Source organism: Ambystoma mexicanum, chromosome 4q (assembly GCF_040938575.1).
Source record: "Ambystoma mexicanum isolate Mex_15411 chromosome 4q, UKY_AmexF1_1, whole genome shotgun sequence".
In the NCBI taxonomy this organism is placed as follows: domain Eukaryota; kingdom Metazoa; phylum Chordata; class Amphibia; order Caudata; family Ambystomatidae; genus Ambystoma; species Ambystoma mexicanum.
In genome coordinates, this window is record NC_090928.1 from 938,452,755 (window position 1) to 938,524,843 (window position 72,089).

Sequence of the window (72,089 nt, forward strand, 5' to 3'; positions counted from 1 at the left end):
CATATGAGTCATAGTTATCTAGTATGTGTTCTTCTTTTCTCCATGGTTTGAAGAGTTGTAGAAGGGACATGTAATATACTTCTTTATGTTGAGGAGTCTTTAATGACAATTTGATATGATTAATTAAATTTGGTTTAGTGAGTTTAACTAAGCTGCCTTCACAGTTTGTCACTCTATATTTACCCTTTTTTTCATTAGGTTTCATATTATTTTTGTATGTGTAGTATTGGGCTATGTGGTGTAGACACATGATTTCCAAAGTATTACTTCTGTTTGGGTAGTATGTGTCCAATAAATTGTTTTTTAAAATGTCCTGGCTGTTGGGATCACGTTTGGCTATTGTTTCTATATCTTCATATGATTTTAGAACTCATTTTCTAGATTTAGCTGGACCAAGACTTAGCCATACTATATTTTCAGATTTACCATACAATGTATTACCAGTTAAACGATCAGCTGCTTCATATGATCCACATTCTCTATGGGTGAGCATTTCTATGCCCATGCTGTATAATTTCTGAGACACTGTTTTATCTGATGACAGGTCATTCCAGAGGTCTTGGAGCTCTGTCTTTTCTGCTTTAGTTAAGTATGCTATGACATATCGTGCAACTGCAGTATAATTGTCTGCAATGTACTGCACATCTATGTTTGCAATCCATAAGTGGGCAATGATTGCATTATAATCATTGATATATTTTTCTTCTTCTTTTCTTTTTATGTAATATGTATTTTTAGGTGACTTACCTTTAACACTATGTCTAACTGAAGACATGAGGTTGTTCACTTGACCTGTATTTGTAACTGGTCTAGGGAAACCAAATCGGCATTTGGTGTAGTATTTCCCTTTGTTTTTGTACTTGCGACGACAATATTTTCCACATTTGTGTCTTTGAAATTGTAAAATTTGTGCATGAAGATCACTATTTGTGGCTTCTGATGGAATTTACAAGTGACATATTTTTCAATAAACTATAAAACATTGGCATCACTGTCTTGACCAAATTAAGGAGCATCTTTAATCCATAAAAATATGTGTATATGTGGTGCTCCTCTGGCTTGGTATTCTTTTCTCCAAAAGAAGTGTTGCACTTCTCCAAGGTGAGGAACAGTTTTATTACAAAAAAATGTAGCAATGAAGCGATGGTGAAAATATCTTGAAACATTAAAAGGATCCAAAGAACAAAGTTCTCCAGGTGTTAGTATATCTATGTGTGTTTTGTTTTTATTTGATATGCGTAGGAAATCATGTAAATCTTCCCATGCATATTCTGCACAACTTAATGTAACAAACCAAGTGGGTGGGCCAAGGTTTCTGATCATACAACGTACATCTCCATGATGTCGAAACCAGTACTCTTTAGTACCACGCATATTTGCTAATAGATTTGTAATATTTGATTGTAAAACCTCATCCTTTTGTTGCACTTTTTCTAATAATTGTGTAGCTGTCATATTTTGAAAGTGTGATCCTGATTTTAATATGTGTGCAACTCCGTAACATAAAGTTGCTAGTTCACTTTCAAAGAGTAGGTGGAATATGTATTCCACATTTTGTCTAAATCTGGGATCTTCAGAATACATCCGTAATGAGCGGTATTCTGAAGCTGATATTTGAATAGGTCTATCATCATACCTTCCTCCTTTGCCAGTAGGAAAGATTAGAGGAAAAGCACGTGCTTCTATACTTTTTTCCATATGCTGATTGGGGATCCTTTTGTTTGACGCATTTGGTACATTTCCAGTATATCTTCTATGGTGTCATTAGAGTGCAAAGGATGAATTGTATAATGCTCTAAAGTATTTAATATTGTAGCAGGATCTAGTAGCTCAAATTGACCAGCTTCTTGTGTTTCTTGAATTATTTCAGTTGTATCTTTCAAGTTTTTTTCAATATTCATTTCTTTGTAATATTCATTATTCTCTTTAAGATATTGGAAGGCTTGTCTAACTTTATTTAAATCTACCAGCTGTTGCCATATGTTTTTGTCTTTTGTACATACTCCATTTACTAAGATAATTAAAGATTGCTGCATTGGACGTTGCACTCCTAGAGTATGCACATTTTCTTTTAGATCTAATGGTAAATAAACTACTTTTCCACAAATGACTTTTACCAATTCAGAGGGAGGTAATTTTGCTGTTTTTGGTTGAAGGCGTATTATTGCTTGAAATGGGTGTACTGTTTGAATTATGATGCTCTCATATAAATAAAGTTGTTGTAGGGGTTTTGGTACTGGGTATAATTCCAAATTATTTGTGATAGCACGTGAAGGAGTTTGGTTGTTATCAAGTTTTGTAGTGCAGTAACTGCAAATTATTAAGGGCTCAGTTATTTCGTATTTGTTTTCTGCTACAAGGTAGAGAGCTAATTCAAACCATTTAAAATCTTCATTGTCTTCTATTTTGTATGATAGGTCTACATTTTTTGTGTTACTTTTATAAAAAGTTCTACGGCAACATAAACATACATGGTTTGGTACTTCAGCTGATGTACTTTTAAATTTTAGTATTTCTTTTTTGTATGTGTTTAGCAAAAGTTTGCCATGTGTAGAATTGTTGCTTAATTGGTTTAAAGCTATTTCATTCTGTAAATGGCTTTCACTTCCAAAATATTTTTTCTGGATATAGTCAATTTCTTCAAGTAGGTCTTTTGCTGTACCATGTAGAAGGATGTTATTTAAATTTGCTAGTGCTAAAGCAGGACTTTTAGCATAGTACAGTTTATAGACTAGAATTCTTATAGATGAATGATGTGTTGATATCCTTTTGATATCATGGAAAGTGGTTTTACAAGTAGGTCCTGTAATGCAGGTCATTGAATGTCCTTGTAGTCCTGTATACTTGCGCACTGGACAGGTATCCATATTTTGCAGTAATTTAATTTTGATTTTGTCTTTGCTTTTTACATATTCATTGAGGAATTGGCGTAATGATTTGAAACATTGTTTGGGAATGTTACACATTGACGTGCATGGCCATTTGTACACTAGACGTTCTGATTCAGTTGAATGGAGGGGTAATTCTAAGTTTTCAGGGCATATTTTTGTAAGGAGTACCTTGTTCCATTATTGTATTATTCACTTTTTCATAAACCCGACCACTGCTATGTATGGCAATTGTATTTGTTTGCTTTTGTTTGTACGCTTCTTCATTAAAATATGGTTCTGTGCTCGTAGTGTGATTCCATTCACCTCCGCAGATACTTAAGAAGTTCTTTCTGTTGACATTTCGCTTACTGAGAAGTCTTTTTTGTAATTTAGTTATTAGTTTTGTTAGTGGTTTCATTTTGTTTAACAGTAAAATAAATAACTTTCTTTTGAGAAGAATTGCACTGTCCATCAACGCTTCTAAGATTAATTTCCTACGATAGGTTTTAAGCATTGAACCTGATTTCTCTCCTGTTTTTATAAGATTTTGAAGGACTTTGTGACGGTACATTTTGGCTAAAATACTTTTCTTGGTATGCTTCCTTTGCACTATATTCAAATTTAAAGTAGTTTTATCTGTAGTGATAGCTGATTTTCTGTTAATTGTTTTTTGGTTTGTTTTACATTTTGATAGAGGAGGCAAAGTTTTTGTTCTTTAAACTTCTTGTGTTTCACTAAATGACTGTATCAGCTGTTTTGTTTCAACTTTTTTTACAAATTCTGCTAGAGATGTATGCTTATGTTGGACACTTTTATTTTCATTTGCTCTACTTCTGCGTTGCTTTCTACGGACTTGACTTTTGGTAGGCATTCTTTAGGGTCTGTTGAAAAAAATAAAGAAGGTATGGGTTGGGGTGTTCTGCAATGTATGTGTGCTGTGTGCATGAGTGTTTGAGTAAGATGATAAAGATGTATGTAATGGTGTGTGATTGTGCATTGCGAACTACAACTAGTAGGGATAGGTATTCTTGAATTTATGTGTTACTAAACTGGGGTTCAGATGACAAAAAAAGTAAGCTAGTGGTGTGGAAAAGTACAAATAGTAAATCTAATGTATACAATTAAAACAGTTGTTTGTTCTATAATATGAAAATTGTAGCGGGTCAGTTGGGTAATTGTGTGTCCAAAAATAGGAATTTGTGGGCCATTCTGGCTGTAAATCGCTATTTAAGACATGGAGATTTTTGGACAAAATGGTACACAATCTCTATTTTTAGGCACAGAAATAGCTTGCATTAACTTTACAGTATGTTTGAGTAATAATACAAATATTATGGCGATATTCTACTTACTTTTTTTCTTAAATTAACAGGTAACTTCTTAGTTCTTCTTTGTTCTTCGAATTTGGCTGCTTCTTTTCAGGAGACTGGTCTTCACTGCAATTGTAAAAGATTCAAATTAGTAACTTTGTTTGTATATAGCGCTGTTTTTAATTTAGATATTGATTTTTTTAATTGAAATCCTCAGCGCCTTCTTCAAAACCATTAAACTAATTTATTTACATAAGACACATTGCATCAGTTCAGTACATATGATATGTTCTTAATGAACAAATTGTATTGAATGACAAACTGTAGCAAAAAAATATCTTTACTATGTCTTGTGAAATTTATAATATACCAGTGAATACCACTATTTCTGTAACTAAGCTGTTCTAGGTAATAGCGCCTCAATGTCATGTCTAAACTAAAGTAATTAAGTAAATAAATAAATAAAAACAAAAAAATATGAAATTGTATAAGTATTTTTTTAAAGATTTAAACATAGATTGTGCTTGCATGCAATTTTGTTTGAATATATGTATTCTATATATTTCATTTAAAAAATGTTAGTTTAACATGATTTGAGCGGGTGTGTATAAAGAATGTAAATAGTATAAAGGTTTATAAGTGATAGTTGATTTTAGGAAATTGAAAAAAATACAGTAAATTCATTTTACAGATTACACAAGCTAAAAGTCTGTTTGAAAATGTGTTCATCTACTGTACAGAAAATATGCATACCTGAAGTTTGTGTTCATGTATATGGATATGCATGGAGCTGCAAGTAGAAATCTTGGAGACTTGTACAGTATTTCTGGTAGATGGTGCTTGCCAATGATATGACAATTGTACTCAGAGAGATTCACAGTACATTTGCAGTGCTGATCTATGATGATGCAGTTAGATGTAGAGGTCTTGAATGTGATTGGTGCAGGGTCATGTGACTTCTTAGCTACATCCAATGAGGGAATGACAGAGAGAGTGAAGTGGAAATGGTAGAAGGGCTGTTCATGTTACGATATGTCCGCGGACATGGCAGTAGTTCGCGGACATCGGGAGTTACATCCGGGGATTTTTGGGTTCAGAAGTCATGCAAATGAGAATGAGTACTGAAAGGGATTGGTCAGGAAAGTTTAGTGGGTGTGTTGTGCCAGAAGAAAGTTTCTCATATACTGTTTTTGCTGAGAGAACAACAGATAGCTATGTCTGGGTGTTTTAGGAAAAAGTATGGATTTTGGGAGATTCATGGATATATTGGTTGAAGGTGCATGCAGAAAGTAGCTATAGATCTTAGATTCCCACATGTGGAAGTACACTGGTATGGAGTACGTGGAATGAAGTGGTTGGACTTGCTACCTCTCTGTGCTACTTTGGAGACAGAGCAACACCCAGACATAATTGTCATTCATTGTGGAGGGAACAGTTTAGGACATGTGACTGGAATTTTTTTGCAATTTGCTATGAAAGAAGGACTTGGGAAGCTTATGGACATGTTTCCTAATTCTCAAGTGATATTTTCACGGATTGCGCAGAGACAAATGTGGCTTTGTTCTTCTTCATTTGGTCCACAAATGGAAAAAGCAAGGCGCAATGTTAATAAAGCTGTTTGTGCCTTTCTAAAAGATTTTGGCATGTCTTCTTTTCACAATGAAAATATTCTGTTTCGTAGTACAAACATTTTTCGCAGAGATGGAGTCCATCTTACTTATGCTGGCAGATTTTTCTGAGAAATTTACAAAATGCATTGCGACCTTTTTTGGAATTACAACATCCATTTTGAAGTAGGTGTTAAGCATTTATAATTTTTGACTTACAAACACCTCCCAAAGGCTCTTTTCAGAGCCACCACTTCCTCCCAGAGAAAAATTGCAATGTTTGTGATAGGGTAGCAACCCAATTTTTTAAATAATCGCGAACTGTCCGTGGACTTCTAAAAAATACAAAGGGCCCTGCTTCATTTTTTTATTTTTTAACTGTGAAAGGCGGCTCTGAAAAGAGCCTTATTTTTTTTTTGATTTTTGATTTTTTTTTTTTTTTTGGTTTTTTATACACGAGACACGAGGAGACGAGGGGAAAGGAAGGTAAAAGGGGGGACACCAACCACAGGGATAAGAAAGGGCGAGCTGAGAGAGGAAGATGTAGAGTGGGTTTTATTTGTGTAGTGAGCAGATCTTCTCGTGCTCTGAGATGATAGTCTCAAAAGCACTACGAAGTCGCTCCCCCCTGAAGAGTACTGTGTCACAGTACATACATACAACTGTGACCCTCGAAAGGTAAGAGTCATCAGCATTCTGTATGGCCTGTGAGGCAGCTTGAGGAAGACGCTGCCCCACAGAGGTGGTCCTTGTGGTGACAGGATCAGAAACAGAGGATGAAGTAGAGGAAATCAACCTGCTATGTTCTTCGCAAGGCACAACCCTGCGAATAGCCCCAGAGTGAAATGACCTCAGGTGTCGCTTCATAGTAGTGGTCCCAAAGCTGTACTTACCGTGCTTCCCGCGACTGAGTATCATTTTGCACTCATTGCAGGTAACACGGTTCGCACGAGCCTTAGGACCATTCCCATGAATGCTAAATAACCGCCACACCCCAGACTCACGCCTAGTGTGGGTAGTAGGGATTTCCTCTACCTCATTCTCATCATCCTCTTCTTCCTCCTCTGCATCCTCACTCCTGTTCCCCTCTTCAGGCCCTTGGGGAGGTGGTGGTGGTGGAGGGGTTGGGGGTGGTGCTGAAGCAGGTGCAGCACCAGGTGGCAGTTCAGCAGCCAGGGATGCCATTTCGATGATGGTGTAATCTGCAGGTGGCAGCAAAAATCACTGTGTTCTGAAGAATAGCCAGAAACACAATGAGAATAAGCTCTAGGGCGTGGTCTTTTATAGGGGTGCTTGTGCGCGGTCCGCGGACACGCGCGCTGTCTGCGGACAGATCGAACACAAAAAAAAGTTTAAAAAGTTTCAAAAGGTATGTAGAAACTCAGGATTACTATGTGGGACTTGTGCCATGGTGAGATTTTATTGAAAAATATTATGGATTAATTGAAAATGTACTTTTCAATTGTTCGGGGACACGAACAGTGTCCGCATTCAGAACACGCGATCAGCGTGGGCGCGGTCATATGATCCGTTCACAAACAAATCCGCGAAGGAAGCGCATGTCCTCAGGACACCAAATGCACAGAGATTGGTTAGCGCATGCGCGTTGATGTTCTACGGACACTGTTCGGGTCCTGAAGTAATTAAAAATGCGTCACACGTGAAACAAACATTTCAGGACACTGCATGTGTTCTAAGAACACTTTAAACTTGCTAGCGAACAGTAAGGACAGATATAGTGTTCTTCAGGAAACGTCCAATTTCGTTTATGTACGAACATTTCAGGACACCAATTGTGTTCTTAGAACAGTTTCAACTTGCTAGCGAACAGTACGGATAGGTATAGTGTTCTTTAAGACACCTCCATTTTCGTTTAATTACGAACAATTCAGGACAGCGCGTGTGTTCTTAGAACAGTTTGAACTTGCTAGCGAACACTACAAACAGGTATAGTGTTCTTCAGGACACCTCCATTTTCGTTTACGTAAGAACATTTCAGGACACCAATTGTGTTCTTAGAACAGTTTAAACTTGATAGCGAACACTACGGACAGATATAGTGTTCTTTAGGACACTTTAATTTTTTTTTTTTAGGAACATTCAGGACACCGCGTGTGTTCTTAGAATAGTTTCATCTTGCTAGCGAACACTACGAACAGGTATAGTGTTCTTCAGGACACCTCCATTTTCATTTACGTACGAACATTTCAGGACACCAATTGTGTTCTTAGAACAGTTTAAACTTGATAGCGAACACTACGGACAGATATAGTGTTCTTTAGGACACTTTAATTATTTTTTTTACGAATATTTCAGGACACCGCGTGTGTTCTTAGAATAGTTTGAACTTGCTAGCGAACAGTACGAACAGGTATAGTGTTCTTCAGGACACCTCCATTTTCGTTTATTTACGAACATTTCAGAACACCTGCACTGTCCGCAGACACCTACATTGTTTTTTTGTTTAAAAAACAAAACTATTTACAACACAATATAAAAATTAAACTTTATTTAACATATATTAATAATTTATGACAGAGAAGGTGAGGCAGAAACAGAAACAAAAACTGGAGAATTAGAGGTTTCAACATGATTGTTATTAGGTGAAGAAGGGATGGAAGTCTCATCAAAATGTTTTGGGTTATGGAGAGGGTTTGGGGATAATTGACTGGGATATGGTGAGGAGGGACAAGTACATGTGGGGCAATGGTACAAGGTTTTTGGTTTAAAATGATCTTCCACAAAAGTTTGCAAATTATTAAAATTAGTCGACAATAAATCCATGTTTTCTTCTATACTGTGAAAAGTGTTATCCATAACAGGTTTTTCTGAAGTATTTTCTATTTTGGTATGTTCTGTACAAAAAATATATATATATGTTAAATGTATACAAAATAATAATAATTAAATGGTTTATATTATATGGTGTTTACCATTAGTTTCACTATCTTGTGACATTTCTTCATGTGGGAAATGCTCCTCTAGCCATTTCAGAGTACTAGACATTTCTGTGAGAAAAAAAAAAAGATAATATATTTTTTTATCTAATACAGAAAATGTATAAATATATGAATAAAATTAAGTACAATTACTATTTCAGGTAAGATATGTCCTATGTACTCAGTGGGTCTGCTCTTGTTCTCAGTTCTGTCGTATTTGTGAGGTAATTATGTTGGAAGCCAATTTATCTTCTTGTGGTATATTCCATTTTAGAACATAATGCATTTAAATGAATGGTTAGTGTGTTGTGTATATGGGTTACATTTCTTATGTATAAGTACATATAATGTGTTTGTGTGCTCCTTTTTGAATTTGTTAAATGTTCCTATGTTATGATATAACAATCAAACATACCCCCCCAGAGTTTTTAGGTAGTGGTACTGTTCTTCGAACATGTCCGCGAACATTAAATGAGTTCGCTGACATCAAGTACAGTAGAAGAGATTCAGTCAGTTCCATATGACATGTATATAAAGTCATTATTGTGAAATTGCACTACTAAAAACCTATGAAATTCAGTGAAAAAACTTTGTTAAATGGACGTTATGGTTAAGTTGCACTACTAAAAACCTAAGAAATTCGGTGAAAAAAATTTGTTAAAGGGACGTTATGGTTAAGTTGCGCTGCTAAAAACCTATGAAATTCAGTGAAAAAACTTGGTTAAAGGGACATTCTGGTTAAATTGCGCTGCTAAAAACCAATGAAATTCAGTGAAAAAACGTTGTTAAAGGGACGTTATGGTTAAGTTGCACTACTAAAAACCTAAGAAATTCAATGAAAAAACTTTGTTAAAGGGACGTTATGGTTAAGTTGCGCTGCTAAAAACCTATGAAATTCAGTGAAAAAACTTGGTTAAAGGGACGTTCTGGTTAAATTGCGCTGCTAAAAACCAATGAAATTCAGTGAAAAAACGTTGTTAAAGGGACGTTATGGTTAAGTTGCGCTGCTAAAAACCTTTCAAATTCAGTGAAAAAACTTTGTTAAAGGGACGCTATGGTTAAAATGCACTGCTAAAAACCTTTCAAATTCAGTGAAAAAACTTTGTTAAAGGGACGTTATGGTTCCAAGTAAAACCGAAAAACCCTTGAAATTCGCCAGTTATGGTAAGCTAAGCAACCATAACTCGCGCCACCACCGTGCACTGCTAAGCCTAAAACCCAGGACATCAAAGATGACATCACAAATGTTTAAGCATTATGCTGTGCCTTTGATTATTAGTGATCTCTTAGCAGTAAACCAAAACAATCCAAAGAAACAAATTCTCCCATAGAATTATTTGAAAAGGGAGTGCTTTAAAACACAATATAAGAAGTCAAAGTCTAATCAGCTTTCAACACTACCCAAATCCTAATATTCAGACATTGGGCCTCATTATAACGTTGCTGGTCTGGAAACAAGGATGCCAGTAATCTCACAGGCACCCTTTTTTCCAGACCAGCAAACTACAAGCCTACCTTCCGGAGCCGCTGTGCCGCTTAGGTCTGACCCTGCTGGGCACAGCGGCCACGGTAGGCAGACTTGTCACGGAAGCACCAGCACTGGTGCTCCTGTGTCCCCACTCCCATAGAGTCTGTTAGGACTCTATGGGAATGGGGATTAACAAATGTACCATTGCCTGACTTCCCACCTGCCAAACTTGTAATAGCTTGGTGGCACCGGGACGTCAGGTGCTGGTAAACTAATACAGGTCCAGCGGCAACCCACCGGTAGTACCGGCAGGGTTACTGCCAGACCCGTAATGAGGCCCATTGTCTCTTTCTTTGATGTAAGCACTGCTATGAGATCCATTACTTTAGAACAGTTGTACCACCAATGTGATCTGCTCAATTCAGTTTGGCATCATAGATGCATGCAGACAACAACTCAAATCCAAAACTGGAAATGGGTCTTAAATAAAATGTATAGGTGAAAACCTTAAAAATAACCATTATTCCCATTAGACAATGCTATGGTATGGTGGAAAGTCCCAGCCCTTAGCAGTCCAGATCGGGCTGGAAATCTCACGCCCAAAAACAGAAGAGTCATGGTAATTGACAAAGGACTGGTTTATTAACAATCAACATAACACAGGACCAGCAACAAACATGAATTGTCTCAGCGCTCTCATTTGTCCTGAGCCTGACAACATCTTAAAAAAAACAAAACAAAACATAACTGACATCACATCACACCAAAAACTACAAGGTGGAGGGATTGGTTATGGGAATCACCTACATACACTTTCCATAAGGATTGGTCTTTTAATTGGTTATGTTTGATTTGATAGCTCTACCTGACATAACCTCCAAATTGATAAAAGTGAGTACATGTAATTGCTACACTATTGGATGGCCAATGCAATAATTATAGAATAGCATTAATTCAGGATAGGGTTTGGTTGGCATGGGTTACACCAACCTTGACTACCTGGCAGTTCATCAGCACATGAGCAACAATACTGGTGGAGGAAGAGACATCAAGGTGCTGTCCTTCCCAATTATAACACACCATCCTTGATTCCCTAGGCTGCAAGCCAGGACCGTAGCTTTGAACTTGACTCTGTCTGGTATTTTATTTCTGGGAATTTGAGGGGGGTGAAGGCCTCAGTTTATCTTTGTCTTCTTTTAATGAATAGCCCCTGTGTTCCAACTTTCAGTCACCTGTGAGGATCCCACATTTCAAATTATTCTGTTAAACTTTTACTAGGATTTTAGCCAAGTTTAATGTGTGTGTTGTTACCCTTCCTTTCCACTCGAAACTTGTATGAGCTATTCTTTCAATATTAAGCCTTAATTAATGAGCACATGGAATTGTCTTGTTTATTCATTTATATGGCGCTCCCAACCTTTAGGTATCTGGGCGGGGTACAAGTTACATATGTTGCAGGCATTTGGGCATTACGTCATTTTACATCTTATTGCATCATTATACATTATATATAGTTTCTTTGTATGCATTATTTACAGTTTCTTATTTGGGCATTAATTCATTTTACATCATTATACATTATATACAGTTTCTTCGTATACATTATTTACAGTTTCTTTGTATAAAGATACGGACAGAATATGATAGTTGTTGTGTAGGGGTGAGGTGTGACATTTAAGCAAAAAGTAGGATGTATGAAAGTGTCGGTTTTCAGTGGTCAAGGGAGTGCAGCGTTTGGAATTCTTCTTGAAAGAGTGAAAGGATGGTGAGGCTCTGAAGGAGTCAGGGATAGAGTTCCATAATTGGGCGGCATGACTGGAAAGCTGGTTCCTCCTGTTTTTTTTTGTTTGAATTTAGCGGCTCTGAGACTGTTAGTTTGCGCCTTTCTGATGGGGCGTTCAGAAGTATGTCTAGTGAATCTATCCACCAGGTATTGTGGAGCCTTGTTTGCGAGACATTTGAAAGTGAGGTTGAGTGATTTAAACTTTATTGTGTCTTTGATGGCGAGCCAATTGGTGAAGCACCTGGCGTGAGAGATATGCTGAGTTTTTGGAATGACTAGGGCAGTTCTCAAAGCATTATATTGGAGTATTTGTATTTTGCTGATGTTGTGTTTACTGGTGTTCAGATAGAGGGCGTTGCAATAGTCCAGATTTGACAGGATGAGGGCATGTGCAACTGTGATGCAACTTTCCAAGGAAAGGAAAGGTTTGCAACTGTAGATCAATTTACACGTGTAGCTGGTAGCAGAGGCTATGGTGTTAACTTGTTTATTGAGATTTAAAGCCGAATCCAGATAAAAACCTAAAGTTTTTACTTCCTTCGAGACTTTAATTTTAATTCCACCAATGATGAAGGAATTATATTGAGGAGAGAGTTTATTCAGTCTGTTAGTTGACCCAATGAGTAAGAGCTTGGTCATATCATCATTGAGACATAGGCCCTAAGTGGCCATCCAGGTTTGTATGATTAAGTAGATTTTGTTGATCATGGCTACTTCAGTGTCGTAGTCCCCTTGGATAGGGATGAGAATTTGGGTGTCATGAGCATAGTTGGTATATGAGTCACCCAGACTATCAATCATATCAAAGAGGAGCTTAGTAAATATGTTATACATGGTTGGGGAAACACAAGATCCCTGTGGTACTCCACTTGTGATTGGTACTGGGTCCACTGCAGAGGTAGACGAGAATAATCTCATGGATCTGTTGTCTATAAATTAGTTGATCCAGGTGTTGGCGTCCTTTGAAAAATAGGACCAAGTCGAACACGGCGAATAGGTCCAAAGGGAGAAGAATGGGAGCTTCTCCTTTGTCCTTTAGTTTGTCCATTTGGTTCTTTAGGTCGATGAGGGCGGTCTCTGTCCCATGTCTTGGTCTAAATCCCAATTGGTGGGTGCCCAGTAAGTAGTTAGTCTCTAAGTAGGATTGAATTTAGAAGTAGGCAGCCTTATCAAGGATTTTTAGGAGAAACGTTCCGTTGTAATTGGCCTATAGTTGGTGGGAGTGCTGGGGTCTAGATTTGGCTTTTTTAAGAGGGTAAAATCCAGGCATCTTTCAGGTTAGTGGTGACTGAACAAGTTTTGAAAGACACGTTGATGAATGTAGTAATGAAAGGAGCTAGGTCCCTTGCTGCTTCTTTAATAATAGGTGCTGGACAAGTTTCCCTAAGGCATCTGGAGGGTTTAAGAGAAGTGATGATATTTTCCACCTCTGTTATTGAGATAGGTATGAATTTGAACTGATTACTTGGTTCAGATTGTTTGGTGGCGATTTCTTAAAGCATGGTTTCTTGTATCACTAATGCATTCTTAGGCAGTGTGTTTTTTGGCTGCAATTTTCTCTTGAAGCATAGATAATTTGTTGCAAAGGGCATTTTGGATGTCTGTACACCAGGCTTTGTTTTGATGTATGTGTCATTAGTAGTGATAGGTGATTCCAATTCTTTTAGGATAGAGAAGACTTCCCTTGTGCTTGAATGAGCTTTTTAAATTATTTCATTGAAAGTACCTTTTTTTGTTTGAAGGATTTCCTTTTTATTTCTGTCTGCAAGAGAGATGAGGTTATTCTTGGTCTGTTCAGAGGGATTATTTTTCCATCTAGCTTCGGCATGTCTTTTCTTGTTACATAGGGCTTTCAGGCTGGGAGTAAACCAGGTGTTCAAGTGAGATCTGGGTTTCTCTTTCTGAGTTTAAGCGGGGCAACTGAGTCTATAGCTAGGTTGATAGTGTTGTTGTACATGCCAACGAGTGCCGTAGGGTCAGAGGTGAGGTTTGCTGTGTTGGTGACAGGTTGGATGAGGAGCAAGAGGTTATTAACTGTTATATATTTTGTTTCTTTCTTGTTATTACTGGTGGGGCCATGGTCTTGGCTGAGTTGGTTTGAGGGTTGCATTGTATAGTGAACGAGATCAAGTAGTGATTTGTCCAGGCACATGGTTCAGTATTGGTTATGAAGGTTTTGCATTTGAAATCCAATCCAGAGTATGACCTTTGGTATGCGTGGGGGCATTACTTCTGATGGTCAGGCCAGCTTCTGTAATAGTGTTTGCTAAAATAGTACCCTTTGCATCATTGGGATCGTTCAAACCTAGGTTAAAATCCCCAAGTATAATAGTTTGAGATTCAGGTTTAGTATTTGTATTAAGGGGGGTTGTTATGTCTTCTTTGAATGTCCTAATAGGTCCGGGGGGGTCTATAGACTAGGTGCATGGTAATAGTGTGTGAGGCTGATATGGGGTAGTTTAACTGAGAGAGGTTCAGCAGAGAGAAGTGGCAAATGGTGGGTGGGTCTGAGACCCAGGTTAGATTTGAAGATGAAAGCAATGCCCCCCCCTTTTGGAGGTTTATCTGTCTTGCCTGATGATGTTAAAGTTCTCTGGGACAGGTAGAGACAAGGCTGGGCCAGCTGCTTTGTGGAGCCAGGTCTCTGTGACCGCTTAGAAATCTTACTGGTTGGCTGTAATAATGTCAGTGATGTTGGTGGCATGGGCTACTAAGGATCTAGCATTAATGAGTGCTCTTTCAATTTTGTGTGTTCCTTGGTCATGTTCTTGTCTAGGTAATTGGGGTGTGGGGGAGGAGGACCACGCTGGGCATTGGGTTTATGGTTAGGGTTAGACATGCATGGTTCCATAGGAGTCTGAGAGTTCCGTACGGTGGATTGGGAGGAGCGATTGGTAAGTCTAGAACCTAATCTGTGATTTCTCCAACTTGTGATGCAAGGTTGGTTGGGTTTAGGTCTGCTTGCGAAACGCTGAATCCATTGGGCTGGTGTTAGTGGGTCAGATACAGGTTTAGTAGCTTTAATGACTAAAGGTGTTTGATCCTGTGTGGGAAGGAGGGGAGGCAGAAAATAGGTAGGCCTGATTTGGGTGGATAGTGGGAGGAGTTTCCTGTTCAATGATGGCAAGAGAGTCATGTTCGCTGAAGTTGTGATGGCACCCTGAGATGGGGGAGGTATGGAAGAGATGTGCATCTTTGTAGTGGGGAGAGGTAGAGTACTTATAAGGCAAAGTAGAGTTAGGTTGGTGAGGGCCTTTGCAAGAGCATGATTCATGGCTAGAGGTTGCAGGCGAAAGGCGAGGCAGGTAGGTATTGGTGTGTGCTCCCAAGTAAGGAGTGCTAGCATGTATTATGTTGACAATCTACCTATTGCAAGCTACGGGCAACTAGGTACAAATAGGTCAGTATTAGACTAGGTGCAGTGCAGATCATAGTGAACATAGCTGGTGTCTGTGTGGCACCGGATGGCACCAAAGGTAAGGCAGGTAGGCAGTGGTGAGGTACAATGGTTGAGTAAGGTAGGCAGTAATGATAGTCAAAACAATGGGTACTCCTCTTAGGTCAAGCTTGATGGGGGCATGCAGGCTAGATGTGTAAAAGTATTCTGGTGGGCAATAATACAAACAAAACAGGCTATGATAATAGTCATAACAGTGCAGTAAAACAGATCACAATTGATCTACAAAGTCGGTACTGTAGGTATAGTACAATATGAATGATGCAGGCAGTTCACAAAGAGTAGAATTACTGTTTAGATATGTAATACAATCGGTATAAATATAGGCTATTCTGATAGGCAGTCCGCTATGTAATATGCTGGATAGGAAGTGAGTGTTGTAGAAGGTGGAGCAGAAGCATAGCATAGGCTATGCTTGGAGGCAAGATAGTGAGTAAGGGCGTCAGATGAAGTCATATACAACTGTGCAGCATGTGCTGTTCAGATAAGCATTAATGAAGGAAGGAATGCCTGTTAGTGATAAAAGTGTAATTAAGCACTACTAGCAGCACAGTAAGATGCAGAGAAGCGTGGCGGACGTCATAGGCAAGGTAGACAGGCAGACTAGTAAATGGAACAATTAGGGAATATATGCATAATGCATTGAGATCTGTGGATGATACCAGATCCAGTGGTATAGTAACTAGGTTACCTGCATGGTATAAGTGACAAAAGCAGTATCATCGAATATATGCAAGTGGGTGGGCAGTTGCAGACCAAGTTACAGGCACGTGGTTAATGAGCGAGAACAACAAAGAGCAATGCGGCGCAGGATGGAGGAGGCGTACTAATCGTTAAAGGCACAGTACGAAGTGGGATGGAGACATCCTAAATAGGGCAATAGTGAGGATGATATGCAATGGTCTTTGTGGATAATAGTTATTAAGTGAAGGTACTGCAGAGAGGTTTAGGAGGCGGCGGGGAAGTCAAATGTAGATGGTGAGGCTGGTGAGAGGTCACGCCTCGTGGCTACGACGCGGCAGAGACAGGCTCTGGCATTAAGAGGATTGCCTTTAGAGGAAGCAGGCTGGCTAAAGCCTTCCGGTGGCTTCCTTCTGGGTAAAGAGGAGGATTACCCAATCAGAGCAGCATGCAGCTACACATCCACGGATGTTTGGCAACCAGACATCAACAATAGGCGACGGCCATCTTAGCTGCCATGCTCTTGGTTTTTCTCTGCAAAATTAAGCGAAATTAGCTGGGAGCGGATAGTGATTCAGCAGGCATCCTGGATACAAATGTAGAACGGCGCTGCAGGTACAAACACAGTTGGATGTGAATGATTTACCCTGTTGGTGCTGTTTCATGTCATCGTGGAGGCCCACTTCTCCTGAAGCTGCCTGGGCGGCTGGAAGGATGGGCTCCTGCCCTCCTTGGATTGGTTCTGCACGAGGTCTGAACGGTCTTCAAAGGCTTTTGTTTCTTTACTTAATCCAAGAGAAATGTGTCTTGCTCTTGAGAATCATTATCCTCTGTTCTCCTCAGTGCCAGTCCAATCCTCCCTTTTCCATCGTAACCTTCGCTAGGGCTGTGCAGCTACTGTCTGGCTTGCTTGGATCTCTGCCTTTAACTAATTCAGTGAATTTATTCTTTCTGCAGCTTTGATGCCCGTTCAATGTTTCCCATTCACTCAAATGTGGCTGCGCCCTCCATTTGATCCAAAATGGCCACATGTTACTGCTGTGTTTCTACGTTGAGCAAGCATTGTATATATTCTAATGCATCTTGAGTTTCAGTGTATATATATATATATATATATATATATATATATATATATATATATATATATTGAGCATATGTTTTCTAATGTCTTTTGAGTGCAAGAACATTCTTCATGTCTAAATGCAATTTGACATAGTATCTGAGTAACTTCATGGTGAATGCATGTTTGCTTCTTGTCTAATGCGTCTATGTGTATCAGTTTTGGCTGTGACATCACTTACTTTTGTTAACTTTGATTGCAGCATGTTTATGTCTACTAGAGCTTGTCAATTTATCTCTTCGATCGTTCTGGATTAAGGCTGGTATGGTTATCTCAGTGAGTAGCATCTCTCATGCTTGCGGTATGACAGCGGAGTGGGGACAGGTGCCATGAATGATGCACTCATTTCATTCCTACAACATAGAGGCGTTGGAGGGGCCGACGCTATGGATGACGCGTTCATCTGCCTCTTGACAACAAAAATCATTACCAATGAATCAGAGAAGTAGATAATGTAATCCCAAATGCAATATGTGTGACAGACAGTGGAATAGTACTCACTTCTTTGTCTTTAAGAACTTCTGTGACCTTCAACAAAACAATTTTAGAAATGTGCAGACTGGTGGGAAGGCACAGGCATTTATACTGACTGATAGGCAGTAGCCTGAATGTACAAATGCATGCAACACATTCTGTAATCTCTTAATATCATCTTGCCCAAACTGGAAAGAAAAGAGTATACACACATCATATGAACCTGTAACCTAAAAATCAACTGACAATACCAGCAGGACCTGCTGATTCCAAACCAGCCTTGAACATAGTTACTGGTGATCAGTAAACACCAATAGAATCTTTTGTTGTATTTTGTATTAGCCTTAGATCATTTTGTAACTGTTTCAGACTGTACTTTGTACATCCAGCAGAAGCATGTTTTTATGTTTTTGTTTTGTAAATTAAGTTAATTTACCCATTCCATTATCATCTTTACACCTTATGTTAACCTTAAGACCCACCTTGTCACCGACTAGGATCAGAGGGAGCAATTTGTGGAAGTGAGGATCCTCCTGGTCACCATATTCCCCTGCTCCTGCAAATTGTTTCAGGAGAACAGAGCTCCCAGGGAAACCCTGTGGGGTAGAAAACCCTGTGGTTCTTCTCTGGCCAGTTTCAGATTCCCTCTGTTGGCAGAACTGCTGGGTACAGGATGTCTTACTGAAGAGGAATCCTCAAGTCTTTACAGGTGGTATAAGGAAACTGAAGAGGATGAAATTAGAGGGGTGGATTAGTAGGAGATGTTTGGCAAAGGGAGGAAATACCTAATCAGGTTTTCACAGAGGAAGATCAAAGATGGGATGTCAGGAAGGTGATCGGATTGATGTCTGTGTGAGCCTGAAAAACAGTAGGACGGAGTCTGTAAGTACTGAAGGCTACAAGGGAGATAGAGAGAGTGAACAACCTACCTGCCCATTGCCGAGCCACGTTGCACTGGGTTTGTAACGGGTGCTGCGGAACGGCAGTGTTCTTTGTCGTTCAGCTGTCACTGCAAGGATTGGGAGATGAAATCAGATGGAATCCTGTTGTCAGATATTTGAAAGCAGAACGCCGAGCGTCTGTGAGAAATTAACAAAACAGGAATGAATACTATATAGGGAAACCAAACCGTTGCTAAGGGAAACTTGACAATGAGTCCCTACCCGGAAGCGCATGGGCAGCTGGAATAGGGTACTTGGAATGGGAGAGCTGCAACGGGGTGAAATGATTCTAAAAGAGAAAGAGATTAGTAAGTAGCAAATAAGGATAGAAAGAATGATTGGGGAAACACAGGACAGAGAATTGCGAACTTAGGAAGCGTTTGCTAGGAAATGTAGCAAAGCAGAGAGCCGCAGTCCGTGTAGCAATAAAAGCATTCTCCCGGCCTGGGGGTGGCATCAGAGAACAGTGTGTGTTCTGGATTCCTGCTACATTGCAGCCACTGGCAGGCACCATCTTGGGAGTATTCCACAATGTAGAGCCAATCTGCTTCCATTTATGCCACAAAGACCAGTGGAATCTGTTCCGCATGACAGTATGCTTCCTCCGAAGAGGAGTACCCCCCAATTTAGTGGAGTGGAAGAGGTGAAATCGGCAAACCAACCGGGGGGCATGGACTGGAGAGGCGGGCTGCCAGGACCGATCAGGTGGTGCATAGCCCTTCTAATTGATCAGGAACTGCAAAGTTCCTTGCCGGTATCTAGAATCACACACGCCAGCGACTTCATATTCAGGACCAGAGGAGGTGGACACAGGAGGAGGACATCTGTAGGAGCCACCAGCAAAATGATCTGGTACGTCTGGCTTTAGCTGGGATACATGGAACACTGGGTGGATCCAGGACCAAGAAGGAGCAAATGCAACAGAAAAGCTGCCTCAACTTGACTGTCCAAAACCCAAAAGGGACCAAAGTATTTTGGTGACAGTTTGGATGGAACCAAATGTCGTGGTAAGAAGCGAGAGACCAACCAAACCTTGTTCCCAAAGTTGATCGTGGGCATGGGTGTACAGTGCCGATACGCATGAATTTTGATGCGATCTGGGCAACTTACAGATACGTCCTCAAAGCCTTATGACCCCACTGTACCTTGGCAATCAAGCCATCCAGGTCCAGAATAGGTGTGGAAGGTGAGCTGTGGGTTGGAAAACAGGTAGGGTGAAATGCATATGAACAAAACAAGGGACTGAACTTGAGGGAGGTATGCATGGCGTTATTATACGTGAACTCCACTAAGGGTATAGGCGTTCAGTCTAATAATCCTGAACATCCGAGATATAGCACCAAAGGTATCCCTCCAGAGTCTGATTGAGCCTCTCAGTCTGGCCGTTCGTCTGTGGATGAAAGCCAGATCTGAGAGCTTGTTTAATGTTCAGGATGGAACAGACGTGTTTCCAGCTCCGGGACGTGTACTGGGTCCCCTGTCTGATATGATCGTCTCAGGAAAAAAAAATGTGTTTGATGAACACATGAGCCATCCGAGTAGAGGTAGGAATGCCAGGCAAAGGAACAGAAATGGCCAGCTTGGTAAGAGTGTCTATGGTCACCTTTATAGTGTCACAACCCTGCGAGACCGAGAGATCCACAATAAAGTCTGTGAAGATGTTCTGTACTGTACTGGTGTGGCAGGTAGAAGCATCTGCACCAGATCCCCTAGGGAGGGCTGGCACAGGATCTTAGTCTGCAAGCACATAGTACAGGAGGATACATAGTCCTTAACATCATGGAGTAGAGTGGGCCACCAAAAATGTCTTTGAAGTAGCTCGGTCGTGTTTGATATACCCTAATTACCTCCCACAGGGGAATCATGACACCAACCGAGAGCATCTTTCTGCAGATCCAGAGTAGGTAGAAAGATCTTCGGTCCTCGGTATAGACAACCATTGTCCTCAATCAGAGTGTGGTCTGCTCATACCCAGGGGTTTTGGAGTTCAGATGCGGTGGTCTCCGATTCGATCTTTCGTAAGAAATCTTGAATGGTGTTGACGAACAGGGCCTTGGGAAAGATTGGTTATGAATGAAACCTAGCAAATTGGTTTGGTTCCTTTCTCAATAAGGCTTCCGCCTTAGGTTTGTCCGACCGGGGATGAATGTGAATTCAATGTTAAACAGGGAAAAGAAATGGGCCCAACGCTCCTGGCAGCTGTTACGAGTTTGGGCATAATGAAGAGCCTTCAGGTTGTGATGATCGGTGCAAATTTCGATCGGGTACGTGACGCTCAACAATAGATGCCTCCACTGCTCAAAGGCCAGCTTTATTGCCAACAGTTATTTTTCTAACACTGTGTAATTTTGCTCAGAAGGTGTTGAAGTCTTGGACAGATACGCTATCAGGCCTTCGATTCCTTGGGCATTCTTCTGAAGTAGAATGGCCCCCTGTGAATGGTGTGAGGCGTCAGATTCCACAATTAACTTATTGTCCTGATCTGGGAGAGTAGAATAGGAGCAGATGTGAAGGTGGCCTTAAGTGTGTCGAATGTGGCCTCGTCCGTCCATAGGAATGGAACCCCTTTCTTCACTTAATGAGTGAGGGGATGAATGATGTGGGAACATTCTGGGATGAATCACCTGTAAAAGTTCACAAATCCTAAAAACCACTGGATTTCCTTGACCGATGTGGGAGGTGGCGAATTTAGGATCGCTGTCACCTTTGCAGTATCCATTGAAATCCCCTCAACGGAGAGGATGAACCCTAAATAGGAAACTTTAGCCTTGTTGAACTCACACTTCTCAAGTTTGCGGAAGAGGTTATTGTCCTGGAGATGACTCAAAACTTCTTGTACATTGCAGGTATGTTCTTTCAGGCAGGATGAGAAAATCAGAAAATCGTCTAGATATACAATGAGGTAGTGGAGAAGTATATCTGCAAATATATGATCCATGAAATGCTGGAACACTGCGGGAACATTGGATAGGCCGAAAGGGCATCACCCAATATTCAAAGTGCCTGAACGTGGTACAAAATGCAGTCTTCCATTCGTCCTCGGCCCTATCCTGATAAGATGATAGGCTCTGCGCAGGTCCAATTTACTGTAGATCACCAAATCTTTCACTGCCTGGAGGATATCTGGGATGGGTGGCATAGGGCACCTCTCAAGGATGGCAATCCGGTTGAGTTAGTGGAAATCAATGCAGGGACAAAGCTCTGGGGTGTTTTTCTTTTCAGAGACCCCCCTGCGGGAGACATAGATTCCGCTATCAAACCATTACAGAGGTTGGCTCTGTAAGTAATCCCATAGTACCTCCTTCTCTTTGGCTGACAAGATCTACATTCTACCGAAAGGTAGGGGATGATCGGATATGAAGTCAATTACGCAGTCGTCCCTGCAGTGGGGTGGTAGCTCTGAGTTTTCCAATGTGGAAAAAACTTCTTGATAAGGGAGATAAGGCTTGGGAATGTCTTGTATTTGGTTGAGAATCGTAGTCGTGGAAGAACCCTTAGCTGCAGAAGAGGGCATGTGGAATCCGATGGCCCCATTGGACAAACAATTTAACAAGCAGTACTCAGATCCCAACAAGAAGGAACCTGCCATCCAGATGACATAGGGGTTGTGAACCCTCAACCAGTGCTGTCCCAGAATAATTGGATAGTGTGCCACCTTTGTTAAATCCAGCACAATGTCTTCTTGATCAGATGACATTGTCATCTGTATGCTCGCTGATAGGACCAGAAGTCAAGGGGCTACCATCCACGCTCTCAACTGGAATAGCGACCGCTTTAGATGAATGGGGAATACCGTGCTGAGCGGCCCATCTGTCATCCATGAAACTACCAGCAGCCCCACTGTCAATCAAGGCTGGCACCTGCGTGACTTCTGTGTCACCCCATGAAAAAGATACGATTATGACTACCATAACAAGATCGGAATGGCCAATGGATGAGCAGATATCTTTGTGATAAGGGAACCGACTTTATGACTCCGGACCGTGGTTCCCCTTACAGTCGGACACTGGCATTTCCTGACCTCCTGGGAGGAGCCACTGGACAGTCCCACAAGAGATGACTGTTATCATCACAATACATACATAAACCCAAAGATCTCCTGCAGGATTGTTCTTCAGGAAACAATGGATCCTGAGCGGTACCCATCTGTATGGATTCTTCCGTGGGACAGTCCTCCCAGCAGGTGGGGTTCTGTTGGTTGGAGGCATGGACTCAAAGGGGACACAGGTATTCCGGAGTATTCTCCTTTCAGCCTGTCGTTCATGTAGATTATAGTCCAATTGCACAACTAATGCGATCATTTCAGCAAGATTGGGTGGCTGGGGTACTCACAAGACCCCGTCCTTTAACTTTTTGGTAAGCTCTGTGTGGAATAATGTTACCAATGCGTCATCTGGCCAAGAGGTGTCAGTGACCATCTGTTCAAAACAGGTTATATACGTGAGTAAGTCTTTGGACCCTTACCTAAAATCCAACAAGCATTCTTGAGATGCTATCATGATCTCTTGTCTACCAAACATGGTCTTTAAGCTGTTCACAAAAGATGGGTACGAATCGACTATGGGGTTGTTTGTAGTCACTAGCGGTGTGGCCCATGACAATGCTGGTCCTGTTAAGTGGGAAATCATATGGCCAACTCGGTCACAGTCTGTGGGGAAGAATGCAGCCTTAAAGGTTAACTGAGTTGTAGAGGCCTCTATGAATTCCTTCGGTTTATGGGGATTTCCATCATATCTGCCGCGTGGAAGAGGCCCTGTAGGTATTTCTGAACTTTGTGGAGAGCGGACCATCTGTTGGCAAAGGACCGCATTTTCTTGTTTTAAGGACTGCACCTCTGAGGTGAAAGACTGCACTGCTACCATTAACTGCTGCATCTGATCCATGTCTGAAATCTTTTGACGTTGCTATCTGTGATGATTGGAGTATAATGATGCACCATACGTTAACCTTAAAACCCACCTTATCACTGACCTGGATCAGAGGCAGTAATCTGTGGAAGTGAGGATCCTCCTGGTCACCCTATTCCCCGGCTCCTGAAAATGGTTTCAGGAGAACAGAGCTCACAGGGAATTCCTCTAGAGTAGAAAACTCTGTGGTTCTTCTCTGGATGGTTTCGGATTCCCTCTTTTGGCAGAACTGCTGGGCATGGGATGTCTGACTGAAGAGGAATCCTCAAGTCTTAACAGGTGGTATGAGAAAACTGAACAAGATGACATTAGAGGGGTGTATTAGTAGGTAAATGGAGAGGGAGGTGGTACTTTCCCAATAGAGGAGATGTCTGCGCAAATGGAGGAAATACCTAATCAGGTTTTCACGGAGGAAGATCAGAGATGTGATGTCAGGAAGCTGATGGGATTGATGTCTGCGTGAGCCTGAAAACAGTAGGAGGACGGAGTCTGTAAGAATTGAAGGCTAGAATGGGGATAGAGAGAGTGAACACCCTACCCAACCGTTGCCCAGCCACATTGTGCTTGGTTTGTAACGGTCGCAGAACGGCAGCTTTCTTCTTTCGTTCGGCTGTCAATGTGAGGATCGGGGAGATGAAATCAGATGGAATCCTTTTGTCAGATATTTGAAAGCAGACCGCCGAGCATCTGTGAGAAATGAACAAAACGGGAATGAATACTATATAGGGAAACCAAACCATTGCTAAGGGAAACTTGACAATGCTTACCTACCCAGAAGCGCACAGGAATCCGGAATAAAGTGCTTGGAATGGGAGAGCTGCAACGGGGGCAAAATGATTCTACAAGAGAAAGACATTAATAAGTAGCAAATTAGGATAGAAAGAATGGCTGAGGAAACACAGGACAGAGAGTTGCAAACTTATGAAGCGCTCCCTAGGAAATGTAGCCAAAGCAGAGAGCTCCGGTCCCAGTAGCAAGAATAGCATTCTCCTAGGCCTGGGGCACAGTCAGAGAACAGTGTGTATTCTGGATGCCTGCAACACTGCAGCCACTGGCAGGTGCCATCTTGGGAGTATTCCACAATGTAGAGCCAATCTGCTTCCATTTATGACACAAAGACCAGCGGCATCTGTTCCGCATGACAGTAACATCATAAACAAGATGTGTATGCTATGTTTATGTTCATCACTCTGAAACTGTCCAAAGGAAGACATTCACTTGGGCAAAGAAACAACATCACCTATTTACACAAATTCCAACCTTGAGGCTATATTTACTACATTCACATTTCACCCAAGCCACATCTTCATTGAAGGTCATAGAACGAGACCATTGAGTTGCTCCAGACCTGGCAAATTTTCAAGATGTCTGCAAATAGACAAACATTGCAAATAATGCTTTTGCGATTGACCCTGATCACTGGATTTCAGTGAATGGAGGATTCACTATATGTGAGTATTCACATCGTCGTGTTTGTTTTGAAGCTTGCATATTGAATGTTCTGGCTGCTTCAGATGATGCAGGTAACCTAGAAGCAGGCCTACTACAATCTACTGAAAAGGAGAGACAGAATGGAATAGTGGGGGAGAAGTACCATTCAAACTGTGATCATGGGGTGTTTTATTCTCTTTCCAATGTAAAGAATATTTCTAATTGGCACACATGTGTCACTCTATAGCAATTATCAAATTTAGGATGTATACCTGGATGAATCTTCTGAAAAATCCATCTGCAAATTCCTGTGGGCTAAACCGCTTGAAGAAATCCATGAGAGCCAATGAGAGAAATTTGATGGCCAAGCATCTTGCAAGAGTTTAGGTGAGATCAGAAACACATGATTAAGAGCCTGGGTGAGTATTCAGTCTGATGAGCCCGTGGCGGGGCAAGGGCGCGGTGTTTGGCGCCGCTGGTGTTGGGTCCCTGGAGGGACGTTCCCCTTCCTGGCGGAGGCCACGCCCCCTGGACATATTACGGCGCTGCAAGCCCCGCAGCGGTGAAGCCCGCGGCGGGGCAAGGGCGCGGTGTTTGGCGCCGCTGGTGTTGGGTCCCTGGAGGGACGTTCCTCTTCCTGGCGGAGGCCACGCCCCCTGGACATATTACGGCGCTGCAAGCCCCGCAGCGGTGAAGCCCGCGGCGGGGCAAGGGCGCGGTGTTTGGCGCCGCTGGTGTTGGGTCCCTGGAGGGACGTTCCCCTTCCTGGCGGAGGCCACGCCCCCTGGACATATTACGGCGCTGCAAGCCCCGCAGCGGTGAAGCCCGCGGCGGGGCAAGGGCGCGGTGTTTGGCGCCGCTGGTGTTGGGTCCCTGGAGGGACGTTCCCCTTCCTGGCGGAGGCCACGCCCCCTGGACATAGTACGGCGCTGCAAGCGCCGCAGCGGTGAAGCCCGCGGCGGGGCAAGGGCACAGTGTTTGGCGCCGCTGGTGTTCGGCGTACGTGGAGGGAGGCACTCCTTGTGTTGGCCATCGGACGGGGGCAATAAGAAAAGTAAGTGCAGACAAGTGTTTTGCACCTGGGACTGCTGGTGTCTTCTTATCTAACGGCGTAGAGCCCGTGAAAACCTGCTGGGGGCCGGACCCGGACCCGGGACCTCAGTACAGCCCTCTACTGGTCAGCTCTGAGGGGCTCCGTCATGTCCCTAATAAAGTCCCTGAGGTCCTTTAGGGGCCATGCTGCGCCAAGGAAACTGGCCACGAAACCGGCTGGCTCTCTGCCATCTACCACGCCATCTACCCCGCCCACGTTTTGCTTTGAGTCTACTGAGTCCCTGTCCAAAGCCCCTGAGCATACACTAGCAAGAAAACTCCTGGTCATTAAGAGAAGTAGCCATCAGGGTGTAACCGAAAAATCTAGGCCCAAAGCAAAGTCCCATACCACGGCCTCCTTATGTTCTGATACTGACCCTGTATACCGAGAGCCTATATATGCCGTGGAGGGTACGAAAGCACCCACCCCAGGAACCGAATGCGGGGGGGGGCCTTCCAGTAATCTGGCTAACTTCCCAATGCAGAGCTGTAAAGGAACCCTCCCAACTCAGAAGCTCGAAGACATTGTCTGTCAAGAATCTCTGCCCACCGATTCTGGGAACTCTGAAGCCATGCCTCTGGCCAATGCCTCTGGCACAGGCATAGGGGGGGTTGGTGATGTGTCAGTTCTTCCTTTTGCATCCCTGGCACCTGTTGTTTCTGTCACCCCCCAACCCAGTTCGCCCATTGTAAGTCTACACCTGCCACCTGTTCTCCCACCTACCTCTGGCCCTATTTTCGTCTGCTCACCCCCAGCCACAGCTGCTACCACTTTGGATCTATTGGACACAGAAACCACTGGAGCAACCGAAGATAATCTCCCGCCTATCTCCACTAGTAGCTCATGGAGCGAGACCTTACTAGCATCGATCTCAGGGTCCTGCTCCTTTTCTCATCTAACCCCCTTCAGGGCTCTGAAACCCGTTACCCACGGTAGCTACTCCTCCACCGCTCCACTACAGAAGGAGGTGCATACTGTCGGCTGTTGCTCCTGTGCACAAGTGCTCTCTGAAATTGCAATCATCAAGAAACTGCTTTTGGTACTGATTGATGCCCGGGGAATAAGAGGGGAGGGGAAGGGTGGAGTGGACCCGCCGGGGGAGTCTTCCAGTATGCCCCCAGTTGGCAAGGGACTCAACCCCCCTCAGCTACCTTCAATTATTCCACCCTGCGAAAGGACCGCCAATGCATCAATGAGCCCTACTCGGGTTGTCCAGCTGATGCATCCTAACGCAGAGAGGGGCCACCCTACTGGGAGCATCGAACCAAGTGTGATGGGGGAGAGTCCCCCAAGCGGCCTGACAATCAATCCTGCTAGGGAGGGAGGGAGCGGAGCACGTGGCTTCTGTCCAAGGGGGCGCAGCCCCAAGAGTCCTGTACATGGGGGGAAAAGTACTGCTACGGTTTTCCTGCATGGGGTACCTAAGTTGCCTTTGGGCAGGCGAGAACCAAGGGATGCCCTCTCAAACAAATGTCTCCACTGGCTGCGTTCTGTTGGGAACTGTCCCTTTGTGACCAGGGAAGCGTTGGTGGGGTGCGTCAGACTGGCAGGCGAAGGTATAAACCCCTCTGACTCTGTTAAAATTGTCTTCAGGAATGGCCAAATGGTCAGGGAAGTTTTGAGAAGATCTGGGCGTTATGTGCGGGCCCCATATAGTGGGATTACCATTAGCTCGTGCCCCTATTTGGGAGCCGTTGCCCTACCTGGAACTGTCACACATTGTACTGTCCTGTCGGGAGCGAACTGTACTCCTCTGGGTAAAAGGCCTGTGGGGGGCCGCGTCTGAGTGACTAGGGCGGACAACTAGTTTTGTGACCATTTGGTCAAGTTAAGGGACCATGTGTAACGTAATAGGGTCCTTGGGGTTGACTCCCTTTTCCACTCTAAATATTTTCTGATCTATGGTGTTGGGTAATGGTGCAAAGATTGCACTTCCTTTTACGTGTTCTGATCTTGTTTATCTTGGGGGTGATGGATTCTTCAAACTGTAACTTGGATTTGTGCTACAATGTGTATTTTGTTGTTTAATGGTTGTTTTTATACATCCGAATAAACTTTTTTGACTTGACTTGAAGCTTGCATCTTGAATGTTCTGGCTGCTTCAGATGATGCAGGTAACCTAGAAGCAGGCCTACTACAATCTACTGAAAAGGAGAGACAGAATGGAATAGTGGGGGAGAAGTACCATTCAAACTGTGATCATGGGGTGTTTTCTTCTCTTTCCAATGTAAAGAATATTTCTGATTGGCACACATGTGTCACTCTATAGCAATTATCAAATTTAGGATGTATACCTGGATGAATCTTCTGAAAAATCCATCTGCAAATTCCTGTGGGCTAAACCGCTTGAAGAAATCCATGAGAGCCAATGAGAGAAATTTGATGGCCAAGCATCTTGCAAGAGTTTAGGTGAGATCAGAAACACATGATTAAGAGCCTGGGTGAGTATTCAGTCTGATGAGCTGCACAGCCATTCTACCTCCTTCTCCAACACCCACACAACCTGCCACTAATGACTGATCACCAGCAACAACCTGCACAAATGTTTTCTCAACACCCCTCAACTCGTTGCCATTCCTCCAAAGTAGTGGCAAGGAAATCAAATAGCTTTTGTCTAAGCTAGTACTCTGGTATATTCAGTTGTGTCTGATCACATGTTCATTTAATCTGCCAGATCACAAATTCCTCCTCCGTCCTCTGCCTCAAGCATCTGGTGTGCTGCATCGTAGACGAAATAAGCAGTTGCTAATGCCACTCCCCGATCACCACCGGCTTGCAATAGATTTTTCTGGACACCTTCAAAAATGTCCCTCGGCCTCATTACGACCCTGACGTTAACCATGGCGCTATTGACGCCGGTATTTTACCAACTCTGCCATGGTGAATGGCAGAATTACCGCCCCATTCCAAGGTTGGCGGGGCGGTAATTCCCCATTCACCATTGGCCCTTCCCCATTCCCATTTTTGTCCCATAGGGCTCAATGGGAATGGGGAAGGTGGTAATTACGGTACCGCAAATTGCGGTACCGTAATTACCTCGAAAGTCCCTTTGCGGGTTCCATCCTTAATGGCTGGTAAAACCAGCCGTTAAGGTCGGGACCCGCAAAGGGACCTCGTAATTAGGCGGTAAGGGTTTAACGGAACCAACACCTTTTACGGCGCCGTTAACCCCTTACCGCCTGGGTCGTAATGAGGTCCACTGTGTTTTAATTGCATGTGTGTGAGCTAGTATGCTCCGGTATATTAAGCTCAGGGTCGGACTGGCCCATCTGCCACTCGGCCCTTGGCCAGGCAGAAATCATGTGTAGTCCCTGGGGGCCGGCTTCTGCCCACGCCTGGGCCGGTTTGAAAAAAAAAAAAACTTTTGATTTTTTTTTTAAACAAACAAAAAGCACCCGCAACGACATAATTCATCAAAGCAAGGTAACACATACCTTGCTTTGATGATTGATTTGCATGCATGACGTGTGCATCATAAATTATGATGCATGCATCATTCACAAGCTGCTACAGCATGCGGCCAACTTTGCACCAGACCTGCAGATGAACTTAACTGGTCTGCTGTAAAATCTCACATACAAGTTTAATCGTATCCACTACAGAGTAATTGCTCATTTTACTATAGCTGATGTGATAGCTCAGTGGGTTGAGCGCTTGCTGCTGTGATCTGTGTGTGATCTGCAGGTTGCAGGTTTGAATACAGCAAGGCCATCTCAGCCTTTCATCCTTCTGAGGTCGATAAATGAGTTGGGTGATATTGTGTGCATGTTTGTTCTATATAAAAGAGCTTAAGCGTAAGTGATATACAATAACATATTATCATTTGGCCTTGGACGTCTGCTTGTATTCAACGTCATTTGACAATATGGATCTATACACACAGATATTAATGATAAAACATAACATAACATACATATGGTGATACATTCTTGTATGAAATGTAGATCACATTAGTGAAATAATAACCATATTTTTTATAGTGTACTTAGGAACAATGCTATTTGATGCCACTTCCTGTTTTTTCAAGGGGTGAAAGGTCATGTTTCATCGCTTCCCGGGATGTATGACTATGGTGGGGTAAAATGACATCCCTTCCGGTGATGTCATCAGAGGTCAAGGGTGATGAGGCAAGGGGTGGGCCACTTTTTTGAGGTGAGGGTTGGCCCACTTTTTCTTGGGTGTCGGCCTATTTCTTATCCCAGTCCGACCCTGATTAAGCTGAGTGTGATAACGTATTCAGTCTAGCCTCCCCAGTGTAAATGTCCCTCTGTCCTACTCCTCAAGCAAGTTGGTATTGGGCCTTTCAGAGGAAGTGAAAACCACTCAAATAAAAACACTAACCAAATCATTTATTTTAAATAATGTTTATAAAAATAAAATGATTTTGTTTAGAAATGCCTCAAATGTCCCAGCCAATGTTCTATCTCCTAGATTAAAGTTATCATTCTTTTTATGTTTCTTTCTCTGTTCATCTCTCTCTCTCTCTATCTCTCTTCCTCTTCCTCTCTCTTTCACTGCCTTACAGTAATATTCTCCAGCTCTCACACACCAATAGACACCACCCTCTTCCTCTGATAGATTTACAGTAACTGGCAACCAGGGTACTTATGTGGGCAGTGTAAGGAACTCATGGTGGCAACAGTAAAGACAGACACAAGGGATCACAGTTCAAGGGTGTATATTGAACTTTATAATGGGTGAGATAAACGCCTAATCTAAACCGAAATCTAAGATGGGAGCAAGCTATGACCATCAAATAATAATAAGGCAGTCCTAGTGGAATCTTGACAAATAAAAAGGACCTATATTAAAATTAAAACTATTGCCAATCCTTACTACTAAATTACAAAAAAGAGTGTGGGATAATGTTCACCAAAAAAGAAAGAAGTGTTCACAAAATGAAAAGTCAGGATGGTATGGCTGGGTATCCATTCTCCACGTTTGAAGCACGAGACAAGGCAGGACTCTCGAGCACAGCATACTCCTTGGCCTTGTCAGCACAAGGTTCACAGTTCAAGTTCAATGATGCCAGCACCTTCATTGGCTAATTCGCTTTCCCGGAAGTCTCTTGCCTTAAAAGGCCTGCTTGTTCAAAGTAACAAACAAACAAACAAAAGTTCCTTCGGGATTAGAAACTACTGGGGACAAAGGACAGCCCTGTTTCTAGGGAGCCAGAGAAACACCCCAAAAATGAGATAATTAGCTGAAACTGAAGGTGAAATTGAAGCATGACACAACTTGATCCAGAAACACAACTGTGACCATTACTCACCATAGGATAGTTAACTGTACACTATCAAATGCCTTGTATCAATATAGCTACAATTAGGTTTTTGTAATACTTATAAATGTAAAAAACATCTTGAAGAAGTTTATTAGTATAACTGTCCTTCTGACACAAAGTATTTCCAAGGGCTTGAGTAGTCATATGCACATTTCTAAATACATCCACAACAGTAAACATTCAGTGTGGGAAAAGAACTGGTGGTAATTCCATTACAGACCACTATTTTGGCAGTAATAGAATTACCACAAGTTTTCCTGCACCTCTGATCTACAAGTTTGACCTTACAGTGGAGAGGTTTCCTTCAGCATCATGCTGGTGGTAATTATGCCTCCTTAAGGTAAAGAATTAGCTGAATTAATGTGACGGAATTACTGGTTGTGGCGATTCCACAGAAATCCCTACTGGAGCATGTGGTGGTAATGGCAAATGAGTTTGGTGGTGTTTCGGCAGATTTATCGCCAAATTACAGCCAAATTCATAATGAGGTTTATTATTTTTGGGACTAATATAAATGTATTTATTTACCATCTTTATTTATTGATATACTAGAAAAATATAAAGTACATTTATATAACAAACAACCGGAATGAATCATTAAAAGGTTAAATGCCATACTCCATCAATTCCTAACAACACGCACTTTCAACAACTGATGTCACTATACTTCATAGATTCTCTAAAGCATTTTATCCATATAATCATCTCCAGCGACTAATACTAGTTTTGGCGAATGGGTTAATTCTTTTTTAAGACTGCCTTCATAGGGATGAAAATAATTTGAAAATCATTTTTCTCAAAAAGTTAATTTAATGTTTACAGATTGTTTCAGCACAACTCATTTATTGTTTCTTCTTTAAGTGGAAAAATATGAATATAAGGATGAAAACAATCCTTAGACATTAGTCTGAAATTACAAATTTGATAGGGAGCAAATGAAATTAGTTTGTTTAAAATATCTAAATCATCCCATTCGGATTACTTTTTTCTGGTGCACTAGTTATCTATAAAGTATTAAAGCCATATTTGTCACCAGCTTAACATAGAGAACAATGGGACTCATTACATGTTTGGCAGTATTTCAGTGGTAAAACAGCCAAAATCCAACCCAACGGAATGACCGTTACCGCCACTTGGTCATTCGGATTTACTGCAGGATTACAAGTGGTGTTAGGCGGTGTAAATCCCAATTTTCTGGAGTCCATAGGACTCCACAGTGATTTCTGTGGAATTCCGCCAGCGATAATTCCAGCGATTTTGTAATTTTTTGGCAGTAAGGTGGTTGGTATACCACCAGCATTTTGCTGGAGAAAAATCCTCCACCTTAGTACTAAAGTGAAAGTTCAGCAGTGGGGTAATGCAGTGGTAACAGAGTAAAGAAGGAGCTCAGTAAAGGGAGAAGTAGGGTTTAGTATATATAATCAATTAGTGAGATGTTATTTGAAGAGTAGCATCTTCAGGTCCCTTCTGAAAAATAGGATGGAGAGGGCAATATGTTCTACATTGGCATCTTGCTCCATTGGAAGGTCTGTGACAAAGGAATCCCTGTTTTGCATGGTGATGTGTTGGCCTCCTGGCATGGTGAATTGCTGTGACAAGTTGAGTGATGTTTTGGTTGGGACTTCTTTCACATTTATACTGGCTGTCTTGAACATAATGCAGGCTTTAAGGGGTAGCCAGTTTATAGAACAATGTTGTTGAACTGCTACATTCTGGACAGCTCTCAGATGGTCCTGGGTGCATCTGGAACTCCTGCAATTGAAGTGGGGCTATCCTCCAGAAAGAATATGTCCAGGGCTTGGATGAGGGTTCTGCATTTACAGTTTTGGGGGTGGAGGGCAAGATTTTGAGGAGGGGTGAGTTTTGGCAAAACATTATTTTGGTTTTCATGTTGGTTTCTTTCAAAGGAGCGGCCAGAGTTTATGGTAAAGGCAAGACATTTTTCACTGGGTGTGAGTTGGGGCCATTGAGCTTCATTTCTGTTAGTCAATGTTGGATGTTGGCATGTTTGGTGGGGCTTCCTGGGCAAATATGTTCAGTATTTGTGGCGTTGAGCATCAGGTTGGAAAAATCCAGGCTTGGGTGAGAAAGGCACAGCTGCTGAATGATGAATTGGTCAGACCCTGGTGAGAGGGTATTTTGTTGGTAGGATGTACTGTTCAGAACTGCGCACAGTGTAGGATTTGTATTCAAGATTGATAGATTTCTTTTCAAGAGTCCAGAGATTGGATGAATCCATTGACACTAATGTAACTGTGCTTAAGACCCTGACAGCATCTTTAATTGTAAAGCTGTCATTGAAAAATATAACAAGGATTTGATAATGGTGGGAACTTGCAATACTAAGGTATTCGAAAAACTGTGGATAGATAAACACCCCACTGTAGAGAAGGCATTTGAGCTGGCAAGGGCCATTAAAGAGTCAACAAAAAGCCTACAAGTAGTGGGTAAGACGAAAACACAAGTGGCAATGAATGAGGATGTGCAGGCGGTATCTCCCAACAAGATAACTGACACCAGATGATCATGTCCATAAAACCCTAGCAGGAACAAGTCTGAGACCTATACTTGTCAGTCTAACAAGGGAAAGTCCATGTGCAGCAAATGAGGAGGGAGCAGCCACTGCAGAGGAGTGAGAGAATGTTCCACCATGTGGGTCGAAGGTAGGTTATGTGGAGAGAGAAGGCATTTCGCTAGACAATGTAGAGCACACATTGGTGCCCAAAATCCATGTGGGCTTGTTAAAGACCCTCCATGTACAAGCATGGTGGGAATATAGTGGAAGATGCGTAAAACATCAAGACTTCTGTCATGGAAGAAAAAGTGTTACTGCAGATTAAAGGGCATAAAAAGAATGGGCCATGGGATACCATGTGGGTGAATGGTGTTGATACTGAAATGAGGGTGGATTCAGGTTCCACCTACAATATGATTTCTGCAGAGTTTTATGAAAGCTGTTTTGGGAAATACATAGACACACTCACTCCAGCAGACATACACACCAGTGCCTACGGCCAAGTCCCAATTACTTTCTTGGGATATGAATGGGCGCACATCCAACACAAAGGAAGGGAGGCCAAGGGAAAATTGTATGTGGCATATAAAGGTGCTAGTGCCTTAGGAGTACAAATCTGCCCAGGAAAGGGAATTCCTATTGTCTGTGTAAGATCAAATCCAACTATGTCAAAGTAAAGCCTCAAGGCAGCGTACCCTACTGTTTTCATTGACAAGTTAGGTAGGTTGAAGGGATTTGCACATAAAATAATATTTAAAAGAGGGGAATTATTGAAGGCACATAAGGTACGTAATGTGTCTGTACTTTCTAGGAAGCACTCAGAGGGGAACTTGATAAGCTTGTGGCTGTGGAAATGTAGGCATCAGAATGGCTATTGCCTATTCTTTTTGCTAAGAAACAGGATGGAGGGTTAATTATGTGTTTGGATTAACACAATTGAATTTTTAGTATTTGAGTTGACAAGCTTCTCCTGCCGAACATCGATGAAATTTGATCTTTAATGGGGAAAGCATCATGGTTTTCAACATTCGATTTACCATCTTCATATCACCAGATAGAGCTGCAGGAGACACCTTGTGATCTAACATCTTTTATCACACCATTTGGTGTAACCATGTTTTGTAGAATGCTGTTTGTGTTAGCGTTGCCTGCAGCCCTTTTTCAGCGATTGATGCATGAATTATTCAGCAGGTTTGAGTTCAAACATGATCAGAGAGTACACCAAGTTTTGGCTGTGATACGGGAGGTGGGGCTAAAGGTGAAAATGAGTAAATGCTGGGATAAGGTGCTGAGCATGACTTCTTTGGGGCCCAAAATTGACAGCCATAGAATTAGGCCCAAAGAAGGTTTGGTAAGGGTCATGTCCCAGACACCCACTTTCACATCCAAAGATCAGTTAAGATTGTTTCTGGGCATGACAGAGTACTATGTAAAGTTAATCCCAGGGTACATGGAGAAAACCAACCACATGAGGGAATTGTTAAAGAAACATGTTACATTTGATTGATCACGGCAGTGTCAGCAAGAATTTGACAGAGTGAAATAGGATGTGTGCTAGGGCACCATCATTATCCAATTTTAAGGTAAAATGTGAGATGGTGTTGACAGTGGATGCCAGACATGGGCCTTGGGGTGGTATTTGTGCAGTGGAAAGAAGGTGAGTATAGGCCTATAGCCTTTGGCTCTAGGGTTTTGCAAAATCCATACACAAGATATTCTGTATAGAGAGGGAAGACTTAGCTGTGTGTTGGGCATCTAATCATTTCTGCACCTTATTGTGGGCTTTACCTTATGTTGCCAGGATGGATCACAAGCCACTCATTCGCCTTTTAACTAAGAAAGATCTTGGAGCTGTGCCTTCTCATATTGCCAGGTGGATGTTTGATCACCAACATTATTATTTTGTTGTGAAATATGTGCCTGGTTCTTGGGAGATGGACTATACCTCAAGATGGATAGTGGTGAGCCGAGTAGGTTCGGTAACCATGGATTCGGTAATAAACATCCTGGAACTCATTTTTGATAAGGAGGGATTCTTTGAGGGTATAGCGATGGAGAATGGAGTCCAATGTGTATCTTGTACTTGAAAGGAAGGGGAATGAAACATCATAAGACTACCTTGTATAATCCCAGTGCGAATGGTCTTGTGAACCATGTAAACAGGTTTTTCAAGGAAATTGTATAACTGGCACTGTCAAGTGGGTTGGAATGAGAGTTTGTGTTGACAGAGGCTATAAAACTTAATAGACATGCCCACAATGGTCCCACTGAGTGTACACCTTTCCAACTAAAGAGGGTAAAGAAGGCAGGAAGCAAATTAAGGTCTGTTGAGTTAGGGGGTGGGGTGCAATCTGAAGTATATGTAAAGGAGGTGGTACAAAGAGCTTAAATAAAAAACAGAGATGGGGGCTGAAAGACATAATGATAAGTGTCTCAGGTTCAGATTGGGGATATGGTGAGTGTAAGGAACCTGATATTTGCAATGAAGGGTTAACCTGTTTTCCTTCCATCTTTGGTGGTAGTTGACATGGGAGATGGATCTGTGAAACTGAGTGATGATAAAACATGGAGAAAGAGGAGGATTTCTGGACAAGATTCTCTGGGAGCGTGGTGGATGAAAGGTAAATGGGACAGTGATAATCCAGAGAAGGGTAGGAGTGTCAGAAGGGGGAAACTGGATAGTCTGAAGATACCAGCATGACTGCAGGGACAGCAACCACATATATTTCACTAGCTGGTGTTAGAAAACAGAGTGTTATGACAGAAGCAAGCGGAAATACATCCACCATTGGAGAGGAATGTGGAGTGGGCAGAATATTTTGTTTTCATTTTATTTTATTGAACTTTTGTAAGATGTTTATACAACTGAATAATGTTTCAAAGCACCACAAGGCTAAATGGGAGGGGAACAAGGGACAATAACAATGGCAAAAACAGTAAAATACAGTTCCTACTAGGATTTGTGACATTCGGGCATGCAAATGCAGTGAGGAGAAGTGCAGGAGAAAGGGAGGGAGTGGTGCAAGTGCTAGTAGAGGGCCCAGGAGGAAAGTGCTAGGGAGAGCTAAAGAGGAGAACCACAGGCTAAGGGCTAGTGCAGGCGACTCCTAGGTGGGATGTAGAGCCGCCTACCAGGAGACTGCAAGGACAGTGCAATGAGGGGGAGGGTACTGGTATCGGCTGGGAAGAAGGGCCTGGAATCCTGTTTGATTCATGAGGATCAGGCCCCCAGTCACAGTGGAAGTGGGGTGATTATCAGTGAAGTGAAAGAGGGAAAGGGATAGAGAAGAGCAAAGTTTTGAGCAGTTTCCAGAATTTAAGGCGGTCCGGTTCAAGTCTGAGAGGGTCAGGGAGGCTGTTCCAAAGGGAGGCACCAGACGAGGAGAGAGACCTGTCCCTGACTCTGCTTGGAGAAGCATTTGATAGTCAAAGAGTTGGAGTTAAAGGAGTGTAGGGCTCTAGCAGGGGAGGATTTAGGGAGGAAATATGTTGGAGATAGCATGGTTCCAGGCCCCAGAAGGCCTTGCGGATGCTGCAGAGGGTCTTGAATTTGATCCTTGCAGCCACCGGGAGCCAGTGGAGAGATTTTAGGGCTGGAGAGATATGGTTGCTGGGCTTGAGGCCAAGCATAAAATTTGCAGTCCTTTTCTGGAATAGCTGGAGGGGGCGCAGGGACGAGAGTGGGAGATTGAGAAAGAGGCTATTGCAGCAGTGCAGCCTAGCAAGGACCAGAGCTCTGGAGACATTGATCTTCTGGATGGAAGGTGAGGAAAGGAGGAATGCCGCAGAGGAGGTGAAGCTAGAAGTGGGACTTCTTTGTAAGGACCATGATGTGAGATGTGAAGGAGAGAGCAGACTCGAAGATGACCCAAAGGTTTTTGGCCTCACAGGATGGATGGGTTAGGGGGCCCAGAGAGGGTGGCCAGAGGTTTGGAGGAAAAGAGGTGTAGGTATCCTAATGAGAAGAATCTCTTTATTACTAGAATTAAGGCAAAGATCATTAGCTGTACATGGTTATAGGTCAAAGGCTCGAAAGAAAAGGGTCGAATGACAAAAGGGTCGAGTCAATTCGACCGAAAAAAAGGATTGCATTTTTTTTTTTTTGGGGGGCGGGGTGTCACCCCCAAAACCCTGTTTTTGGGGTAAAAAAAACCTTTTAAAGCTACACTAGAGCAAAAAAAAAGATAGATATTTTGTAATTTTTTTTTCGATCCTTTGGTTTTCGGTCGAATGCACTCGACCCTTTTGCATTCAACCCTTTTGCTTTCGAGCCTTTAACTGGACACCGCTGTACACCATGCCTGTATGGCAGACAGACAGTCTGGGATGACAGAGGAGGAAGAGGGCGTGGTGAAAGAAAGTTTGAAGGAAAGCTGTGTGTCATCAGCATAACAATGAAAATGAGGAGAGAAGGAGGAGATCAGGTGAGCAAGAGGGGAGGGATAGATATTGGAGTTCCATGGCAACAGGATAGAGCCCTTGGAGACACCACAGGTAGAGAGTGTGGTGGTGGAAGAGAAAGGGCACAGCTGCAGCTGGGAAGGGCGGTTAATGAGGAAAGAGGTCAGCCAATCCAGTGCCTGGTCAGTGATGCAGAGGGTGTCACAGAGTAATTTTATGAGGATAGAATGGTTGACTGTGTCAAAGGCAGAGGAGAGATAAAGAAGAATGAGAACAGTGGGAGAATTTGAGTCAAAATTTGCAAGCATGGTTTCACAGGTGTTCGGGAGAGCAGTTTCTGTGTCTCTGGATCCCCGGAATCCAAATTGATGATCATGAAGGCAACCAACAAGATCAGTGTGTAGGGTAAGTTAGGGGAGGACAAGCTTCTCCTGGAATTTAACCAGGAAGGGGTTAGTGGAAATAGGGCAATAGTTAGCCAGGTGGCAGGAGGTGTCAGCTGATGACTTTTTTAAGAAAGGGTGCACAAGGGAGTGGTTAAGGGATAGAAGGGAAGAGGCTGTGGTGGAAGAGTGGTTACAGAAGTCAGTAAGAGCCAGGATGAGAGAGGAGATGTTGTCCTTAATGGTAAACATATGTTGGGAGCCTTAAGCTTCTTGTGGTATGTAGGGCAATGCGAAATAGGAATAAATGAAGAATGGCCTACCACTTATAGGAAAAATATGTATTAACTGGTTCGTAATTTCAATCAAATATAGTCAAAAAGTTAGATCATTTACATTCAAATTTACACAAACCATCACTGTATCTCAGAAACACTCTATTACGCTGTACACAAAATGTAAAACATGTATATCTTTATTGGTTGTGAACAATTAGTTCATCTGACGGTCAATGTAGAAATATGAACCATGTAGAAAAGGTAAAACTGTTTTACAAAGAAAAAGGTTCAGATCACAGTTCATTTGTGTGTGGGCAAATCGTACCCGTTAATGTAGAGGTGAAAACAGTGTGAATCACCTACCCAGTTTAAAGAAGGACATAATTCATAATATTCTTCCAAAACCAGGTGGAAAAAGAAATGGGAGACACAAAGGGGAGTTAGAAGACAATTGAAATGCTTTGGTGTAGGTAACAAATCAAAGGGCTGGTGAATTGATACTTTTATCACCTGGCTTCTAGAGGCAATTCATGAATAATAACATAAGTAATAACATGTACAATCAGAAGAAAGAAAGTAAGAATAATTTCATCAACAGACATAAAGAATCAAACCTTTAGTAATTCATCATTTGCTTTTTAAGAGCCAATTGATAATTATTTCCCTTTGAACAAATCCTCTGCGTGGGGGGTTGTATCATTGCTTAATATATCCCCTATGTTTAGAGGCATTATTACTTCTCACTTGGTTTCAGTCAAAGTGTCCCTGTAGTGTGGGAGAGTTCTGAAGTATAAAAAAATAAGGTCTGCCAAAGTGAGGGATTAGTGTAGCAAGGTTGACTGGGATGGGCTCATTGTAAAAAGCGAATAATCCCAGAGCAGGTCACGTTTCGGCAGTGGTCTTGATGTAGAACTGCCTTCCTCAGGGCATCAATCAAAGGACCCTGTCAGTGCATACATAATTGTTCAGCGTGACTGGGCATGTGATGGAGTGTGGTTGAATAACAAATATTCTAGAGTATAGCCTCTATGAGGAACCCAGGGAAACAAATTACCCTCGATGTGTGACTCCATATCTCGTGTCCCCAGACAGGGAGACAGTGTATATGGCTGGCGTAAAGGACATCTAGGTGCCACTGGGACTAGTCTATGTGGTGGCAGCATAGGTGGGGGGGGGGGAGAATATGTGTATTCCCCTGTTCCCTTAGTTTCAAATTTCCGATGTAGTCCGGATCTGTAAGGAGGAAAGAAAAACAGAGCACAGGCGGAGGGACAGGATGAACCTCATCTTGAAAAGATGGGCCAGTGACTACTGTGATGCATCCTAACTGAAGTTAGCATGTTCAGGCTTACCTCTGTGTTGGGCAGTCCCATGTCGGGCCGGTGTGTGGGCCAGGGTGGGCTGTCGAACCACTGTGACAGAATTGTATCCACCCATATGACCTAGTCAAGGTGAACAGATAAATGAATAAATAACCAGACTATCGGCCTCATTACGGGTCCGGTGGTAACCATGCCGGTAAAACCATCAAGTAGCTGCCAGACCCATAATGAATTACCGGCGCTTGACTTCCCAGTGCCACCAGGCTATTCCAAGTGTGGTGGCCGGGAAGTCAGGCACCGGTAATTTTGTTAGTCCCCATTCCCATGGAGTCCCATAGGTCCCATAGGTAGGGTTACGGGCACTGTTGTTTCCGGACGGGCACAGTTGTAATGAGGCCCGATTTGCCTGAAACTATCAGGGAGATATTTAGAGTTTGATGTGCCTTGGAATGTTTATCTGCACAGTGCGGTCAAAGAGAAGGACGCAATCACCTTAGGAACTTAGTATCTTCCTTAGAGTTCTGAGAACAACGTACGTCAACCTGTCGTCTCGAGGTAGCGGTGGTACTGAGATAGTGCCTGTGTTATGCGGTTACCATAGTAGCCACATGCTGCACCCTTGTGATAGGTCATCGTGTGGAGGAGGCACCTGACACTCCATGGGGTGGCATTTTCGTCATAGTGACAGAGACACGCTGAGGTGTGTGAGCTGGGGGCATGGCTGGATGTGGAGCAGGGAATATAGAACTCTCGATGCAGACCCTGGTAGAGATTTAGTGAGGCCAAAGTGGGACTGTAACTGGGCTCCCCCCTTCGCGTGCATGGAGGTTATAGAGATATGGCGATATCAGCGGTAAAAACATCTTCATTGTCATTCAGACATGGTGGTGCATCTGAGGGCTACTGAAAAAAGGGCGGTTACACAGGGGAGTGTGTAGAAACGAGGTAGGGCATTGAAAGGGGCCCCATGGGGTAGCCCGAAGTGCAGTGGATAAAAACCTTTTGGTGGAAGTAAACCTGCCTGGCACATAGTTTAAGAGGGGAGGTGCGCCACTTATGCAGAAGGGGTAGAGGGTGGATACCTCTGTTTGTACAATTGGTGATGGTGAGTAAGGCTCTCCTTAGATTTCCAAACCGATTATAATTAATTGTATCGATATAATATTAACAACTTGGGGTGCAAACCCACTGAAGCAGGTGCCTCCAAGATATGGCACCTAGAGAACCATAAAGAAAAAACAGACCTTGGCCATGTGGCCAGCGGTGCGGGCTGCACACCCTTATTCCACTGTACAGTGGTGTAGCTCCAAGAAAATAGTAATAAAAAAATTCTTGAATTGATTCCTTCTTTCAAAAAAGTTTTAATTAATCAAGCTTCATTAGCCTAGTATGCCAATCTTGAAATCAAATTGTCGTGGCAGAATTCACATATGCGGCCTATGCATTTTGAGTCGAAACCCTTCCTCAGGGCCTCTGATTACACCTTTTCATAAAAAATTGGTCTCAACTATCATTGCATAGTCAACATTGTATCACAAAATCAAACGAAAATATCATCAGTAACAAAACATTAATGAGACATTTGCATATCAACATATTAAATGCATCTGTTGTCAAGATCATAAAAGTCAAACAGAACACAGTAGCAAAAGTACATTACCCCGTTTTCATTCCGGTGGTGTGAGTTTCATGAATCATGTCGAGGTTGAAAAATATCTGAGATACGAAAACAATAAAGAAAACAAAAATAATAAAGACATAAAAAATAATATGTTTGTATCTCACTAAGGTAACTGATATTATTGATATTATTTGACCAGGGGTAAGAATTGTCAATTGAGTCCATGATTGAACATATCTAGTCTATGTATCGAGCTGCACTTGCGGTCCAAGAGACTTCTAGTTACATTAGGGCCCCCTCTCACCTTTTCTAGGACCCACCAGAAAAGGTTGTCTGGTGTGTGTAGGCCTCCATGTAGTGGGGCAGTTAGGTTCTTGCACCTCTGCTCAGAGATCCTTATGTTTACTGTTCTCATAGCCTTTCCACCATACTTCAGCCCGGAGGGGCATTGTATGAAGTAGACTAAAGTAGACTTGATTTACAGTTGGTCATTTCTCGTAGAGTCCAAGTTCTGTTTCCAATCTGAAAGGTTTTCATTTTGGCAGTGAACTTGCATGCTACACAGTTGCCGCACGGATAACTGGTGATAGTGCGTTAATTCCAGAGTCCGGTTCTTGGTGACTCCTTCAAGTACTGGTAGTGGACTATATGTTCGTGTATGTTTTTGGCCCGCTTAAACGTGAAGCATGATGGTTGCATTTCCGGTAAGTTTAAATGCACCAGAGAACAGTATTTCTGTATGATTTTCCTGATTTGAAACGTCTGGGGCCGTATGTTATGATGCAGACAAGTCGTTCATGGTTCTCTTCATGTATTTGATCCTGCGTTTTGAATCGGGCCTCCCTGTTGGTAAATCTAGCCAGGTTTTGGAGTTGGTGAGAAGTCTCTTCACATATCTTTGTTGTCTGAGTCTTTTGTCCAGCATTTCCACATGTCTGTAAAACTCATCCAGTGATGTGCAATTTCTGCGTATCCTCAGGAACTGTCTGTAGGGTAGGTTCTCCTTAATGTGGTTGGGATGATTACTAGTGAAGTGCAAAAGTGTATTTCTGTCCGTCGGTTTACGGTAAAGACTGCATTCCAGTTTGCCTTGTTGGTGCCTGATAATTAAGTCTAAAAGGTGAATTGTATGGTTATTATATTCCATGGTGAACTTTATGTTGCTGTTGCATGTGTTCATCCAGGTAAAGAATTGTTTATGTTCTTCCTCCAGGCCTTCCCAGATGAAAATGGTGTTGTCAATGTATCTGCACCAGCATTTCTGCTGTTGCCTCAATGGGTTCTAGTCAAATTAAATGTGATATTTCTCGTATGTGGCCATGAAAAGAAGGCTGCCACCATGGCCGCTCCTTTAGTATGGAGATAAAACTGTTTGTCGAAGACAAAGTAATTTTTGCAGAGGGCTATGGACATGCGTTCGTTTATGAAATTGCTGGGTACTCGTGTTTGTAGATTATTATTGGATAGATGTTCCTGAATACATTTGATTGCCAATTCTTGAGGGATACTTGTATATAATGATTTTATATCCATAGTGATCAAGATTTGGGTGTCTGGGATGAAAACAAGGGGTTAAAAAATGTGTATGGTGTGGGTCGTTTCCCTCAGGTATATCAGTCATGATGCTCAGAGGTTTTAGAAATGTATCCACAAATTAAAAAACAAGTTCCTAGATGGACCCACCGCCTGACACTTCGGGCCTCCCGGGGAGGTGTGTTGGGTCCTTGTGGATTTTAGGTAGTGCATAGAGGCAGGGTGTCCATCCTTGGGTGCTGTTGAGGAAAAATGTCTCTTTTTCTGTAATCCAGTCACGCTGCAGGCCTTATGTGACTGTTTCTGCAATTTCTTGTGGAAGTTCTTTGTTTCGATCATTCCTCAGTGGGCTATAGCTTTCTCTCTCTCCCAGCAGGGACATCACCATGCGGTTATATTGCAGTGCGGACATCAGAACCATGCCACCCCCTTTGTCTGCTAGTTTAAGAACTAAATTGTGGTTGCTAGAAATTGTGTCCAATGCTTCTCTTTCCTCTTCTGATATGTTGTGGTTCAATTTGATTTTTTTCGTCTTCAATCTAAATAAATCTTGCAAGATGTGCTTTTTGAATGTTAAAATGTCTCTGGGCACTTGATTATCTAGTGGAGTAAAACTAGACTTTGGATGAAGTCTCGAGTCAGTTTCTATTTCTTGATCTGTATGTTGTCTTAAGAAGGTACGTAGTCTAACAGAGCGTAGGAAGTGACGGACCTCCATCTCCATTTTGTACCAGTCCGTGTGAGTCAAGGGTACAAAAGATAGTCCTTTCAAAAGTACCGAAATCTGGGCTAGTGATAGTTCTGTGCCTGCCATATTGAATATTGGCAGAGTTGGTGGCTCTTTGATCATTGAAAGCCCTCCTATATGTATTGTGTGCATTTCCTGCCTGTTCTGTACTGTATGGCCCATGGTGGTGGGCCCCATACGTCTCCTCCTTGTCCTCCTTGTCCTCCTTTGCCTAAAAAAGGAAGAGGCAGGGGGAGGGGTTAGTTTTGTGGAAACGGTCTGCTTCTAGAGTTGTCATCTGAGGATGAATGGCTGCTAGACTCGGAAAAGGCTACCCACCTTCGTCTGCTGCCTGTTATCTGTGGTGTTTGAGAACCGGGTTTGTTCAGTGATTGGAGGAAATCACTGTTGTGTAAGGATATATTATCTCGTTTTGAAAATCCTTGATATCTTTCTGAGGTGTATTCGTTTTCCTATTTAGGGTAGTAGTTTTAAAGACTTCAAATTGTTTTGTGATTTCCCTCAGTTGGTTTTGTGCATTAGTTATCAATGTACTAGTAGTGAATTTCTCTTCCTCTGTGTCAAGTTCCTTTTGAATTTTGGCACTGATTCTCTGTGCGATGGTTATTGTAAGCACCATCCTTGCTACATTTCTTAGCTATGTGGCTGAAACTGGTAGTGTACTCCTTGTCATTCAAAAACAGACAGGGCTCGTTTTGCACTACCAATCCTGCTGGTATTATATTAGCCTTCAAGTATTCCCTAGGAAGTGTCCATGGAGTTTGGTTCTGAAGCACTTCTTTTTAAGTTTGAGGAGATCATCACTTGTAGTGTTGGAGGCTGTCGGCTCGAAAAAAGGAAGGACCCTGGATAGGTTCCAGTGTCTGTTGGTCGCTGTAACTCAATGTGGCATTCTCGGCCATAGTCAATGTCCAGTCACGTGGTGTAAAACAGTGCACCCTGTTGTAGGGTTGGAGAACATGTCTATGGAGGAGACCTGGAAATTTGTGGGAGCATACGAATAGATGTTTAATACAAAGCTATGCTTGCAAAGATATATATCCCAAAGCAACCTAGGTTGCTAAAAATGATAAACATATGTTGAGAGCCCTAAGCTTCTAGTGGTTGGTAGGGCAATGTGAAATAGGAATAAATGAAGAAGGGCCTACCACTTATAGGAACAAATATTTATTAACTGGACCCTGATTTTGATCAAATACAGTCACAAAGCTAGATCAATTACATTCAAATGTATGTAATCCATCATTTTGTCTCAAAAAGCATGGTTCTGGAAGAGAACTGTTTGGAGACCTTCATAGATAGGACTACTATAGAGACCATATCTGGTGCTATAGGCAGGAGGGACGAGAGTTAAGGAGGTGGAAGGAGGGGGGGCAAAGGAGCAAGGGGAGCAGGTGAGAGGGTGGGGATGGGGATGGAAGAGAGTGAGGACAGGATGTCCTGAGTCTTTATGTGAAATGGGAGGCCAAAGCGCTGCAGAGAGCCTGGGAAGGAAGGAGAGAGTTGGAAACTGCAACTGGATTGGTGAGATCCTTGAAGATTTTGAAAAGTGTGGCCATGTTGTTACTGGCTCCAGAGAAGTGGTTGTGGATGTGGGCCTGCTTCTTGGAATGGTTAAAGAAGCAATATTGCCTTTGGAGCAGATGGCAGGCCAGTTTGTCAGAGGATATACACAAGGTAGGTCACTTCCGTTTAGAATCTCTGCACTTGTGTTTCAGAGATGCTAGATCGGAATCGTACCAGTTGTGGTTCTTGGAGGCAGGTTTTAGGTGGATCCTCATGACAGGGGCAAGGATGTTGAGGGTTTTAGAGATGGAGAGGTACAGGTCAGCAAGGACAGAGTCAGAGAGAGTGTCTGAAGTGGGAGTGGGGGGTGAATGTGGAGGAAAAAGCAGCAACCTAAACTTGTTTCATCGGTCGAATAACGGCAAAGGAAGCTGGCAGTGCTGGGGGTGACTTGGATAGAGGGCCAAGGGGTCACAGGTGGGAGGAAAGGAGAAAGTGGTCAGACCAGGAGAGGGGGTGGTGACAGGATTAGAGATAGGGATGTCTCAAGAAATATGGGTGTCCAGAGTGTGATTGACAGAATGGGTCAGGCTGGAAGGAAGAATAGAGAGAGGGTGTCACAGAGGACACATAACTGAGTGGTGGATGATTGAACAGGGTCAAGGTAGATGTAGAAGTCACCAAGGAATAGGAGTTTGGAAGAATATATTGAGATGGAGGAGGCAATGTCAGCCTATTCAGAGAGGAAGAGAGAGAAAGGGCCAGGGTGTCTGTAGATAGTGGCGAGGGTGAGAAAGAAAGTGAAGGAGACCCCAAGCCTACAGACAAGTTATTCAGAAGAGGTGGTGGATTGATTGGGTATGATGGAAACACAGACACACTCATTGAAGATCAGGGCCACTCTACCCAGCGTTGTGAGACTGGGATTTGAGAGGATTTTGCAGCCCTCAGGAAGGAGAGTGTCAAGAGCAGTGACAGAGTTGGCATTAAACCAGGTCTTGTAGAGACCAAGGACATCTAGGTCAAAGTCTTCGAGAGGGAGACACATGTCAGAGGAGTGTTTGACAGCAGAGTGTGCATTCAAAGTAGCTTAGTGAAGCTGATTAACAACTTTGAAGGTTTTTTTAGGGGTCTACAGGGGCATGGTAATCCCATTTTTGATGTTGGAGAGATGAGAGGAAAAATGAGTGGCAGGAAAAGGGAGGAGGTTTATGAGAGAGGGCAGGCGCCGGTCAAGGAGGAGGAGAGTAGGTTGAGAGCCTTGGGCCATGACAGTGACATTATGATAGACATTAATGATGCACCTAGAGGGTGGGAAATATGCCAATAGTACTTCCCATCTAGTGCCACCATTAATGGGTGATGAGGAGAAAGGGGAGAGAGTGGAGACCAGATGGGGAGTCCATAGGTCAGGAGAGGGGACAGAAAAGAGGATATCAGTAATAGTCTGCCTGGAAGTAGCATTGACATAGGTGTCTGCAATAGGTAGGGTTAGAGGCCAGGAGAGCTCTTGTAAGTGTTTTTCTTCCAGACTTTCTGAGCTAGGATAGGTGATAGAGTTGCAGTTGGAATAGAGAGGAGGGATGGAGAGTGCCATGGGAGTAGCGGGGAAAGAGGAGGTAGACGATGCACAAGTAGCTCACCAAGTGGCCTAGCTGCCAGACAGGTAAAGATGAGGAGGCGCACAATGGACAAAGTATAGATTAAACAAGCACACCTAAATTTGATTTTCAAATAGGATGCAACACAAGATGGTGGGGTTGCCAGCAAAGTTCAAAGGTTATGTGTTGGGTTTTATGTTCTTTTAAAGCCTCTACTGTATGCATTAATTAAATAACAGGGGGGCAGGGGTGTATGGTATTGTCATTGTAGGTTATTTATTTCAATGCATTATATTGTTATTTACATTGTTTTCCATGTGTTGTTCGTAGCATGAGTAATAATGCTTACCTCTTTGTTTGATCTGGAGCTTTCCGCGGCTCAGTTCCAGGACTGGCCGTTAATGTCAGTGCTGGTGGAGTTGCCATTGGGGTGCAACTAATAAACTTGGTTGTCCTTATTCCAGAGTGTCTGCCTGGTTCCTGGAGAACACCACACCACAAGGCATTGGCAGGATGGCCTTTGGAAACCGAGAGGAAAACCAAATACATTAACATCTACTTAATGAAAGTTAAATATCTGAGCATTCCAGAAAAGTATACAGTATACATGAACAGTATTGTGCTTTGGGACCCACTGCCAACTTATTTTTCTCCATAACGTACAGGATATTAGGCATATAAATATGCCACCTGAAACATGCTTTCAAGCTATTAAAAACAATATTATCCAGATCAATGATCCTAAAATAAATAAGGCAGCAATTTTAGTGCTTCTTAAAAATGATTTGACCTAAATAGTGAGGCAGCTCTTAGTTGATAGTGAGTAAACTACTTTGTTGGCAAGGCCATTGAAATAACCTTTCTTTTATTTAATGAATTTACGTAAATTGGTTCATGGCCCTTTTTAACTAAAACTCCCCGTGGACACTATAAAAATGTATCAGATTGAAATATATTAGCGATTTCCTTATTCAAAAAAGCAACGCAATGAAACAATCACTGAGCAACTGCATGTTGGATTTATCGCTTGGATTTTGTAACATTTCTCAAATTACTTCTAGGGCATGTTCTATAATGTCATATATTGAACTTAAACCCTGGATGCTGTTTTTTTTTTTAAAAAAATTCTGTCTGTGGGTGATTGGGATGCGTCTAGCAACCATTTAAGAGTCTGGCGGAATTGAAGCGTACATATTGCCTAAATGTTTTGGAGATGATTTACAGAACATTTTGTCTGACGCGCTATTATATTTGGCTTGTGAAATGCTTTTAAAATTGTCGAGTTGGAAGAGCATAAAGGAGTTTTGCACTGTCGTAATTGCATGCGGGAATTCATAGGAGTCAGATTCAATAGGCCTTCAACCTAACATGTGTTTATGGGGCTTGAAACACAGTTTACCATTTAATTAGATGTCTACTCATGCGCCAGATTCTGGATAATGTTAAAACTACGGACAGCGAGATGCATGAAGTCACTGACTAGTAATGTCCACGTTTGGAGAAACCCCTTCTCGCCACTTATGCAAGAGGGCTGTCCTGCTTCAAACTCTAATGACAACTTTCTGAGGCAGAAGCAGGGGCCTCCCAACATAATGTAACCACATATCCTGAAATTAAGCACAACAATATTTCAGCTGGCCTCACCACACCTTTCAGAAAGAGGCAATGATGGGGGTTCCAAGTCTCCTTCTCGAGAGCTACGCCCAGACCACTGACTATAAAATAACCCCTTTTTTAGATTCTCTGCTTGAAATGTCTTTTTTGGGATATCCTGGTAGTATTATGTGGATGTCAACTGCAAGAACAGGACTTGGCCACAGTATAATGCACAAGTGTACGCCCTATGAGAGACAAAAACAGTTATTGGATGGATGTAGGTAATATTTTTGGCTTCCATGCCAAGAAGAGCTTCCTATACCGTGCTTTGAGCCTTTTCAATTAAGCTTCTCCAATCCCTATGGAATTAGCAAACTCTGAATGTAAATAAACCACATCAAAATGAAGGATGCATCATCATGAAAGAGAGAAACCCAGCAATCAAGAACATGCATGTAGAAACTGTTGGGATGCAGGTTCAGGTCCCATGCCCACCCAAACGATTTAGATTAAGGAAAATATAATAGCCTGCAAGTAATTTCAAGTGACCTACTGCAAGGGTGTAAGGCATGCAGCGTGGGAATTACAAATGCAGTGTTTTCTACTAATCATGGTAATGTAGGTAGGCCTCTCTATAGGGCATGAATAATATCAAAGTATAATAAGTGAAGCGTAGTGTATATCAATGCAACGTAGGCCCTGGTCCCCAACACATAAAATATTCAGAACCTGTGTGTCTGGGATCCAAAGAAGCTCGTATGTATTCTAAAGCACTCATTTGACCTTGAGAGTATCCTCTGAGCTCATGTTAACTACCAGGTACACCCAATGTGACTAGGCCTGTGAGGAGTGTAACACATCACGTAACCCACCATCAGGTAGTGGGGAACCAAGGTGACTGAGTAGAAGACCACGTGTTAGAGGGCAGGGGTAATTTTAGATGTGACCAATCGGTCCAGGAACTGTAGGAGCCTGGTAGTATGCATATAGATGGTAGCCAATGAGGGTGGAATGATAGCACTGTGTATTGTTTGCTATTTAATTGTTTGCATTCATTGAACCAACCCAGTGAGATCTGTGGCAGTTGAGTTCTACAGTGCCCTCTGTCACCTTTTTTCCTTTTTGTATACAGAATAAATCTTGCTTTCCTTGCAAAGAGGTTCACCACGCTTTCCTCCCTTAGAGAATTGTTTTTCTCAGTCCGGTTGAAGGGAGGTCTGCCTTACAAAACACAGTCATCTTCATTGACATGACTTAATCAGGACATTCAACATCAATACACAACAAACAACCCATCTAACTGCAGCGTCTGGGATATCTATAGCACTTTCAACAGAGTTTGCACCAGAACCTTTAGTACCTTTTTCTCTACTAGTATCTTAACAGGTGTGGTACCCTTAATTCATTTCTAAATCAGTGAATAGAGCATCTTAAACCACCAAACAACACCTTTTGAAATTAGGGCTACAGCAGAAGCATATAGACTTATCACAGGAATCCGACAGATGGGATATAAACAGATGCACAACAGGCTCTTCTCAACCAACCACCGAGGTCCACACACCCTCCACTCCCCACCTAACCTGAGGCTGAATGATATGCTATCCCTGTTTCCTCCCCATTTGATTGTCGGTCCCTTGCTGACAGATGACTTGCCTTCCCGCTCCCCATTTGCTAGCTCCATGCTCCTATGTATCTCTGCTTCCCTCACTGTGTACTTCCCCAATGACCTGTAAAGCGCACTGTTGATTCCCAATGATAGGCCCACACTCAATAAATACCCTAATTATAATTTTGAAAATGATGGACACATCAAGGCCAATCACCCCTGTGATAACTTGCAAAATAAGACACCCTATCCTATCCGAACATTATTTGCATGCATGTAGGAAGAGGCCTGCAACTCAAGCACTGCTGGTAAACTGCTAGGACACAGTAGGCCATCGTGACTGAAATGCCAGACACGTGCTTCCTGCAGCCAGAAGACAAAGATGGCAATTGGTGAAATGTGCAACTGCAATTCAGGTAAATGGGTGTAGGGAAGTGGAATCAGAAGGGGGAGATCAGCGGTGGTTCGAGAGAGCGGTTGAGGGCAGGAGAGTAAACAACTTTGGTGTGGGGTTGTCCTCCTAAAGCAACAGGAGCAGATAGGAAACGCTGGCCGCAGACAAACCTGCTAGCATTCTGGTAGTAAAGAGATGTGTGCAGCGTCATTCTTCAAATAGGCTACATTGGCAGGAAGTGCTATTGACATAGGTTTTTGGGCAAATAGACACAGATTCGTCCAATCTTCAACACTCTGCCATGAGGCCATGAGCTGAACTGAGAACAAGTACCACTGTGCAGAAGCTCCAGAAATCGTGCAGTCCCCTGCTAAGAAGTTAGAGGTGGAATGTTTAGAATTGTTCAAGCTACCCCTTCCAGATTGTTTTTGAAAGGAGCCCTTGTAAGACGAGAGTAACCCCAGACAGAGAAAAGCTTGTACCATTAGCTAGCTGATAGAAATGTTGATAAACGTCCGATTATAGTTGTGTGCACTGCATCAAGTCTGTCTATTAAAAGACCAGTGCCAACCATGGGAAGAAGATTCTGGCGTCTGTATGGGAAGGAAGCAGAACACAAAAGTGTGCCTGTGGTGGATTTGAAGAACAAAACTATTGGTGTGGCAATGGAAAAAACTGATCATGAGAAAAAAGCAAAGAAGGGGGTTTCGGATTGTAACTATGCATGCAAAATATGTATAGCTCATAGAGATATGATTAAGATCAAAATGCTGCAGCCTATTTGTGACAAATCAACTTCCAGGGCTCCAGTGGTCGAGGGGTTAATATTGGTTTCTAAACTATCAATCAGCCCAACACCTCGTGAAAGGTCGTGGATCGTTGGTTAGTTGTAACACAGCGAAAATACAAGTATTACCCAATGATAAAAGGAGTGTTCAGTCAAGGTTGTATTAAAAATGTAGGCTTTATTAATCAAAACAGACAGTTTAACAACAATACGAAACACAACACACCCTGTAAAGGAATGCAGAGGACAGAACGTTTAAAAGAAGGAACGCAATGCACTCTGAATACTGACAGGAGGGTAATCGGGTCGGTTAATGATCACCACAGTTTGTTAAGGTTTCTTGGCTATAGCACCAAAGGAGCAAAGGGCCTTAACTTGTCTGTAAGGGCCTACTGGGAAGGACCAGCTGGACAGTCTACAATGAACCTGATGCTTTAGGTATTTCTGGTGCTCAATACGGTTGGGTTGGCTTCAGGGCACTTTGCAGGCTTCTCTGATAGAGTTCGAGATGGGAGTCAGCTGCAGGTATCAGGCGGCAAGACGGCTTGGCGAGCAAAGCTGGACGAACGGTTGCAGGCTGGCATACACAGCGGCTCAGGGTCAGGAATTGTTGCCACAGTGCTGATCGGCAGTTCTAAAGCACTGGTCGAGACGTCTCAGATGTCTTTAAGTGACGGTGGCTTAACAATGGTCAGCGTTGCCATCGGTTGCGGATCGAGGGATCCGACTAGCTGGAAAATGTCCTTTAGGTTGGACAGTGGTAGATGCTTGTCGAAGCACTTCACCTAGCTTCTTCAATGGGCTTGTGTTTTCCTTTAAGGTGGACAGTCCACAGCTGTGATGTGTGTTGCAGAAAGTTGCCTCGTCCTTGGCTTTAGGTTTAGAGACCTTCTGGCACTTCCTATCCAGTAAGCTTGTTGCAGAGCCTAGCAGGGCATGCTGTGTGCTGGCTGGGTACTGGTTCTGGAGTGGCAGGAGGGTCCTCTAACTTCTGTATCTCTCTCAGTTCCCTGGGAGATGTTTAGGAGAGGGATCTTGCTTCCTTCTTTGGATATGCTGTCCTTCCTTCAGTGGCAGACGATGTAAGGCAGACATTACCTTCAGCCAGGGTGCAAGGTTGAGTTCTTCTTACTAACTTCTTGCAAAGCCTTTAGGTGATCTGCCATAGGAGCAGCTCAGCCCTCCTTTAAAGACAAGTGGGCCACAGTGATTGATGTAGGGCAAGCCTACCTTAGTGAACCCATTCTGGGGTCCCTACCAACAATCTCCAGCATGTGTGAGGTCATAACCAGAGTGCTTTGAAACAGGAAAAGTAAAGGAGTGAAAACAGGAACAAGGCGTGCCACAGAACTAAAATGGCTGAACCCTTCTCTCAGCAGAAAGAGCTATGGGCTCGTGCCCTTGTGCTACCAAGTTCCACCCATCTTCATGTCTGTTTTGTTCAATAAGTCTCTCTGGTTAATGGTTCTCCCAGTGTGGTCCCTGTTAAAGCGGCATGTCTCACTTGAAGCTGCCATCAGACCAGACTCTCTGGCTCCTGCAAAGCACATTCTCGTACCTTATGAATGCGGTCCCCCTAACGGGGTGGCCTACTGTAAACAACAGGCCTTTACATGACAGTTCACTGCCATTGATACTGGGAGGTGGGAGCTGGCTTCAGGTTAACACGGTTGCATATGAAAGGTTGTTGGGTTTCCTGCCTCCTTTGTTATCCTCTGCAGCCAGGCCTTGTGTGGGCCTGTTTGAAATTCCCCCTATTGGTATGATAATCACTGCCACCAGCTGCAGGGCCTAACATAAGAGCAGGGCGGATCCATGGAGCCTTGTCCAGTTAATCAGGCTGCCCATGGCTGGGGGAAAGTTGGTCCTCCCCCGTCCTGGGGATGACATCATACACTCCTCGGCTGTCACATTCCAACTAAATATGACATGTGCTGACAGTGCCCCTAGGCGTTGTCCAGCCCGGAGAACATGGATCTATGCTTTTGTTGTAGTGTGAGCATAGGAACATGTTTGTGGATTAGCCCCACACATTTTCCTCAGGTTGGTCTACAATCATTACAATTAATAAAACATTTTAAAAAAGCCCAGCCAAGCGCACGGCCACCCTGTGGATGTTCGAATTCCTCACAATGTTTAAAAAAGAAAGACTCAATTATCAGACCTGCATCAAGTAATGTGTTGTTGAAAGGAGCTGTGAAATCCTCAGATGGGAACGTTTGTATTAGAAACATAGAAGTTATACGTAAGAATACAAATAAGTCCGTTTCCGTGTTGATGACATCACAGTCATCAACAGAGAAAACAGACTCTGAAAATGGAGTGCAGCGCCACACACAATGGTAAGATGTTTTTTTTTTTATTAGGTACACTCACCCTTAACACCCTCATAGGATCTACACAGGTGCTAATGGCGATATAACCATCGTGGTCAACCTGACTGCCGCCGGTAGTGGCCTGCTCCCCGTGCTAAGTGACCTTTGCTTTGCTTAGGCCCTTAACTTGGGTGGCTGGCCGTTACTATCTGGGGCGACCCGCCCTCTGAGGTTTTATCGCTCCTTAAGATTTGGCAATAAACAATATGGAATTAGAGGTACTAACTCTATACTAAACCACATTTTTTAAAGTGTACGTCCGTATAAAGTACAAACCAATGTTTTGATTGTGAGGCAGGCTGAGGTATTTGATTTCACCCAGGAAAAGCCGAAACTCAAGATCATCTGTCCTTTCCAAATTACCAACAAAAGCCCTAATCTTGAACTATTGACGCAATATTTGTGTAAATTCTCACATAAGTTGTTTTGCAGTGACAAGCAGCATATTGTGTTGAATGTGCAGAAAGCATTCATGTATAGATTATTTGACCTCTGAGTGTTTCTGAATTTGTGCGTTTAGGTTGTTCATTTCGTTTTATTGTCTGTCATCATACTGATTTTGTAATTTGTGAAATTCTTTCTCAAACTCTCAAGAACAGCTTGTCACCATGGATGTATTTTTGTCATTAATACTTTTCCACATTAAACATGAATTTACCATTTGTATATATGTCTGATTGCTTTGCACTCTAGAAAATCTATTTTATTTTTGTCAAGTTACATCAAGCGAGTAGAAATTGCCTGGATGTAAGATATTTCTTCTTCTTCGGATAACTGTATTCAAACACAGCAGAGTACACAATGCAATAGTACAAGATCTGTGCGCACAATTAATCATTGGCTAAGGCAGACCACAATGTACATGCATCTACAAACACGCCTGACCAACAGCGGTTGATGCCACTTGCCATACTGAGGGTCAAGTGCCTTTTGCTATTCCTACGTGGCCATCCACAGATGTATGTTTAACAGAAAGCATGGTACAACTAAAACCGTTATTTGAAGCTGCGATACAATTCACAAGGGAACAGGCAGCACCATGGGGCTCTGTCCCTTAGTCTTATATTTATTTATCTATTGTCTGCGACGCTGGATGGCTGTCCTGGTCCAAATAATGTATTAAGTAGTGCAGTTGATTTAGAGGTGGTGCAGACTTCCACACTTATATTCATTGTTTTCAATCCAACAAAATCCACGAGAAAGACAGTGTTGGCTGCTCCATGCACACCACTGATACAAACAAAGATGTGCTGGACTAAAATATACACAAACTAGAGGTGTCTGGGGAGATCCGGGAGATCGGCCTACATTAAAACATTTTTGCAGATCACTTGCATGAACAATAGATTTTAGGACAGCGAACAGCAACTAATTAACTACATGAGAGCACTCATCAGGCAGAACAGAGGAGCCCAGATTCTGACTTGCTCTTTGATAGCTGTTGTTTTTAACCAGAACATGTTTAGATCTCCAATCGTCTTCACCATGAATCCTCATTAAGCACTTCTGGGGATTTGGAGAATTCATAACAAGTAGCCTGTTTACCGTTCATACTTGAGAGAAGTGTGTTTATCCCAATTTATATTTGGGAAGATAACTTTGCTCACCAGACCAAACCTCTGCTGCATACTTGTGAGGTACCCTACATGGCAGGCCCAACATCAGAACCTTGACATATCAAAAGACATCATTGTCTTCAATGCACCTAAATACCAGGACTAGCAGAAGTGACATCACACCCAATGATATCACAGAAGGAAGTTTCAAAAATTGCTGGCTAGAACACAACAGGCACAGCTGCCTTTCCTTGTGAATCAGACTTTAAGTCTTTTGTTTGCTAATCTTAGTGTTTTGTTTGTGTGTTTTTGGAAGTTGATGAGGATGAAATGTATGCCTGTGCAATAGTATGGGCAATAGACAATGTATACGCTTTCGAATTTAGTTCTAGTTAAGGCACAGTGTGATCCTGTCATTGTAACATAAAGAGGAGATGGGCTGCTGCATCTTGAACAGTCTGTAGCCTGTGGATTCGGGTTTTGGAGCTGCCAAGAGAGATTCCAATGCTGTAGTCAAGGCAAGATGACATGAATGCATTGACAGACCTATTTTGTGGTTGGTTCCGAAAACATCCTTAATGCGACATAGTGACTACAAGAAGAGCCCGTTTTAGACTAATAGGCTCATTTGAGCATCGAAATTGATATTATAATTGATGACTATTCACAAGTTACAGAGTAATGTAATTGTAAAGGGCAAGGGTCCAGAGATTGATGCCATATATTGGAGTTCCATAATAATGGGCTGGATTTGAATGTAATTTAAGTGGCCTTGCATAGCGCCTGTCTGCCACTGGACGTGGGCTTGCTGCACTTGTCTCTGTAAGAGAAAAGGGTGTGCAACAGTGGGAAAAGGCAGATGCAAAACTTGTGGTGTTGACGGATGCAGGTCAGAAGTACCCATTTCCTGTGCTTTCGATGCAGTATGCACAAAAGACTTGGGAGTACGTTATCCAAAGGGAAGAGCCCACAATCTGAAAGATTACAGCACTTTGGGTCTGGTCAGGTGCAAATGTGGGCGTGTGCAATGGGACTAAAGAGGGGAGCTTTGTCGTAACTCTGTGTTGATTTGCTAATGGCTCATGTGGTGGCCTTCCGTGAGAGGTGCGTGTATTTGTAGTGCAAGGTGGTAGAAGATTTTTGAGGGGAGTTGGTTAGTCAGGGAAAAGCAGGACTCGGCTTGTGTGGAAGGGAAAGGGTTGTGTGGTAACTCAGACATTTCCATAACCTAAGATTTAGATTTATGGAAGGCAAGACATTTGTTTCAGTGGAAGGGCTTAACATTTGAGGACTGCTGTTAGGTATAGATATTTACAAAGTTTATTATATAACATATTAGGATATCTACAAAGTTATTATATTACACATTAGTATAATGTTCATAGTGGGTCATATACACTTTGCAGTCAATGGGGGGTCATTACGACCCTGGCGCTAAGGGATTACCGGTACCGGTAAGGGTACCGGTACCGTTAATCACTTAGCGCCCAATTCCCATAACGGCGGCTGGAACCAGACGTTATTGCAGGGACCCGCAAAGGGACCCTGGCGATAATTACGGTACTGCAATTTGCGGTACCGTAGTTACCGCCTTTCCCCATTCCCATTATGCCCTATGGGGCAAAAATGTGAATGGGGAAGGGCCATGGTGAAATGGGGAATTACCGCCCGCCAACCTTGGAATGGGGTGGTACTTCCCCATTTCACCATGGCAGACTTGTTACAATACCGGCAGCAACCATGGTCCTAATAGCGCCATGGTTTAGCGCCGGTTTTGTAATGAGGGCCAATGTATTACTTACCAGTGCAATAGGAATCCTTGACTTACATTATGAAGTCAGGGGTTTGTGGTCCATGTGTGTTGACTTAGGAATGGGTGTTCTGGAATGTGAGCAGTTACAGTTGGCAGAGCAGCTGAAAGCAGTGCCTGCTGTCGTACTGATTTCACTTAATAAAACTTCGTTATAAAGTATACGCTGCCTTTGCCTTCATTCAACATTGGCGACGAGGACTCTAGACTGGCGAGCAGCACACAGCGGCGTCCACATTCTTGAATCCGCCTTCTGGCAGCACTCAGCCGGGACGTCATCCTGCCACGAAGTAGGGACAACAGTTGAAGAAGATCCCACGACAGCAGGCATCGGACCCTGGGTGATTGTGTCCTAATAAAAAATCCTCGTTTAGGATCCAAGTGTGTGGCGAGTACATTCTTAGGACCCAGGAAGATTGCAGCAGTGCGTGGAAATGTGGTGATTCTAGAAGGTGGTGAGTTTTGGTCCAAGTCAAAGTTAGTCAAAAGCTCATCCTATGTGGGTGAGGGTGGTACAGTGAGGATTGATGATGAAACCACAGGTGGAGAGGTGAAAGTGGATGGAGCTGGACATTTAGCAATGGAAAACAGAGAGGAAGGTATTGCTACAGGATCAGAAATGTGCAAAGGTAGAGCTAGGAAAAGACCAATAAGGTTCAAAGACTATTGTTGTTAATACATGTCAAATGTTTGCTAATGCAGAGGGAGGAGATGTGTTAGGTTTAGGATATTTACAAAGTTTATTTTATCACATATTAGGATATCTACAAAGTTATTATGTTACACATTAGTATAATGTTCATACTGGGTCATATACATTTTTGTCTATCACTTTGCAGTCAATGTATTACCAGTGCAATAGCAATCCTTGACTTACATTATGAAGTCAGGGGTTTGTGTTCCATGTGTGTTGACTTAGGAATGGGTGTTGTGGAATTTGAGCAGTTACAGTTGGCAGAGCAGCTGAAAGCAGTGCCTGCTGTCGTATTGATTTCACTTAATAAAACTTCGTTATAAAGTATACGCTGTCTTCGCCTTCATTTAACAACTGCATTCACCCATTTCACCTTCCTTAGTGTGTTGGTCACCAGCTGGGGTGTTGCTAGGTCTGGAAAAGACCTGGGGCTATGCTAATATCAGAACTGCTGGGACTGGGGATAGTTAGCCTTTTGGCTCTAGCTCCCGAGATTCTATCCGGGGATACAACCAAAAGACCAGGGGCTATAGCCCCCTTAGCCACCCCTAGCAACGCCTCCAGTCACGAGACTGAGATTTACCTCAGACCTTACTCTAATCTACTCAGGGCTATGCTCTGTGGCCTGCTGGGACCTTTGCCCAATGAGGCAGGACATGGTGTTTGCCAAGGGGATTGGTCAGTCCAAGGGCCATGATACCACCACATTTCACCCAGAGGTCTAACTTGCTGCTTCCCATAAGCCCCAAACCCTTCCGACACAGTCCAAAATTAAACCCACACCCCCTACCAATGGCCTCAACTCACCAGGTGTTGATGCAGTAGAATGTCTTTGGTATCAGAGCGATGCTGCAACCCTGCAGGGGATTCTTCATGATGAAACAAAGAGCACAAAAGACGGACGGTGAAGTGGGGGTTCCTCAAAAAATAAATGTAAAGCATCTTGGCCTAGAAAAAGGGCACAGGGAATTAAGTGGGATGCAGGATGATGAAGAGCAGTGTGTTCACAGTGACAGGTGGGGTTTTGGGGGATGGGGATATGATGGATTGTCCAATATAGCAACAATCTCGGATTTGCAGTCACTCTGGCCCGTTGCTTGCTAAGGGTCTCAGGAGAATTGCTTAACTTGTGCCACAGCTAAATGATGGGACCTGGGCAAAACAGTCATGCTTTTGAAGGAGGTAACAATCTCAGTTGTGTATGTTACAGCCTTAAACCAGTTATAGACTCATGTACCATGTTAATATGCTAAAACAGTCTGACCTCATCTATGGCTTCTCTAATATGCCAACTAAAGCCTCATATATACAGGTACAGACATGCTTCCTATGACACCTATATTCATTATTCGCAAGATAGAGCCTCAAATGCTAAAATTGCTATCATCAAATGCAAAGTGAAGCCTCAGTGAGCTTAGAACTGGCCTCTCATGTAAGGTACTGTCAGATTTTCCAGGTATATTCTTTGTATGTAAGGGTCAACCTCACATACATTTGTTACCATTAGATGTGCCCAGTTACAGTCTTGTGCCAGAGGGATAACCCTTCCCCACCCCACCTCTGAAGTGAGTTAAGACAAAGGTCACTGCAAACAAGAATATACAAAACTGCATGCTGTAGGCAGGTTGTGGAGATGGGGTAGTTAATGAGGATGGTGTTTTTTGTGGGCACATTTTGAGTGCAACAATAGTGCATATTAGGGTAAATATTTACTTCCTTTTCTTTTTGTAGTCCAAACTGGACATCAGTGATCCCAATTTTAGCAGTAAAGTAAAATTAAGCATTTCTGAGGTAGAGTGATTTGCCTAGGAACACACGATTTGCTGAGTGAAGCAGAGGCGTTGCTAGGGGATGTCTGAGGGGGCTATAGCCCAGGGTTTTTTGTATGTGCCCCCAGATAGAAGCTCTGGTGCTACAACCAAAAGGCTAGCTAGCTCCGCGTCCTGACTGTCCCAACATTAGAGTAGCCCCAGATCTTTTCCAGACCTAGCAACACCTCTGGAGTGAAGAATACTGGAGTGAGTCAAAGTATCCTGTTTCACAGTGTCCACATTTCCCCCCACTGCATATTTATTTTTGCACGAACTACAGCTAGTTCTCAGTGTTTAGCAAGGTGTACTTGAAAAGCATCAACCAACATGCTACCACAATGGTCATCAAAATGTGTAACATTGGTCAACACACAATGCACACGTGATCCCAATATGAGAAATTCTTCTCCTAAAGTGTCCAATTGTGAATTTATGTCTTTTTTTCCTATTACTCATAGGCCTTTAGAGATACAAACAGCACTTTTCCACTCTCTTCATGTTATGGCAGAAAGTGGGCTATTTATGCTCATTGGTTTGTTTACCTATTGAGAAACGGAACAACATAATATACAGAGACAACATAGGGTCAAAGCATGTGTACACCTGGGGCCGCAGTAAGCCTTGCTGCTTCATAATGAGGTGCTCTGCTATAGTCTGTGCATTCACACTGGATAGGCTTGGATAATTCATCCAGGAATCCACGTGCCTTCAGAGTCCCTTGCGATTCAGTGAAATGTGTAAGCGTAAGCTCGCTCTCTACAGACAGTCACACTTTTCTATTAGTACAGGAATAAGAAAACACTTCTTAATATTAATGTGCTCTCCTTTTTGGGCCATATATTTTAAATGTCTTTCATTTTAATTTCGTGTTTGAATGGTATGGGGTGTCATGAATGAGACAGGGATCAAGAAAACAGGACAAGACCAATATTTGCTTGACACACGTTTCTGGATTAGATGAGATTAACTAAAGGGGAGTACAATCAACAAATAGAAAACTTTAATGCACTTTAGGAACTGTCTGAGTCTTCTCAAGTCTTGGGACACCCAACAAGACAAAAATATTTTGCAGGTTGATGGACATCCCACACACTCACTGGCCCTTCTGTGCCAGCATCTTTCAGTAACTCAATCTGTACTGAAGCATTTCCAGTGCACTTCTCTGTGAATCTCTTGGGCCTGTTTATCTCTTGTCTGTCAGTGTCAAGCCCTGGGGATCCCTCCCGTGCTTCCTCCTCACCTGTGTCTTCCACAGAGCTGTCCTGGGCTTCTGATTCCTTCTTCCGACGAGGTTTCCGGGCTTCTTCTCCTTCTTTTGATGAACGTAGGTGCGAGCTCCATCGGAGGCCACCTTGCACTGCTGAATCACCCAAGTCTAGGGGAACTCCAAGGGGCAAGCCCCCAGTTTCAGGGAAAAAGCTTCTTTGGCACAAAAAACCCTGGGTGTCTTGTGGTTCAGAGACAACGTAGAAAGTACTTGTCTGGAAGGGATAGTCCAACTGTGACAGTCTCTCGATTCTAGGTGGAGCTGGGACTCCCTTCCCGTAACAGCGACAGTCTTCACTGTTAAGGAGTTAGAAAAGCCGTTCCTTCCCAAGTATGTGTCTGGAAAAGACACTGCGGCTCCTGGAGACAGATGCTTGCTGGGTGGCGTGAGTAAGCACTTCAAGGCGAGGCACTGAGGACTGCTTTCAAGGAAGTATGCCAGTATAAGCAACATCGAGAGGATAGAAAGGTAGAAAGGATAGTCAGTGCGAGCGCAGAAAGGAGAAGAAGAAAGTGGAATCAGACAAGGATTCCGGAAGGTAAGAATACCATATAAAGAGTACCCCTAGATGGGCAAGTAGCAATAAAACTGTAGCCCGGCTAGAACGCCGGAAAGATAAAAAGGGTAAAATGCAAATAGATTGCGGTAAAGAAAACAGGGTACCGGGATCCGAAGAGAGGGATTGAGTACAGATCTTAGGAAAGTCAGAAACTGTACAAAAATGATAAGGGTGAATACTAGGACGATTGTAGGAAGGTAAACAGGACATAAGAAGTAAACAGAGAAAGCCGCGGGGACGCACCTGGAAAACAAACAGGGAAAGATCACATGAGGCGAAAACAGGGACAGGCAAAAATCTAGAACACCAGCAGAGAACCGGAGCAGAGATGGAATAACTAAGTAGGCAATAAACACTGGAACTCCAAGCTGCAGAGTACAAGCAAGGCGAATTCCCCAAAGACGGATACAACACAGTGAGCTTAGGTCCCTGCCCACCAATATAGATGCAGCGGCCATGTTGGGAGGAGACTAGACCGCAAGGATGGATAGAACAGAAGCACTGCCCTACTGAAACTTCCACTGCTGCCAGCACTTCCACGGGCAGTGCATGACAGTATGCCCCCTTCTAATCGGGCTTCCCCCTGGCTTCCCCGGGTACAATTTATGGAAATGTTGAACAAGTCTGGGTGCATGAATATGGCTTCTGGGTTCCCAGGTTCTCTCAGCACTCGAATACCCTTTCCAGTGTATCAGATATTGCAAGACACCTCTCCTGTACCTGGAATCAACCAAACATGCCACTTCATATTCTTCTGGTTCTTGAGGAGCTGTGGTCCTATGTCTTTGGTAAGTCTGTCTGAAGGGGTCCTCCACATGTTCCTTTAGGATAGAGGAATGAAACACTGTGTGTACCCTTCTTAAACTGTGTGGCAGTCGCAATTTAAATGCCACTGGATTGATCCTGGACAACATCCGGAACAGACCTATGTATCGGGGGAAACATTTTCCAAAATGAGTCCAGCGGGGTAGGAATTTGGTAGATAGCCAAACCACAGTACCTGGATTCCATTCAGGGTTAGGTCTTCTCTTGAGATCCGCGATCCTCTTGTACCCCTTCCGGCTGTCTTTCAAAGAATGTAGAGCTTCCTTATGCACCTGTTTAAGACCAGACAGGAAGCAGTCAACAGCAGGCGACTTCGAGGATGAGAAGCCCTTCCAAGGTATATGTTGGGGATGATACCAATAAGTGCACAAGAAGGGGCTCATGTTGATTACAGTATGTCTAGTGTTATTATAGGCAAATTCTGCCATAGGCATGTAATCTGCCCAGTAATTCTGTTCCTGGTTACAGAAGCATAATAGGTATTGCTCTAGGTTAGCATTCAGATGCTCCGTTTGGCCATTGTATTGTGGGTGGTACCACAATGACAATTCCCTATGAATACCCAGTTGTTCACTTAAGAAGGCCCAGAACTTAGAGGTAAACTGGGACCCGCAGTCCGACATCAGTGTCTGGGGAAGACCATGCAATCTCACTATATCCTTGAGAAATACAGCAGCCGTCTCAGGAGCACAAGGAATCCCGGGAAGAACAGAGAAGTGTGCCATCCTACTGTAACTGTCTACAGTAACCATAATGGCAGTCTGTTCCTTGAAGGGAGAAGATCGACAATAAAGTTTGTAGAGACATGCTGCCAGGGTCTAGATGGTAGGGTTTCTTGCTGTAGAAGGCCTAAAGGCTTGCGTCATGAAACCTTTTTTGGATGCACAGATAGGGCAGGATGACACATAGGCCTTGACATCCTGACTGAGAGATGGCCACCAAAAGTTCTGTGAGACGAGATTCAGGGTACCCTTTTGTCCCTTATGACTCGCCATAGGGAGGTTGTGACACCATTTTAAGGCTTGGGGTTGTAAAGACTTGGAAGGCAGGTAGAGTACCTGCTTGTGGAAAAGTAAATCCTCCTTTTGGCTCAGTTCTTGTCGTGGGAGAAATGCAGTTTTGCTGGCCTTAGTTTCATCTTGTACTTCCTGCAGGAAGGGGTTAAACATGGCCAGGAATCTCTTGTCTGGTAGTAGTCTTTCGTTACCCAGATAACCACCTGTGTCCTCACTCAAACTGCGTGATAACACATCTGCCAAGGTATTCTCAGATCCGGGTATGTAGGTAATGGCAAAGTTAAACTGATAGAAATAGTAAGCCCATCTGGCATGTCGAGAATTCCGGATGACTAATTGATGTGCAGTCCCTGGAGTAAATGTCTCCACTCTTTGCAGGCCTGTCTGATTGCCAACAGTTCCATCTCCAGTACAGAATAATTTATTTTGCTGGGGGTAAGAGTTCTGGAGAAGTAGGCTACTGGATGTTGGAGGTCATCCTTGGTCCTTTGTAAGAGAACCGCTCCTAAAGCCCCACCTGAAGCGTCTGCTTCTACTATAAATGGTTGTGTCTGGTCTGGTTGAATGAGTATCAGATCGGTGGTAAACAAAGTCTTGAGCCTCCAGAATGCTGCTTGTGCTTCAGGATTCCACTCAAGCTTCACACCCTTCTTGAGCAGGGAGGTGATTGGCAAGACTATGTTGGAAAAATTAGGGATGAATCTGCAGTAAAAATTTGACAGTCCCTGAAACTTCTGCACTTCCTTTACTGTTGTGGGTTCTGGCCAACATTTGATCACCTTCACCTTTTCAGGACCCATCTTTACCACTTCTGAAGAAAGAATGAAACCCAAGTAGGAGACTGACAAGGTCTCGAATAAACACTTCTCCTGCTTGGCGTACAAGTGATTGTCTTTAAGTCGTTGGAGTACTTCCTTAACGAGTTTGCGATGTTCCTTTATAGTGGATGAGATCACAAGTATGTCATCTAGGTACACAAATACTGATACATCAAGAAATCTGAAAACATCTTGTCTATGAATCTTTGGAACACCGCTGGGGCATTAACAAGGCCGAAAGGCATTACTTGATATTCAAACAGCCCCAGCAGAGTCTTTAAGGCTGTCTTCCTCTCATCGCACTGTCTAATCCTTAGCAGGTCGTAAACCCCTCTGAGGTCTAGTTTAGTAAAAACCTTGGAACCCTGGACTGCTTCGAGGATATCCCTTATGAGTGGCATGGGATACCTGTCACGAATGGTAATCTGGTTGAGACCCCGATAGTCTATGCAGGGGCTTAATTCCGAAGAATCCTTTTTCGGGATAAAGAAAAGTGATGCACCCCCAGATGACTTGGATTCCTTAATGAATACATTTTGAAGATTGGCTTCAAGGTACTCTTTCAGTGCTCTTCTTTCAGGTAGGGAAATAGGGTACATCCTACCGAAGGGCACCGGGGCATCAATCTTAAGGTCTATACCAGAATCCTCTGGTCTGTGGGGTGGAAGGAGTCTCAGTAGTCTGTCCTCAAAGACTTCTGAGAAATCATGGGATTGCATGGCAACTGAGGATACCATGGATTGGGGGAGTAACACAGGTTTGCCAATCAGGGCTTCAGATTCTGGAACCCCCAGACATCGTTGAAGGAAATATGTGGAAGCAAAACGTAGGACATTGGCCTTCGAGTCGATCTGCGGGTTGTGGAGATGCAGCCATGGAATCCCCAGTATAACTGGGAAGTGGGCCGCTCTGATGACATCAAAGACAAGGGTCTCGTCATGTTCTCCGATGGACACCTGTACAAGTCATGTTTACATCATTATGGGTCCAGGAGACAGGCATGGCGTCCACACCTTCTACTGGCATGGGTCTCTTCTTTTCCTGTAGTAGTATGTGGTTCTCTTCAGCCCATGAGACATCAATGAAGTTTGCGGATGCTCCACAATCCAACATGGCTAAGACATCCAGGGTAGGACCGGGAGGGATCGAGAAAGAAATCTGGAAGGCCATAAGTCGATTATCCTCTTCTTCCTCTATTCGTTGGGTGTTGTTGCAGGGATTTGAACAGCTCTCCCTGTTAACTCCCCTGTCTAGGAACGGGGTGGCACGTATCCCTGGCATCTAGGAGGCACTTCTGGGCAGTTACACAATATATGTTTGGATGATCCGCAGTACATACAGAGACCCATCTCGCAGCATCTCTTGCGCTCTTCGGGGGTCAGTGGTCCACGGGCTGTGCCAATCTGCATGAGTTTGTCGGAGGGTCCTCTCTACTTAGGAACCGATGGTAAAGCAGGTAAAGAAGGTAACTGCGGTTTTCTCTCTTCTCCTGATGCTGTTCTGTTAGACGGAACTCTATTTGTAGTGCCAATGTCACCAACTCCTGGAACGTGGAATGTCAAGCAATATGAGCAAGCTCGTCTTTTATCTCTTTGTGAAGCCCTCTTCTGAATAAAGTCTGCTGGGCAGAATCGGGCCAACCAGCTTTGACAGACAATATCTGGAATTGGGATACATAGGACTGTACATCTTGTGTAGCCTGCCTGATATCCAGCATAACCTCATACAAAGAATATTGGACTTCAGGTCGGTCAAACCTGGCTTTAAAGTGCTGGATACATTGAGCAAAGTCGATTAGTGAGGGGTCAGAGTTGGTGACCTGGGGTGTAGCCCAGGCTAAAGCATTACCAACCAGGGTGGGGATCAGAAACCCCACTCTGGACCGGTCGGATCCTAGGCTAGAGGTTGTAAAGTGTAATAAACTGAGCAGGCATCTAGGAACTCCTTCAACTGTTTAGGGTTACTATCATATTTTCCAAAGGGAAAAGTCAGCAGGGGGAGTTCACCTCTGTTGTCGTCTCAAGCTGGTACTTGCTGACAGAGAACGATGCTTTCTGAGCGAAGTGTCTGTACCTCTACCGTCAGTCCCTGAATGGCATTGACTAGTTCCTGATACTGCTCCAAGGAGGCTATAGGTGCGGTTTGGCGTTGTATTCTGTCAAGCCCTGGGATCCCTGCAGTGCTTCCTCCTCACCTGTGTCTTCCACAGAGCTGTCCTGGGCTTCTGATTCCTTCTTCCGACAAGGTTTCAGGGGTTCCTTCAGCTTCTTCTTCTTCTTTTGATGAAGGTAGGGGCGAGCTCCCTCTGAGGCCACCTTGGCCTGCTGAATCACCCAAGTCTAGGGGAACTCCGAGGAGCAAGACCCAGTTTCAGGGAAAAAGCCTCTGTGGCACAAAAAACCTGGGTGTCTTGTGGTTCAGAGACAACGTAGAAAGTACTTGTCTGGAAGGAATAGTCCAACTTTGATAGTCTCTCAGTTCTAAGTGGAGCTGGGACTTCTTTCCCGTCAGAGCGACAGGCTTCACTGGTAAATAGTTAGAAAAGTCATTCCTTCAGAAGTATGTGTCTGAAAAAGAAACTGCAGCTCCTGGCGACAGATGCTGGGTGGCATGAGTAAGAACTTCAAGGCAAGGCACTGAGGACTGCTTTCAAGGAAGTATGTCAGTATAAGCAACAGCGAGAGGACAGAAAGATAGAAAGGATAGTCAGTGCGCGCGGAAAGTAGAAGAAGAAAGTGGAATCAGACAGGATTCTGGAAGGAAAGAATACCATATAAAGACTACCCCAGATGGGCACATAGCAATAAAACTGTAGCCCGGCTAGAACGCCGGAAAGATAAAAAGGGTGAAATACCAAACAGATCACAGTGAAGAAAACAAGATTCCGGGATCCAAAGAGAGGGATTGAGTACAGATCTTAGGAAAGTCAGAAACTGTACAAAAATGATACAGACGAATACTAGGACAATAGGAGGAAGGTAAACAGGATGTAAGAAGTAAACAGAGAAAGTTGCAGGGATGTGGCTGGAAAACAAACAGGGAAAAAACTTCCAAGCGAAGACAGGGACATGCAAAAACGCAGAACTACGTCAGAGAACCGGAGCAGAGATGGAATAACTAAGTAGGCTATAAACGCTGGATCTCCAAGCTGCAGAGTACAAGCAAGACAAATTCCCCAAAGACGGATACAACGAGGTGAGCTTATGTGCCCGCCCAGCAATGTAGATGCGGCGGCCATGCTGGGAGAAGGCTAAACCGCAAGGATGGATAGAACAGAAGCACTGCCCTACTTTGAAACTTCCACTTCTGCCAGCACTTCCACGGGCGGCGCATGACAGTCAGTACCAGGGATAAGGGTTTCCCATATACATTTATATTCATATCATCTCCCCAGAATCTGTCTGATCCTTGATTCTAAGTCCCAGGATTAATGGTTTACTGCATCCTCGCATGGTCTCATCAGCATCTCTTTATTCCTGAAGACACAGTCCTAGTCTTATGGGTGTTCTGCACCCTATGATGAGCTCCTCAGCATAACTGCTTTTTGGCTCTCATTTTCCAGAATAAGAGTTTTTCACACTCTGTGCTGGTCTCCTCAGCAATGTGGTTCTTCCAAGGGCCTCTGCCACCTACCTCAATCGATATCCAGCGAACCCCTTGTCAAGGAAAACGGCACCAGGGTGTGACATTTACACCCTCAGTATAATCAAACACAATCCCCAAATATTCTAGGATTGGGGTTTATAATCATAAATTACACTCTTCCTAGAATATTTGTGGAAAGTATTTTAGGGGTCAGGAAAAGAAATGTCCCTCGCAGATGACATTTTTCATGTAACATATTCACATGCAACCTGGAACATCTAACAACATGACTGAACTCTTCAAAATCTGCAAGGAACTAGCCAATCCATCTGCAGTCTCCACCTCAACTCTTCCTTCTCAGGCCCTCTGCACTGCACTGGCCACCCATTTCATCTCTAAAACCCAAGACATTCTGACCTCTCTCTCTCTTCTTCCCCTTCCTAAACTCCTCCCTTTGTCCCCCTGCCTACCTTGGCCTCTCTTCCACCCCAGCCCACTCTCTCCTCCTTCCCACCTATCACAATGGATGAGATCTCTGGAGTAGTCCGCTCTATGAAGGTCTCATCCAAACAGGTGTCTCCCGGTTCTCTTACCTATTCTCCTGGATTCCCTCCTGGCTGGCTAATGCCTTCAAAATTGTAATAGCAATACTGGTACTGGTGCTACTAATATTCTGCACCTTGAGAATAGCCATAATCCAATGCAAAAAAACTACCAAAAAGGTGGTTGGAATGCAAATTGTGATAAACGTGGACACTAAGCTACACACATATACACAAACCGATAATCTACCTCATTTCCATGTAGTGAAAGCCCGATTACACCTGTAGGATCAAACTGATTGTATCAAAGAGACCTGTGCAATTATGTGGCATGCTGGATATTCTGCAAGCCAGATGGAGAGTGCTGCAAGACCTGGAGTGTGGATGAGCACATTAGATATGCAGGTGACCTGGCGGGGGTGACTAAAATGTGGATACCCAAGGTACCCTATGCGGAGGTGGGCCAGAATAGGGTTGTTTTTGAGGACTCGACCAGAGGGGGGATGTCGATAGACAGATGAACACATCACTAATGGCAACTGCCCCACCCATACCCCAATATTGTAAAGGAGAGAAACATTGTTCATTAGGCGACCGTACCATTGTTATCCCGGATCAATACAGGAAGAGATGGATCTGATGTAGCCAAAGATGGCAAGAGTAAGCAGACCCGCTGTTAGAATGACCTACGCGCATGTAATAGACACGAAGCAAATACGCACTCACCAAAATATGTAATCACCATTAAGAAACAGTGCATTTAGACACAAAGCATATTGCTTGCACCATAAATACACAGAGAATATAATACAAGCAATGTATGAGCTGAAACGCAACACAAACGATATACGTAGATCGCCTACTAATGTAGAAATGCAACAGTAAAAGGACGCCATCTTTGTAAAAATGGAAGTCATAGCACACATTGAAATAAATAGAGGCCTTGAAGTTCATGAAAACTCAAAACTGCTAAATCTACTCAGAACTGCTGAATTACAGGTTTGTGCGGGCTACAGGCAGTGGCTGTGCACCCCCTCTCCAAGGTTATGCAAGAATTAAGGAAGGACTTGAACAGTATAGAAATAAACATGAGATAAGAATTCCCAAGGCAAAGGACCTATTTCTCTAAGATTAATTGAAGAATAAACAGTCTTTAGATGCCAGGTGCTGACTAATTATAAGTTCAAACCTCATAAGGAGGGGATTGACCATGTCCCCAGTGGTTGGAAAAGTAATAACACTCAAGTTTATTTTAGCTAAAATCACAACAAATGCAGGACAGGATAATTCAGATGACCTATAATTCAAAACCAGTGTCTATTCATTAAGTTCAGAGATACCTCGGCATCTGCCTCAACTCCGCTACATGTTCTCAGAACCAAGGCACTCAGCAAGGTCAAATACAAAGGAATATTCCTGGCTCATTGCCTAGGGATAAGGGATAGCATCTTATTTAATTGGAAGAACGCAGGTCTTAGACTTATCACCCCTAACTCCCATTTCTACTTCATGTCTGATGACCTGTCATAGCCAAGGTTGGCAAGCAATGTATCGACCACTGAACACTCTTAATGTTCTGCCGCCCAGTATATCTTGCAGTAACCAATAGTCAACCTTAAAGATGACATGTATTCTCTCTTATCAATCTAGAAGTGGTCCCAGGTAGAGCCATTAGATAGCAGTATAACCAGTGGAAGGACTAATCCATATATTTTCTATATATAGACAATTTTCTCAATTTTCTTAACCAAACCCTGTACCCTGTAGGTTTTTTTTTTTAACCAAGATTGTATGTAACGTGAAGGATGAGGTATTTTCTGTTTTTAAGTCATTGTCATGCTTGAGAAGGACGAGAGCTCACAACTAATTTGCTTGTATGCTGTCCCTGCTTTATGTTAATTGTTAATAAAGCAGGGTTTTGCCATTTACTTTGACTATTTCCTTTATAGGGTGCAGGATTTCCCAGCCTACCGGTTACACTCAGACTGGGGGTCTCAAGTCTACCTTTACATTACCCTGAACCGTTACTAGTACTGGCCCATGTTCCAAACTCTTGGAACAAAAGTTTGTTCAGAGGTGAGCTCCTTCGACCTACAAGCTACACATTCCCGAGACAAAGGTTTTCATTTGAAAAAAGACAGATGAGTCCTTTGGTTGAATGTTTGCTCTCCATGAGTAAAGGTCAGTGTAAAAGTATTTCTTCCACCTGGAAATCTGTCATATTCCGCAGGGGTCAGTTTGTTTGTTTGTTTGTTTATTTTATTTATATAGCGCTCCGGACCCGGGAGTAAAAGGGCGCTAGTACAGGTTACAAGGCACAGTACATGGTAATTAGCAGTGATACTTTAGCAAATGTTATATACAGAATATACAGACAGTGAAGGTAAAAACATCCAGTAAAGACATAAATGAGGCATGTACAAAATATACAGATTGAAGCTAGGTCTAGCTTAAGGTTAACTTTTTGTCAGTAGCCACCCAATGGCAAATTTCCTGAACGAATGGAAGGATTTGGCCGACTTGATGTTCAGTGGCAGGGAGTTCCAGAGTTGGGAGACGAGGACAGTGAAGCTCGAGTCTCCCGCTCTTTTAGATGTAAATCTGGGCACAGAGAGACATAAGGTGTTGGAAGATCTAGTGGTTCTGATGGACGTCTTCATGGTAAATTTGTTGGTGAGGTGGGGGGGCTAGGTGGTTGAGGGCTTTGTAGGTGAGGCAGAGGGTTTTTAGATCTATTTTTTGTTGAATGGTCAGCCATTTGCAAGTGATTCTGGTGGCAGAGATATGCTCACGCCTAGGAATGTTTAGTGCCGCTCGTAGCGCATTATTTTGAAGGACTTGGAGTTTGCTAATTATGGCTTGGTTGGCACCTAGGTAGAGGCTGTTGCAGTAATCTAACTTAGATTGTATGTGAGCTCCGGCTAACGTAAGGCAACTGTTAGTGGAGAGAAATGGTCTGCAGGCTCTAATTAGTTTTCCTCTATAAACGGTGGCTGAGGCAGTCAAATTGACTTGTTTAGTGAGGTTGATATTGGCATCGATATAAAAGCCAAGTGTTTTCGCATTTGTGGCGACAGGGATGGTATTGCCATCGATAATGATATTAGAGTAGTTGGGGCTCAATTTTTGTAAGTTGTTCGGGGAACCGACAATGAGCAGTTCAGTCTTCTCGTTATTCAGGCAGAGGCCATGTGTGGCCATCCATGCCTGAATGACGGAGAAGATTTAATTGATCCTGGTGACATCAGTATTGTTATTGCCGGAAATGGTGAGGAGTATCTGGGTGTCATCCGCGTAGTTTCTGTAGGTGACACCCAGACAAACCAATTTATCAAAGAGGGGCTTAGTAAAGATATTGTATAGGATGGGGGAAACACATGAGGCTTTTGGGAAACCGCAAGTGATGGGAATGGGGTCTGCTGCTGCAACAGGGGAAAAGACCCTCATGGTTCTGTTGGCCAAGAAAGACTGTATCCACGTGACAGCAGAGGAGGAGAAATGGGCGGCAGAAGAGAGGTGGTTACAAAGTATTTTATGGTCAACCAGGTCAAAGGCTGCTGAAAGGTCTAGAA